Genomic DNA, 72,089 nt, shown 5'->3' with positions numbered 1-72,089 from the left:
GACTAGGCTGAGTGAAAGATCCTGACCCTGGAAGACTTCGCCCCCGGAAGTGAACCTCAGGAACTTTCCATGTTGTGGCAGAACTTCTAAATGAAGTATAGAAGTGCGTCATAAGATCGATGGTGACCAGCCAAACGAGTTGTAGGGCTTGAGACACGACCGTCTTGACAGGCATCATCTTGGACTTGAACACCCACGGGTAGTTCAAGCTTTAAGATCTAAGCCAGACGCCACCCCTCACCCTCCATGGGAAACGGGAAGTATTTAGTGTAATAACCTAACTCTCTCTCTGGAAGGGGAAGACATACCATGGCCCCTTTAACCAGGAGATTGAGTTTTTTTTTTTTTACATAAAAAGAAATCCGGTTCACGGTAGTGAGAACACGCCGTTGAAACACGGAAAAGCGGCGAGTGAATTAAATCCTGATGCCCTTATAAGACCCACAGAAAAGAATATATCCGGCAGAAGTTTCCACGCTGCCAGGATCTCTGAGATGGGTATTATATTTTAACACTTCCTGTTGAGGGGTTGTCGAGTGTTTCGAGTCCTGAATAAAATGCAGGAACAGCTGAAAACACCCAATTTTGACGGAAGCCTCTGCAACCCGAAACACCAAGAGGTGGCGGGAATGGAGGGGCTTCGAGGGGATACCGGGAGGGGTGAAGTGAAGCACGCCCGTCCCGAGGGGAGCTACCCCTAATCTAGGCGCAAGACCGTCAGGGTTTTCTCTTACTAGAATTTATAGTCCTGAGGTCTTGCTTCGGGGGCTGGCGAGGGCGGCGAGACTGTCCCCAATCCCTGGGAGGAGCAGCATAGTGTGCAGAGCAGCAGCAGCCTGACCTGCTGCTTGATAAGCCCTTCCCACTAAAGTGGAGGTTGTCCTACAAGGCTATGAGGGGAGAGAGGGCTTCTTAAGTGACGATGCCGAGCCCGGCGAGAGATAGACCGCAAGCGTCTCTTCGACCGGCGGCATCACTGAATACCGCCGTGCCTCAGCACCCACGATAGTCAAATATAATGACGTCGAGGGTATGTGAACACGGGAAGAATATATATATATATATATATTTTTTATTTTATTTTTTTTTTAGGGGTTCTCCATGAGCGAAAAAGCTCTTCATGGAGGTTATCAAAGAAGGGAAGGAACCCATGGTTCTCTTTTTCGCGTGGCCAGACCAATCTGGCAACCGCACGAGTAACAACATCGAGCAATTCCTCCGTACATTTTTTATCGCGGACGGAAAGCTCGGAGGCGGGAAGAGAATCGCGATCCACCTCATGATCCGAAGAAGCGTCGAGATCATGTGAAGGAACAGCTGGGTTTGGGGAGAGAGTGAGAGAAAGGGATCAACCCGTCTCTTGCTCCTCAGCCAAATCCATGCAAGAGCCCCACGAACGATCTTTTTTTTTTTTTCGAGAGTGCTGACTCCCGGAAGCAAGCGAGGCGAGCACGACGCACTCTGCCTGTTAAAGCAAATCGCAGTGCTCGCACCCGCCCTGCTGCAATGCGAGAGCAGCTTGCTCTTACCCCCAAACAAACAGCAAAAACTGATGTGTGTCATCTTCAGCTATAGAGCGAGAAGAGGGGAACACGCACCTTTTGCGGCTTTCAGTCAATCTCTCCTTTTTTAGAAATATATATATATATAATATTTTCTAAACAGAAGAGAAAAAAGAACAACGTTCACTGCACACTGCCTAACTGATTCTAACTCCTAACAGAGGAAAGAAAGTTTTGACAGGGTTTGTGAAACACACAGAAACAGAATCGCTCTGAAAAAAGAGTTTCTGACGACACCTGGTGACGTATCCATTTATAGCCTGGCCGCAGGTGCATCTAATGATTACATCAGCCGAGGCTATAAATTCCGGTCCATGTTCATTGAAGTGTTACACACATTATTCAGCTTGGTTCACAGCTAGAGCTGTTCCCCGTAGCGCTTAGCAAAAGCGCAGCATCAAAGTGAAGCTTTTTGTAAAGGGAACTTATTTCTAAATTCAAATTGCACTTTAAACTAAACTAAAAAAGCCATCAAATTAAGACCTAAAGACAATTATAAATGTTAAGATAATTATAATAATCATCATAATAAATAAGCCTAATCAATTCCATTGTGTTCCCAAAAAATGCTGCCAAATGTGTGTTCTTATCAAATGTGTTTGTATTGCATTTTGGTAATCCAGTTAATGCTGCCTAAAGAAAAGAAAATAGGACTCAATTTACAATGTGTAAGAGCAAAATGCTCCGTGTAAGTAAAGCAAACTTAACTCACAGCACCTCACGAGATGATCTGAGATCATTTGCAGCAATCTCATAGACTACATTATGCTTGCAAACAGTTTTCAGTTGAATTAAACAGAGAAAAGGGAGTGATAACTCTTTATATATGCTTGTTTCATGAGACAGGGTCCCATGTCTCTGAACAAACAGCGAATCAGACACGAGCAGTGACGGCATTTCTTTTGTTTGTTCTTAAAAATATAATAAAATATGTTTCTTCAAGCGAGTGTCTTTTTGACTAACATAATTTCTTGTCTTGTCTCACTCCAAGACATCTTACATGTCACCCACCTGTTGCAGGTAGATGAGCAAAATTACTCACACATGAAATACATTTGGTCAAGAAGCTTACGAACTGGATTGAGCTTCATCGCATTTTGTGGGTGGTGGGTGCTATTTCACACCCTGGGCACACATAAAAAATAACAAACGTTCATAAAATCGCTCATAGAAAGTGCTCTTAACAGCTAAGATCAATAGTTATTTGGAAATGAGACTCTATGAATGTGCGTGTCTTGGAGAAGAGCTTTCATTGCACTCATGAACAGCAGAGCTCACTGCGCACACATATCAAATCAGACGCGTATCAGCTGCTTTTCTTTCATCTGTTCTTCAAAATATAATTATGTTTCATCAAACACACATCTTTGTGTGTAATTTCTTGTTATATATCACGCCAAGAAGTCTTACAGGTCACCTTCCACAGAGGCTGGTAAATCAGCAAAATCCGCATTTGGCAGATGTTCATTTCAAACCTTGAAAGTCAGTGTCATTGACTTTAAGCTTTGCAATCGCACCCACACTTTCTGCAGGAAAATTATCTCTGGAAAGATTTAAACGATCATGTGTTGATGAATGGTGTGCCCCCTGTGAGCAAAGAGCAAACTTGTGGCTCGTGAGCCATAGGTTCCCGACCCCTGGTTTAGGGTGTTCCACTTAAACCATTGCATGGGTTCTACTAGTAGTGGGCACTCACACAGCATAAGCAATGGACCCTTTTCACACATCCACATGTGCAAAGCAGAAGTTGTAATAGTTAGGCAAACTATGGTGGTGAATGTGAAGAACAGTAATAGCCAGTGCCACTACAGTGTTCCTATTTGCCCAAATTCTAAAATAAATCATCCAGATTTGTTTTTTCAATGAATTTCCAAAAGATCAGATCGCACAGTTCGTGATAAACCCCCACACAAATCTAATGTATGACGGAAGTAAAGTTAGGTCGATGTGCAAAGCAGAAGTTGTAATAGTTAGGTAAACTATGGTGGCGATCGGGAAGAACAGTTTTAACCAGTGCCACTACAGTGTTCCTATTTGCACAAATTCTAAAAGAAAACGTCCGGATTTGTGTTTCCATAAATTTCCAAAAGATGCTGAACTTTGTACAGGCTCAGTGAGATCAGGCAATTAAACGCTAAGAAGATAACTTTGTTATTAAACGAGGAAGCACTTTCGTCTATGGACAGTATTTTCAAGATGATGACTTACAGCAGTCGCTCAAAGGTGGAATTGTGAACGCTTTGAAATCTGAACTGTACCATCACGGTTTCATTGGAATGATTACAGTTCACAACTGACAGAAGAGTGTGTGTTTTACAGAGTTAGAATTCGGATGGAGTGCAACATGGTCTCTCCACACATTCACAACCTGCATTCCCCCCATCGGGTATTTCGCCAAGTACAACTCAAATTTTTTTTAACTGTGCCCTCTTTTTTCCATTTTTGCAATTTTCAGCGACGGATTTGAAGATCATTACTTTTAGGGTCGTGCTGTCCATATAAGGAAAGTGAGCAGTGCTTAACTGTAGGGTGAAAAGAAAAATGATGAAATTGAATCACTATGAAATATTTAAATTAATTGTTAATATAAACTACTGTTATTTGTAATCTTTCATCTCAGATAAGCTGCACAGAGAGTTAATCATATATTCGCTTTGGTGCCACCTTCGGATATAAGCACTTTATGTTATGCTTTCTCTGATTCTAAGCATTGCTTAACGCCCTTTCTGTACTGTTCTGTACTCGCCTGCTACTACAAATGGCCAAGATATGCTTACTAAAATGAGTAAGACAATCAAATGCTCCTTCCTTCAGTCACAATATCTGATCAGATTTTTGTTTTATGTCAACATGTTCAAGTTCACATAACTAATGCGTTATTAAGCATTACAACGTATATAGTGTGATCTACGGGGATCTTGCAAAGTTGATTTAAATGAAATCGAGATAGAGAGGCTATCGAAACTTCAAATAGTGGGTGACTTTTACAACAAAGTGGCCAGTGTTGGGTAACATTACTTTTAAAAGTAACTTGTTAGAATATTGCATTTATATTTTTTTTACTTTTTTCTCACAGATACTTTCTCTTCTGCTATGCTATGCATTCCATACAAATAAGCCATGCATACAGGAGACGGCAAGTCTCTGGGTAAGCACGGCTTAATCGTCAGGTTCCTAAAAGGCGCCCGGAGGCTAAATCCCTCCCGGTCAAGCCTGTTCCCCTCATGGGATCTCTCAGTGGTCCTCATGGGCCTCCAAAGACCCCCCTTCGAGCCGATAGACTCAGCTGGACTCAGGGCCCTCTCTCTCAAAATGGCCCTGCTGATCGCACTCGCCTCCATCAAGAGGGTCGGGGACCTGCAAGCATCCTCTGTCAGCGACACTTGCCTGGAGTTCGGTCCGGCAGACACATATGTTATCCTAAGACCGTGACCGGGCTACGTGCCCAAGGTTCCTACCACCCCCTTCAGAGATCAGGTAGTGAACCTGCAAGCGCTGCCCGGGGAGGAGGCAGACCCAGCCCTTTTGTTGCTATGTCCAGTACGTGCTTTTCATATCTATTTGGACCGCACGCAGAGCTCTAGACGTTCTGAGCAGCTCTTTGTCTGCTTCGGGGGACAGCAGAAAGGGAACGCTGTCTCCAAACAGAGGCTCGCCCACTGGGTTGTCGATGCCATCTCATTGGCTTATCACACCCAGGCCATGCCCCCCCCCTGCGGGTTCAAGCGCACTCAACCAGAAGTGTTGCGTCCTTGTGGGCACTGGCCAAGGGCACCTCCCTAGCAGACATCTGTAGAGCAGCAGGGTGGGCAACACCCAATACCTTCGCGAGATTCTACAATCTCCGGGTTGAGTCGGTATCGTCTCATGTTTTCCCAGTTTCTGACGAATTGGCCGGGTGAATCGCTTGCGCCTAGCGCCCTTTCCCTCAGCCGAGGTAAAATAGTGCGCCTTCTTTCCCAGGAGATCCCACCTCTCGGATCCCTGGTTGCTTCCTCCCTAGCCCTCATGGGTCCGCAGTTCAGTGGAGGAACTCGCCGACCCAATCCACTACGGGTACTTAATCTACCCTGTACTGGAATTGGTGCTCCACAGGTTAAAGGCCTCCTACGTGGACTCCCCCTGTGTGTAATCTCTGCGGTACTGTCCCCTCACGAGTGGACCCCGTGTCTTCCTTAGGCAGTTCCAGCTGCCTCGGACGCTGTGCTGTAGCAACTCCCCCCTCTACGAGGTTGGATCTGCCACCGCGTCAACTTTCCCACATAGGACCTAAGCGGCCATGTGATGTATTCGCCACCTTTACCTCCCCTGCAGGGTAGGTGTGGTCTCCGCAGGGTCTTCTCCCCCTGAAAGAATAGGAAACTGGGTAAGACCCCCTTCCCTTAATGCATGTAAGGGCCCCGGCCGTGATTGCTCTATGCGAGAAAGATAGAGCGAAAAGAGGCCCAGCCAGGCTTGGCCCATTCCCAGGTTGGCAAGCATCACCTTGTTCCCCTCACTAGGGTAACCAGAAGGATTCTGATGACTTTAATGGGGAATTGGGGAAGGGTACGTGCAGCCTGATACAGCTGGTCGCGTTTGCACATAAGATTACCTGCCCACTTCTGTTTCAGCAGTTCACGTACACGGCTCAGCGCATGGCATGATTAAAGTGGGACCCCTAGTGTCGCTTCTCCGACACAATGTGGAGAGAGCGACAGAAGGGGAACGTCTAGGTTACGTATGTAACCTCCGTTCCCCGATGGAGGGAACGAGAAGTTGTGTCGGATGTCGCTGAGCCGAGCCACTGTTGTGGCCGGACCATTTCCGGCTCCTCAGAAAAATCCTGAATGAACTCCCGTATTTGCCCCGCTTAAATACCCATATGTCCGGGGCGGGTTATGCAAATACTGTCTGCCAACTCCTTATTGGCCTTTTTCATAAGTCAGAGGCATATTTTGGCGCTCAAGAGAGACCCCTAGTGTCGCTTCTCTGACACAACGTCTCGTTCCCTCCATCGGGGAACGGAGGTTACATACGTAACCTAGATGTTCAGTAAATTCTATTAGCAATACTGCTATGAGACACTGAATGAGACACAGGTGTTTAGCATCAATAATCACCAGGAGATGGCTCTTATCGCTTCCTCTCTCCCCACTAACAGACACACGTCCACAACTGGCTCTCAAAAATGTTTTGTAAAGTAAAAGAGTAAAACTCAAATTTAAGAATTCACAAAAGATTAAAATGTCTATAGAAAGGCATGGTCCACATTATTACATTAACAATAGTAGTTAAATGCATTTTGAGTACAAATGAAAAATAGATGCATCATGTTGTATTCAAATGTATGATTTTGATTTTTCTTTTGTTTTCTATTATGTATTCTACTGTCTGTGTGAGCTTAGTTTTATGAAATATAGTATGTTAGCAATTTTAATAAATGAGCTTGCTGGATTAATACTTAAATTTGCAAAAGCTTTTCATTAGCAATATTAATATTCACAGACTCTCAACCATGTACGTATTTGTTTTCAATGCCCAACAGGTTTTTGTTTTTAATAATCTGTTGTCAGTTGTGTGATTTCACCTTGATGCATCTCTCTGTTTGTGAAGTTCTTCCAGATCACAGGATCAATGTTGAAAGCCATCAATGGCTGAAATACTAAAATGTAAAAGAAAGGAAACAACATAATTGTGATTACCAGCCTAACATATGGAATAAACATTGAGCTAAATATTTTATTTTTATTAGCTATATTACAAAGTGAGAGGTCAATTTATGATTAAATATTACAGAGTTTGGTTGGATGCACAATCTTTGATATCAACAACAAAAGATGAGCAAAGCATTTTCTCTTCCCTTTTAAAAAATTATACACGGCAATGATACCAACTTAATATAATAATATTTAAAAAGAGAGGGAAAGGCCAACGTGGAGCGGCAGAGAGAGAGGAGATAAAGAGAGACAAAATTTACTCGCCGGTTCTCCAATACACCGTAGCCTGGTCCTCGGCCACTCCTCCACCGTCTAGTGGACGACAGCCACTCCTCTGGCCCCTGGGGACGGAATGCCCTGCCACATTTTCAGTGGACGGAAGGGGTCTCCCCTGCCCCTGGCAGCAGTTCTCCTGCTCCAGGTGGTCGGCCAGGAGCCAGGTGCTGCCCGTGGTCAGCGGTCATAGACCCCGCCACGTTTCAGCGGCTGGTAGGGGTCTCCTTTAACCCTGGCAGTGGCCCTGACTGCTCCAGGCGGTCGGTTTGGAGACTTTTCTCCCCTCGTAGTCGGTGACCATTCCTCCGCTCTCAGGCGGCCGGGCTTCTCCGTCCCCCGGCGGATGGCTGCAACTGCTCCACTGGGTTGGATGGTAGTTGCAAGGAATCTACTATGGTGCATCCCTCCTCCTTCCCAGTTTTCGGCACCAGTGTAAAGGGATTAATGGAAAGGAGAAGGTGAGAACCGGCTTGATAATATAAATAATATTTAATGAAGAACTAAACCAAAAGACAAACACACACACAGGTTTCGGACAGCTGTCCGTAACTCTCTCTATCTCGCACTGCCATCTCCGGTCGGCCTTATCCCTCTCAGGCATAATCAGTCTAATTAGGGGCCCACCCTCCGCCCTGCCACAATCCCCCTTTTGCTGGTGACTGAACAAGTCCATGCTGACAACCTGCCATGGCCTGCTGGGGATGTCATGAGATGTCGCTAGTAAACTGCTCCCTTGCCTGTACAGTCAGGAGCTACCTGCTCATCATGTCACTGATGTACATTTTAGGCCCCAGCTTGTAGACAAACTTGAGACTGTAGTTTTGAAGGGTCATGAGCATGCTTTGAAGCCACTTGGGTGCACTGAGAAGTGGTTTGCTGAATATAGAAATCAAGGGTTTGTGGTCAGTTTCTGCTGTTACCAACTCTCATCCATAAAAGTAATGGTTAAATCTTTGGCAATCGAAGACGAAACTGAGACACGCTCTGTGTGAGTCAGGGCCCTTCAAGCGAAGGCGACAGGCTGTCCTTCTTGCATAAGACAGCATACAGGACCACTTTGGCTAGAGTAACTTTGTACTGTGATAGGCTTAGTAACATCATAATAGTGCAGCACAGGCATTGATGTGGCCAGGGATTTAAGCATGCGAACTGCATCGTCATGTTTGGGTAGCCAGTGCCAAGGGGTGTCTTTGTCGAGCAAGTGCCGCAGTGGCTTGCAAAAAGTCGACAAGTGGGTCATGAACTTGGCTAAATAATTAGCAAAGCCGATGAGAGGCTGTACACCTTTGGTGTCCATAGGGTTATGCATGTCCTTAATAGCCCTCACCTTCCCTGTGTCGGGCTTCAAGCCAGTGGATGAAAGGATATGAAGATGGAACTTCACTTCAGTGACCTTAAATTGCAATTTTTAGCTTGACTTCTTTGCAACTCTCCAACAGGGCCTGAAGCTTGAGATCATGTTTATTTTCAGCTTGCTGGTCTGTGTCACCGCAGCCAATGACATGAATATAATCTGCGATGGGCTCAATCCCCTTTAGACCTGCTAACAGTTCATGATGTTTCCGTTGACACACCTCAGGTGCTACTGAGACACCAAATGGGAGCTTTAGCCACCGTTTCCTGCCCCATGAGGTCCAGAATGTGGTCATGAAGCTGCTCTCTTGGTCCAGCCTGTACTGTAAGAATGCGTGTTTGGCATCAACCAAGGTGACTATCCTTGCTTTAGGCAGTTTGTATAGCACATCCTCCAGAGTTGGCATTATATAATGAAAGCGTTTTAGAGCTTTGTCCAGGAACTTTGGGTCCAAGCAAATCCTCAGCTTGTCTGTTTTTTTTTACTATCACCATGTTGCTGATCCAATCTGTTGGCTCTGTCACATCTGTAATATGACCCTCGGCCTGATACGCATCCAGTTGGGCTTTGACGTCTGCTTTCATAGCAATTGGAACATTACGGGGGGACACACTGTACCGGTGTGACACTGGGATCCAGCTCAAAGTGAACCTCACCAGGCAGAGATTCCACAGGCAAGTTGAACACATCACTGTATTTGTCAATTAACTGTTGCTTATTCAGAGGCTCAGACCGTTCATGTTCCATCTTGAGCATGTCATCTGGGATTGTAAACTGCATCAGGCCTAGATGTTCACGAGTAGAGCCTGAGAGAAGTGGACTTTGACTTGTCTTATCTTAAATGACAGTTAGTCCTTTGACCAAGAATTCTGTGTCAAAAATATACATGGAGTCCAGCAACTCGCCTGAGTACAGCTGTGGTTTGACTTTACTGGGGCGGAGTGGTGTGTGTGATGCCACATTTACTTTATCCTTGTAACTCTTCACATTTCATGTTGCCCCTGAATCTAACTGACAACGCAGTGACTTGCCATATAATCGTAGGGAAACAACCTATTTCTTCCCTTTCATGTGCACTGTGCTAATGGACTGTGTAAATACCATCATCACTGTCCCCGACCGTCTCCTCCTTGGGAATCTTCAATGCAGTGAAGCTTCCCCAATATAGATCCCCAACATAGATATGTTCAGCTGTGCTACACCTCACAATGGCTGTGAGCAGTGTTACATTGTTTTCACTTAACAACCTGCGTCTGGTGCCTTCATTTGTAATGTACAATTAGTAAAATTGTGTCACAAATCATTTCATCCTTCAATCCACCATAATCACAAATTGCTGCTTTTTCTCTCAATCTGGTCACAAAATTGTCTATGGATTCCCCTTCCTCCTGTTTACCACAGCCAAACACATACCTCTCATCAATGACATTTCTGGCAGGCTTGAAGTATGCTTCCAAAGCATCTTGAATGTTTTAAGGTCTCCCTGTTGCACTGCTGTGAGATTCAATTAAATTGTGCTGGTAAACATGTCTGCATTCAGATCACACTTCTCAATGTGGCAGCTTGGACCTCCCTGGTCTTTTTAGCCAGGCCTGTGACCAGCGCATAATCCTCAAACTATGCTCTGAATATGTCCCAATTAGTGCTCCAGTCTACGTTCATGTTCATTGATTATGGTGGAGGTATATTAGCTGCGATGTGGGCTGGTACGCAGCTAGACGGTTGAGGCTTAAAAAGTATAACCACATGACATGAATAATATGCGTGTTAATGTGATTTCATCTCCATTGCCATGACAACGGAATATCAACAAACCTTAACATTTTAATGTTCAGACTTCACTAGCTAATTACACTTTGACATCAGCACCATTGATACTATATAGAAAACGCTATACCAGAAGTTCAATGACAACATATTCAAGATGGCTGCACACTTGTTTCTCTGGTGCATATTTAGCAGAGATGGGCCACTTCTATTAAAATTAATGAGAGAAAATTGGAATGGTCAACCGATGTAGAAAGTCCAGCCTTGCAGGTAAAATAGCCAATCACCTTTTTAGATGCAGACATCACATGTAAATCAACTAGAATGCGCATTAGCTATACAAACCAAAAATATTGAATGAATGTCAACTTCTTACACTTATATCTAAAATAATGAAGATATTCAAACAGCATGGGTGATGATAAAACATTCAACTTACATTTGTAAGGTGCTGTCTTCACTGAAGTTTCACTACTTGCCACTTTCTCCACTGTTTACAATTTTTTTTGTCAGACCAGCAATGAAACCAGGTAACTCAGCCCCTTCCACTAAGTACGGCAAGCTACGTGTGCTGAGTGCATGAAGTATCTAACATTCCACACATAATTTTGATGGTTGAAGAAGTGCATAGTCCGGATAGTTGTAGAACACTTCCTTTTGTTGCGTTTTCAGTGAGGACACAATTCACACTACTTACACTACAAAATAGCATAGAATAGTGCAGAAGTGTCCACTGTGCAAAAACCTCAAGTCCAGTAGTATTTCCACTTAAGCACGGTTTGTTACAGCATGATTTTGTCACTCTATGGACAAAAAAACAAAGATGTGTACCAAAGACTAATGTTATTGTTAACATAGTAATATCGCTGATGTACAAAATGAGAAGAAGCATTTTATAATCTTATGTTATAACAAAAACAAAACCTGACCTAAGGAGCCTTGAAACTAGTGATTAGAACAGACTAAACAGGGTTCATATTGGCATCACTGAATAAAAATACCATACTTCAAGTTCCTGTATTTTCTAGGAGACCATACAACTGAGAACTTTCATACAATTCACAGTTTCTAATTTATTTTACAAGTGACATGAATGGTATTTAGTCAGGCACTCATAGTTACAGTAATTGTGTTAACAGACCATTAACAAATGTATTAAAGAAGCAACCGTCAAGGAAAATTAACACGCTATATTTATATTATATGAAATATATACAATTATTTATATAAATATTTTTTGTTTCTTATCATTGCCATGATCACATTTCAGCTCTTTAGAAATTCTTAATTTGATCACATAATTTACTGTAATATAATTCATTAATTGTAATATTAGCTGTATTTTTTATTCAATTTTTTGTCTGAACAAGTGCTAAAATTGTACTCTCTTTAAGAATGACGGAATACATCACATCACACTTGCATAGAGAAGAGGAGTTTATAAAGCATCCATGTAATGTGTGATTGCAATTTACTTTACTTTTTTTTTTTTTTATCAATAACTGATTGTAAAGTATATTATAAGAGATATTATTCAATGTGTGCATGGATATCATCCTTCAAAATCCACCATGGAGTGGTGGTGGCATATTGGGCTAAGCACTGAACTGTTAATCAGGTAATCAGACGGTTTGTACATCAGCGTTCGATCCCCGCAGCCACCACCATTGTGTCCTTGAGTAAGACACTTAACTCCAGGTTGCTCCAGGGGATTGTCACTGTAATAAGTGCACTGTAAGTCACTTTGGATAAAAGCGTCTGCCAAATACATAAATGTAAAACACAGAAAAATTGTAATCAAACTTTTACTCATAATACAGAGCGCGTACAGTATTACAGTATATAGAGAGACAATAAGGGAATGTAAACAAACCATATACAGCGCTTTAGCCATTCATAGCACATCATTTATTGAAAATGGACATGGATAATAAATCTTCTTGAAGTAAACATATTAGAATGCATCAATATTCCTCTAAATGTATGGAGGATGGAATGTGACAATATTAAAAAAGAAATGAAAAAAAGTGTCCTTAGAAATAAATAAATAAACTTTTAAATCTGATTTATTTATTTGACCATATGGTTATAAGCATAGCAATCAAGCTCAGAGTGCTCCAGAGTAAAGCTTGGAGGCCACAGTGACATCTTGTGGTTGAGGAAAAAAAGGTCAAATAGGGAATGAATGATCTCTATTGAATGAATGATATAGGAAGACTAGAAAAAATATTTTATTTGTCACTTTGGTGGACTGAGTTGTACATTTTCCATAATGGTTTTCCATCATGGCCATCTTTAGCCAACATTCTTGTTTTATGTTTTAAGTACTAGGACTACATCCAGGGGTGTAGCATCCATTATGATGGCATATAAATGACGTATGATGTTTTAGTTTTTTACTTCTCAAGCGCAAATCTGATAAAACCAAGAAGTTCTAGAAAGTTCTATCTGTCAATCAACCACTGCATTAAAACAAGATTTTTCAACTTTACGGTTTTGTGCATATTTAAAAGGAAATAACCGTCCGATCGGACAATTTTAAAAGCACATACACATGCACAATAGACTAAATAAATGTGATCATTGGACAGACATTTTCTGTGCCCGATATCACTCTCGCTAATTTATTATGCCTTATAGCTTGTGAATGCAACATAGTGCACTATAAAGGGAGCGATTTTAATTTGGTTAGGAATAGGTTAATGATGTGTTGATCTGGAAAATGATTCCAACCGAATAGCTGTGTGTCTATCTTTATTCACCCTCTATTCCTCTATATTCCCTCTATACCTTTGTTCTCAATGGCCTGGTCACCAGAATTATTTGAATGAAGCTGTTTAGCATGCTGAGTATGATGCCAGCCCAATATTCTTTTTCCCTCCCCAAAATACACCCAGACCTCAAAATGCCCTTTACCTGGAAATCAGAAAAAAAAAAAAAACTACAATAAAATAATAATAAAAAACTGAAAAGCTGAGAAAGAGGTAGGCAAACCTAGCGTAAGCAGTCCAATATTTCTGTTACAGTTCACACTCTTTATCAGTTTTTGTAACACTTTCTACATTTTCTAATCATGTGCAATGATTCTGTTACTTTGAGTGGTTAAAGAGATTTTCATGTTTCATTCTAAAATCGATAAATTCTAACATACTGTTTGCAGAACATAATTTATATAGGATCTTACATTTTTTTCATAAAAATTATGACTTAAATTTTGAATAAATCTATAGATGGAAACATTATTGTTCTGTTAATGGCTCCCCTCCTGCATCCGCATTTGCATCTTCCAGCATCTGCTTGTATCGGCTTTTGAAGAATCCAGCCTTGTAATGAAAAATACACAGTAACAGTAAGTAATGTAGATACATGCAAGTATATATTTGTCTGTGTAGGGAGTTGATGGTAAAGTTTGGTTTAATAATTAAAAATTGTATTATGCTGGTGATATTCACACCTTATAAAGGGCTGCTGTGATGAGGGCCAGTAGCAGCAGTCCTCCTATTACCCCACCAATGACCTCTTTTGTCTGATCCACCTCCTCATACACCTCCACTTGGGTATTAATCTACAGAAATGAAAGAATGGATAAGTCTTCAACCATGGTATAAAAAAAAAATACAATAAAAGGCACTGCTGTTTTCACACTTAAAATCATCAAAATACAGGTTTCTTTTTAAATTGAAAATATATTCTCTATAAATGCCTGACCTCATCATCTATAAACAAAGAAACTGCCCTGCTGAAAAGCTGAAGAGCTGCAGTCCAATGATATAGGAATTCTCAGCAGTTAAGTTTGTCCTTATATAACTCTGCATGCTATAAGTGTGACGACATTAAACAAATAATGCAAATGAAAAGACAGAATCTTAAAAGTGTAAAGTGTAATGTAGAGTGTAATTTGTGTGCCACTAGCAGCAAACTGAATTAGAGTTGTTTCCAATCAGGTTCCCCAAACACTTCTACCGCCCCTTAGATTGCCAGTTGGTCACCAGTGAGTGGCTTGTTATTGCACATGTTCTTGTGATATCATCAGCCAGTCAGCCTTGTCAGCGTGTTAGGATGTAATTTTCCTGCAGCTTTAGAGTGATTAGTCAAAAGGTGTTTATGGCTGAGGCGATTGGATTAAAAACCTGTATACAGAAATAGTGCCCATGTGCAAAGATGGAAGCAAGCAGGTTGCACACTCCCTGGGGTCACATGCCAGTTGAGCAACTGGCATTGAGATTAATGGGAATGCAAATGGATAGCTCTTTACAGGTACTGCAGATCTCCATGTGCAGACTGCTCAAACAAATATTAATGTTTTTAAGATCCACAGATCTACATAATTGACAGTCTATAGGAAGTCAACTTACATATGGCTTACTTAATGTTGTCTCTTAACATTTTACTGGCATAGCAGAAAATATTCCAATATTGAAATAATTGCACAAGTCAGTTTTAACCCCTTGTGCTCTGCTGCATATTTTGGTAAAAATTTAAATCTCAATTTACTGCACCGAAATGTAAAAAAAAGAAAAAAGTTTCCAATTATTCCTAAATAATATTGTATATATTTACAATCTTATGATGAACATACAGTTAAAAAAAAAAATTCATCCTATCCTTGCAGGCCTGTTTCAGGCTCTGTTTGCTTCATGTCCCCACAAAAAGTGTTAGCTAATTCCATTAGATGGCAGAAAGAACAAGGTCAAAAACGTTTTTCTCTATCATCTTCTATCACAATAAACAGATCTGAAATGCAGGTGGTGCTCTAATGCAGCTAAGCACTCGCCATGTGCTCGTCCTTAGGCATTCCGTTAATATTGTGATCTCATGCACCTTACCCGCTATTTTGTTGAATATCTCGGTTTTTGAGTGGACTAGAAGCTTAATCTAGGTGCCGTTGGAAACATGAGATCATCAGCTTTGTGATGTATAATATTTCATTATTGGCAATCGAGAATATACTTTGCAATGATTTGTTTTACATGTTTTTTATGCTTGACTGCATATTTTGTTCTGGACATCTGAGACATATCATTGGGTTATTTACACAAGCAAGCTCACAAACACGTAGAAATGTGACGCTTATTTTGACGAAAAATAGCCTAAGATAACAGGCAACAACTGAAAATATGTTTTGGCTGCTTGTGGCTTATACTGCATATCTACATTCCTGAGAAGTAGATATTTTATTTGATGTTTGATGTGACGAGAAGGGTGGCGTGGCTGGGCCGTGATGATGCACGCGTGGCGCTGAGTTGACTGATTAGCAGGAGAGAGATGGGGGGGGGTTGGGGTTTGGATGCCCCTCTCCTCGTCACACATGACTTGTCTATATTAGTGCTATTTGCTAAAACTCATATTCACATTTCTACATTATTACCTCAGGATTGTGCTCAGTTTTGACGCTTAGGTTTCAGGTCTTATCTTGTTATTTTACGAAAGACAAATGTGATGTACAGTAGTTCTTTGAAAAGTTCAGTTTCTAAGCTTTCAAACGGTACCACATATGACCATGTATCCAGGGACTTTTACATTTTAAGCATAAACTTATTACTCACTCCTGCCCACTGGACTAACCAGAGGATCCAGAAAGTTTAAGGGGGCCAATGGTTTTTATACACAGCCAGTCAATCTGGACAGAGATATTACTGTAACTGCAAATGGCTTTTAGGGCTTGTGGCTTGCAAGTCAGAAAAGTTTATTAGCAACAGTTGTCAAGAAGAATAATATCTGTTAAATGCCATGGTTCATTAAACATTGACATGAACCATCACAGAATTACCTGGACAGTTATAGCAGTGTGTTGAGAATCAGTGGAGAAGAAAACATATTTGCTCTTGTCATAATCCAGAGATGCTGTACTGACCAACTGAAAAGTAGCAGCTCTGAGCCCATTCTTAGAGATACAAAAATCATGACCATGATAAAGACTAATTAAGCATATATTTAAAAAGAATTGTAAAAATACTGTTTTTATCTATTAAAATAAATGTACCTGCTCAATCCATCCAGAGCTCACATTTTCAGATATATAATAGAGTTTCCTTTCATTTTTCATGAGATTAACATCACAACTGAACACTTCACATGCTGCAACAGAGCAGTTCTGAAAGAGTGATCAAAAGGGATAGTTCACCAAAAAATTGTAATTCTGTCATCTCGTTACTGACCCATACATTGTACCAAACCTGTTTGACTTTATGAAAATAAACATTACAGTACATGTAAAAGCAAGGGTTAGGGTTTTATATATATTTATATTTATTTTATGGACTCACCACAACATGTTGATTTTTAATAACTTCCATAAAATTGGTGATTACAGGTTGCTCCAACATATTCTTTTTGCAGCCTAAAATCTATAAAAAACAAAACCTGCTATAGTTTCAGTTTTGTTAACATATTTAACAATACATAAAGGTACTATACATTTTACCACAGTGTAAAACAAAAAAAAACCATGATCAGATGGTTGGTTTTTTACCACTTGGCACAGATACTGTATGCAATAGGGAATCATTAAAATAATTTTAATATATCCTCTAAGACAAGAAACAAGGAGACGGATGTACTTGTAAATCTGTATTTGTCCAGATGTTAATATCACCCAGTTTCACTGGCACTCTGATGAAAACTTTGAAAGCTAATTCTCTAAAGTCATTTTCAACCTAAAAGAGAGAAGTGTATAATGTGAGATTTAAAGTTAATTGCATGAAATGTTGTTACAATATAATTCTGCCTCTATAATGAATTTTAATGTGCTAAATGAAATTAAATCTTATTAGAAGATATTACAAGATACTGCAATGAACCAATACCTTTAATATTTGTTGCACTGGTCTCTGAAGATCCTTTTTTCCTGCAGTAAAATTAATGTGGATGCTGGAATTTTCATGCCTTATGATGTAAAACGAAGACAAATAATTGCAGTAGTCAGGATGAACAAAATATAGGTTCAGAAATGTAATAAAAGTGCAGATCACTGACCTAATCAAGGCAATATAGATGGCGTATTTGACACCAATGGTTTTCTCCTTGGATAATTCACTGTTTTCAGAGTGTTTGTCATTCCCACTGTAAGTGACGAAGGGTTTTGTTTAGTTGTTACATTATCACTTTCTGATATGTGAGCAGTCTTCTAGAGCTATAGTTCAAAGGCTGTATTTGTACACTTGCTCTCAAACAACTTCTGGTAATTGTGGCATAAAAAACTTTGGCCAATTAAAAAAGAAAAAAAAAAAGATGCCATACCTTTTGACCGAAGCACTAAATGTCACATTATTTCCAAACATACTTTCTCTATTTATAATGTATGTAATCTCAAACACAGCCTATATTTGGGAAACACCCAGAATGAGAAAGTGAGAGAGAGAGAGAGAGAGAGAGAGAGCGAGAGAAAACATAAAGAGAAAAAAAATATTAAATTTTATTGAAAATACTTTCGTAAGTCTAATTGCATTGAATTTATGTGTACATTGAGCAAATAAGTGTGTGTACATAAATATTTGTGCCATGGGTGTTTTCGCTCACCTGAGCATAGGCTTTAAGGATGGGGCTACTGATGTGGCAAATGGTCTCTCCCAATAAAACCCCTGGCTCACCATCAAGAGACACACACTCCACTCTGCCCTGTGCATATGGAAGATTTTTCATATACTGTATTTTTATATACTAACAAAATTTGTTGTATGCATTATGTATCATAAACTAACAATTACCAACATTTTACAGCATTTATTAATACTGGTTAATGCTAGTTAATAAAAATACAATTGTTCATTGTTAGTTCATGTTAGTTCAAAGTGGATTAACTAATATAACATATACAACTTTTGATTTAAAAATGTTTTACTTAATGGCCACTATTTCAAGAGCATGAGCTGATAAGCGTCAATACAATGCCTTAAGTCTTATGCATAAAGTCAATGGACATGGACAAAAATGTTTTAGTGGCAATGTGCGCTAAGTCTAGGCACAAGTGGGTTTGACGTAATTAGCATGCAAGGTGCTAATCGGGTTCTTTGGAGGTTCTTCTCTGGCACTGTCTCAGACCTACTATAGTCCATTCCCTGTCCCATGTTCAATATAAACAAAGACAGTATATTAATAAGAAGTTGGTAGTGTAACTAGACTATGCAATGAGTTCAAAGAATAGTAATATAGATTTACATTATTTTGCGCATTAACTGCATCCTTATTAAATGGGACATGCTCCTTTTATACAAACAGAAAATGTGGTTCATATGAATGTAGGTTCTATTCAATTACAGAGAACGAAAGTATTATTAATAATTTTCATCTACTGACACACAAATCATGGCTAGTAAACAGTGATTGTTTCGGCACACACTTAATTTCTACCAGTTGACATTAATTTAAAAGCGCCATGTTACTGTCGTAACCTCCATTACCTGACAAGACATTGTGTCAATGTAGTGACACTAGGGGTCGCACTTGAGACCCCCGGACCCCATTCTTTGTGAAAAGGCCAATGAGAATTGGCAAGTGGAATTTGCATGCCACTCCCCCAGACATAAGGGTATAAAATAATCTGGAATGCCACACCATTCAGGTTTTGTGCTGAGGAGCCGAGACAAGGTCCGCCATTTCAGTGGTTAGTACAGTGTTGTGGCAAGAGGGACACAATGTCTCGTTCCCTCCATCAGGGAATGGAGGTTACGATAATAACCATGACTTTCCCCTTCTGTCACTCACTCGTATGTAGTGTAGTGACACTTGGGGCCCCTATAGAAAAACGCCACAACAGCTGAACCGTGTTACGTGAACTGGTGATGTAGGTGCAAGCAGGCTACTGCGTGCGTAATAGCAGGTGCATCAGACTACACGTAACCTTCCCCAATGCCCCAAAAGACGTCATGTAGTTCCCCACATCACTGGGGGGATGTGACGTAACTAGTATGGGAGCAGGCCGCACCAGCCTTTTCACTCTATGAATTCTCTCCACAGTGTAGTAGATTCGGCTGGGGGTTACAGAGGTCTGTGCGCGGGTGCCAGATTGTGCCCCATCCCTGAGAAAGAAGGTCCTTCCTCAGAGGAATCTGACAGGGAGGTGCTGTCATAAGGAGTGTGAGGTCCGAGAACCAAGTCTGGGTTGGCCAGTATGGGGCCACGAGGGTGACTTGTTCCTCGTCCTCCCTGACTTAGCACAGCGTCTGTGCAAGAAGGCTCATTGGGGGGAATGCATATTTGCGCAGCCCCCGGGACAAGCCCTAACCAGGAACCGGCGGCTGCGTGCCTGTTGCACACGGAGCCTCAGCACAGTTTGGAGGCATCTGTGGTGACCACATGTCTAGACACTGCTGCCCGTAGAAATGCAAGGTCTGTCTAAGGGCTGAAAAAGTGCTGGCAGAGAAGCATGATAACTACACTATGTGTGCCCTTCTCCGGACTCAAGTCTGAAGCCGGTGCTGAAGCTGTCTCATATGCATCAACCTGAGCAGCGTGACTGCCACTGAGGAAGCCATATGCCACAGGAGCCTCTGAAAGTGTTTCAGTGGAACTGCTGTCCTCTGCCTGAATGACTTCAGGCAGTTCAGCACCAACTGCTCGTGCTCGCTTGTAAGGTGCACTATCTTTGAGACCGGGTCTAACTCCATGCAGAGAAAAGAGATGCTCTGAACCGGGGAGAGCTTGCTCTTTTCCCAGTTGACCCGAAGCCCTAGATGGCTGAGGTGCCTGAGCACCAAATCTCTGTGCGCACACAGCAACTCTCGAGAGTGTGCTAGAATCAGCCAGTCGTCGAGGTAGTTGAGTATGTGGATGCCCACTACCCTTAACGGGGCAAGATCTGCCTCTGCGACTTTCATGAAGATGCAAGCGGCCAGGGACAGGCCGAAGGGGAGGACCTTGTACTGAAATGCTGGCTAGATGCATGTCAAGATTATGATTCTGTGACAGAGTCTTGAACAGGAGTGTGTGTAAGAACTTGCAGGTCCAAGATTGGGTGCAACCCTCCACCTTTCTTTGGCACGAAGAAGTAAGGGCAGTAGAACCCTTTCCCCATCTTGTCTGGAGGGACAGGCTCTATCGCAACCTTTCGAAGAAGGGTCCTACGGGCTCTGGAGGAGAGCGCCGGGCGATCCTACCAGGTGGTGGCGTTTTACAGGCACAGGAGCATTGCAACTGCCTTATCCACCTGAGGGACCTCCGTGTACCTGTGGACTGCCCCGCTGTCGAAGGTAGTGAGAGTGCACCAACCCTGAAATCTGTTTCGGGCAGAAAAAGGTGCCCTCCACAACCTCGTCAGTTTGTTGTGCACCTCCGGGAAGGGGGTTTATTTCAATAACCAAATTCTTAGAAAAATAGCAAATTGTGCTTTGTGGCACTACATTTACATACAATACACCCACAATTAGCATGCTTACACCCACAGTAGCACAAACACTCCCAACCATGCCCAGTCAGCTTTGCACTGGCACGAAAATAGCACTTACAATTAAGCTCTCAGGAAAATTAGATAAGATGTTTTGCACAGTAAAATTGTTATTAATGTTATTTATTTCAATGGCATTCATACATTTTAAGTGAGCCTTAAGTGTCTAAATAATTTCTGGGGACACTGTAGGTAGTACTGCATATATATGCTATATATTAAATAAATTCTAATCAAATGTAATAATTTTCCAATGTGCCTCCAATGTGTTATTTTCCAAAACTTAGAAAGGGTATTGTAAAAATTTCATTAGAATTTAAATGATATCTTTAATATAATTGTGCCAACATATTAATTTATTTATTTACAAAACTACAATTATATATATATCTATATATATCTAAAAAACATTTTTTAAATTGATGACTTGGACCGAATAATGAAGAATAGCATCCACTAAGTGCCTAACATAGATGGGAACTCCTTCAATACTGTTTAAAAAGCATCCCAAGGTAATACCTCAAGAAGTTGGTTTAGAAAATGACAAGAGTACATTACTGCAAAATCTAGGCACATGGTGGCCACTTTGAAGATGCTAAAATATAACTTAGTTTTGGATGAACTTAGCTGATTAATTTTGGATTTTTTTGTCATAAAATAATTTCTATTATTTCTATTATTCCATAGTTGTGATGACTTTACTATTATTGTAAAATGTGATTTTTATTTTTTTAAATGAATAAGTGACCCTAAACTTTTGAATGGTAGTGTATATACTGTATATTAAGTACAATCATTATTATATCTAGAATTAGTTTAAACATTTCTGCAATCTGGTCTTACCTGTTTAGAGGTGATTCTTCTGTAAGAAAGTCCAAAGGGGTATTTGAGGGTGAAGTCAGTGTTGTACGAGTTTTCTCCTCTGTTCTCCACAAACACTGTCACATTAATCTCTTGCATGATCCCAACCTCTATGTTTGTAGATCTGAATCAGGGGGAAAAAATCTTTAATTGGCATAGTTATTTCGATTAATTCATGATCATAACAATAGTGATACAACCACTGCGTTACTGTTGTAAACCCATTCCCTGATGGAGGGAACGAGACATTGTATCGATGTAGTGACACTAGAGGTCTCTCTTGAGAGCCGCGGTTGCCTCTGAACTTGAGAAAAGGCTAATGAGAAATTGGCGAACAGAATTTGTATGTCTCTCCCCCAGACATACGGAGGAGCCGAGAATAAGGTTCGACCATTACAGCGGTTGGTACAATGTTGTGGCAAGAGGGACACAATGTCCCGTTTCCTCCATCAGGGAACGGGGGTTACAACAGTAACCTAGATGTTCCCCTTCTGTCACTCAATCACTCGATGTTGTACTGATGTAGTGAAACTAGGGGTCCCTATCCAATAAATCCATGGCACTGAACCGTGTTACGTGAACTGCTGATGCAGGTGCAAGCAAGCTGTTTAATGCCAAAGGAGCAGACCGCAACAGGCTGCATGTAACCTTCCCCAATGCTCAATAAGACATCATATACATTTTATGTTCCCGGCATCCCTGAGGGAAGGAACAAGCGACGTGACAAGTATGGGAGCAGGCCGCGCCAGCCGGGGCAGTCAACCCGGTTATATGTCTGATCGAACGTTGTCCTTGTCTGAACGAACTTTGTGAAAATGTATAATAAAAAACTTTTTATGCGTGAGTATCTTGAACTGGAGTCTGTGTAAGACCCGGTTCAGAACTCGCAGGTTCAAGATTGGCCGCAACCCACCGCCTTTCTTGGGTATGATGAAGTGAGGGCTGTAGAAACTTTTTCATCTCACCTGGAGGGACAGGCTCTATCCATCCTTGTATAAAAGGGTTGTGATTTCTGCTCACAGTGTATTGGCATTCTCGCCATGCACTGAGGTTGGGGTGGAGCTGCCTGAGCTTTCACAGCCGCAGGGGAACAGACGGACTACGTGCTCTTGAGCGACATGCAGACATGATGTGTTGAATGGCCTCTGTCTGTTTCTTCACCAACGAAAACCTTTGGGCTGAAGTCCACAGCAGCATTGCCGAATAGGCTGGCTGGTAGACGGGAGCGTTAAGAAAGCGGGCTTTGTCAGTATCCCGCATCTCGACCAGCCAGCAACAGATGTCTTTCCTGGACCACGAGGGTGGCCATCGCCTGTCTGAGGGCCCGTGCTGTGACCTTCGTGGCCCGGAGGTCGAGGTCAGTTGCTGAGTGCAGTACATGGCTGTGAGCAGCGTCCTGACCTGTGGAACCAATCCTTTAACCGTGAGGGAGGGGGAGTTCCGGTCCATCCCAATGCACATGGTGGCCCGGGCAATCATGCCGGACATCTGTGCGTCGGCCTCAGATTGGGCGAGCAGACCCCAAAGTGGCAGCCCAGTTGAGTCCTCAGTGTCAGATGCTACAACGCTCTCCAATGCTATGATATTCTCATCCAGCTCGGGGGGTCCGAAGGAGACATCAGATTGGCCGTGGGGCAAGCCGGTCTCGCATTGGTCCCGGATGGGGACAAACGAGCATGCTGGGGGGTGGGTGGTTCATGGGGATTTACCCGGCGAAACCACGCACGCTGTATTCTCCAGATCGCATTCATTGGCAGTCGCACCGACCTCAATCTCAAAGGAAGACATCGCGCGCTGGGGGCAGCTGAAGTGGCATTCGCTCGGAGGAAGGAAAGCGCGATCGAAACTTTGCAATGTTCATGTTCTCGCAATGAGAACATGAACCATTCATAAACACTGCCTCAGAGTGATTGCAGCCCAGACATGTGAGGCAGCGCCCATGACCGTCAGAAGCGGAGAGATATCTGCCGCATCCAGGAACTACACAAAGGTGGAAAGGCATCTTTAAAAAGACGTTCAACTCCAATGTGTACTCTTTTAGGAAAATACTCTTTGAGAAGTTATATGCTCTTTTAGAAGCGCTGTCGAAGCATCAAGGGGCATACACTGCACTGGCATGCAGAGAAGAGAAAAGCCGCTGGTAAAGCACCATAAGATCCAAGAGCAAAGCTCTGCAGAGGTGAGTGGAACAGAAGCATGAGAAGGTTCCACAATTCGGGCCGGGGATGAAATACAGTCCCCTGTGCCTGAAAAAGAAAGTCCTTCCTGTTCGGAATCGCCCGAGGCGAACCGTCGAGGGGAGAATTTCACTCAGAGAAACATACCCTGTTCGGTCAGCGTGGCGCTATCAGTAGGAGCCAAGACCCTTGCTGGCGCACCTTTGCGAAGACTCCCGGGAGCAGAAAAACCGGGGAAAGAAACGCATACAGACGCATTCTGGGTCATGTATGTGCCTTTACAGCCAGACCCAAGGGGGCTGGGTGACTCGGGGAGAAGCAGAGGAGACATTGCGCTGTTCATAGAGGTGAAGAGGTCCTCTTCTGCCTGGGAAAAATCTCACCCACTACCTCAGGGTGGAGTTTCCACTCCCCCGTCGGTACTGGACGGTAAATCTGCTCGCATATACGGGCATGCAGGGATATAAACTTCCCTGAGTGACAGGAGCTGCCCTGGGCTCAAAGGAGAATTCGACGTGCCAGAAATTCAGCTGACATGAACGTGGATCTCCCTGATGGTTTATTTAAGAGACTACCGCTGTATTGCCCACCTGCACCAAGACATGGTAGCCTCAGGAGGAAGTATTTCAGGGTCAGATATACAGCCATCAACTCGAGACAGTTACTGTGACAACCGAGCTGACGACCCTCCTATTCCCTTTAAGCTGGACGACCACTTAAGGCCGCTACCCAGCCCATCAGGGAGGCGTCTGTTGTTAGCAGCCTGAGACAACGAGACGCACCTAGAGTGGGACCCAAGGTAAGAAACCGGGGTCTGAACCACATAGAAAGGGAACGAATCCTGCGGCGCGTAACCCTTATTAGCCTAGGGGATTTGGCCCTTGGAAGAAACCCCCCTGGCTTTGAGCTACAATAAAAACGGTCTCATGAGCAGAAGGTCCAGAGGGATCAACGTGGACGCAGACACCCTGAGACCTAGTACAACCTTGACCTAGCCTGACTTCACTCAGGGTATTCTTAGTGGACTCCATTCTAGCGGGAGACAGTTGTGCCCGCATTGTGATCGAACTCCATACAGTCCCCCGAAAGACAGTGTTCTGAGTGGGAGAGAGGACGCTTTTCTTGGCGTTGAGCCTCAACCCCAGAGAAACTAGATGAGCTAAGACGATATCCCTGTGCTGAACTGCCAGTTCCTGGAGCTGCGATCAGCCAGTCGTCTATGTAATTCAGAATGCGGATGCCCGGAGTCGCAAAGGAGCCGGGCGCTGCATCATGCATTTGTGAATGTGCAGGCTTACGAGAAGGATCAGCTGGATCTGGGGAGAGAGCGAGCAATAGGGACGGACCCGCTCTCGCTCCTCAGCCAGATATATCGCGAGCCCCATGATGAAAGAGTGGGCGCTGACTCCCGAAGTAAGCTAGGCGAAGCGTAAGCATTTTGCCCGAAGCATATCGCAATCGCGCGCACCTCGCAGAGCAGCATGCTCTTACCCCAGACAAACAAAACAAAACTGATGCGTGTCCCTCTTGGATATAGAGCGGAGGCAGGGAAACACACGTCGTTTGTCTTGACTTTCTGTCATATATATATATATATATATATATATATATATATATATATATAGGAAAGAAAGTTTGACAGGCTTGTGATAGCACACAGCACAGAATGGCTCTGAAGATGAAAAATCTGATGATGCACCGGTGACGCATCTATTTATAGCCACTGCGCCAGGTGCGTCCAATAATTACATCGGCAGAGGCTATAAATTCCAGTCAATGTTCATTGACGTGTTGCATACATATTCACAGCTGGTCACAACTGAGACGTGTTCCTAAGGCGCTCTTCAGCGCAGCATCATAGTGAAGCTTTTTGTAAAGGGAACATCAGCTTGCGAAACACACAACCGCTCGGCTCGAAGAAAAAATCTGAATGAACAGCCTTATTACGCCCTCCTTTATATCCGTATGTCCGGGAGGTACATGCAAATTCTGTTCGCCAATTTCTCATTGGCCTTTTCTCAATTTCAGAGCAACCGAGGCTCTCAATAGAGACCCCTAGTGTTACTACGTTGACACACCGTCGAGTGAGTGACAGAAGGAAATAATTTAACAACAATAAGTCATATTTTGTCATTGTTGCTTTATTTAAATGATTAACTCACCCAGAAGTATTGAAATCCATTCTGATTTCATCCTCACAGAGGTTATCAGTTCCACAGTTTATCTCAAAATCCAACTGTAAAACAAAATTAAATAATTAAACATAAAAAATGGTTAAATGTTAAAATATGTTTTTTTGTTTCCTTGTTATTTCGTAAAAAAAAAAAAAAAAAATCAATACAAAGATACATTACATAAAAAGTAATTTTTAGATTGTTACTTTAATATCGTAAAATCGTACTTCAGTCTCTTAGGTGTTGATGTGAAGACTGTTTATTCATGTAGCATCAGATAAATTAAATTCATCATTAACATTATCCATGGTGCTCTATTTCTTGAAATCTGTTTAAAAATGCAGCAACTTAAGTGCTGGCTAGAACCAAGAAATATGATCTTGTCAACACAATGTTATTTTTGCTACAATGGCTACCTGCTAAAATTTGTATTTATTTAAAAATTATTTGTATTCTTTATTACTTACAAATATTTGAATTGTCTATCTCTACAGTATTTAAGCCACCTTCTATCACGCTATATTCCATCACATTCATACAATCGCTAGATTCTAAACAATGGAATAGTCTTCCTAGCTTAAACTTTGTTTAACTGCAGCATGTCTGTTTTGTGAAATTAATATCTCCCAAACTGACATTCAAAAATCATAATCATTCATATGAATCTACCAAGTAGGTCTATAACACCTGGTAAATGGTATCTAATAATATTTTCTATTTAAATGTTGCTTGTTTCAGTCAAGGTACACAGTTACTTTTACACTTAGAAATCTGCTGAATTTGCTATAACACTGTAAAAATGTAAGTGAAAATCAGCCCATTGTTTAATGAATTAAACAATCTCACTATCATGCAGAAAATCTTGGGCTTTTAAATCCATTAGGATCTCTTTTTCAATGACGATTGCGACAGTGATGACAACTGACTCGTCAGACAACTTGATTTCTGAGAAGGGTATAGCTGCAGGAATTTTTCCAAAAAGGGGCGTGAGCTCCAAATTGCCATTGAAGATAAAAGGAGCCCCTAACCCTTTTGATAACCTTAACTGTGAGTGGAAATGATGCCCCATTTTGGAGATTCCACCCCAATTTGGAGGTATCCGGCCTGCAGCTATACCTACTTGTGATCTCTCGCGCTCTTCGCTTTCAAATTACGTACATAATTTAAAGCGTGATTGCATCACTCAAGGCCAGCTAGAAGGCCTCGACCTGGAAATATCCTAAAATCAACAACAATCAAGAACAAACAAATCAAGCTGATTGGCTGATGAATCTGACAATGTGACATTAGATGCCTTTCCACTTCACTGTTGAGGGATTCTGTATAAAATCTAAAGGCTTAAAGGGTGGAGGTTAGACACGTGCACTGCTTCTGCCAACGAGCTCGGCTTCGGTCACACAATGGGAAATAGCCGTCAAGCTTCACTTGTAAGCAATGAACACATTTTGATTGGAAATATTTTTAGTTTTTCCTCTTCATTTGTAGATGAATTAGGAGTGAAAAGTACTTGAAAATATTTAGGTAAAAAAGGTGAATGAGAATTAAAGAATATATATTTATTAGGCTTGTTAGGCCAGCAGAGAAGGCTTTGCTGATACTGAGATTTCAGCCACTTAACTTATAAAATGGTTATCATGAGTGGGTCATTGATAAGTATTACAAACTTGATTGTCGGGATGTATTATTTACAGGAGGAGGAGGAGGACCACGTTTACATTTAAAAAGGTTAACAATAGAGCGCTTTTGTTATGATTGTAAGGAGAAGGCAGACGGGGGTGTGGATCTAAATGCGGTTTTATTAGCAGCAAAATAACCAGGCAAACACGGCAACAAATGAAACGTCCACAAAGGGAAAATAAAGCCAAAACACGAAAGACATCCAAAGGGGAACAACGGTTGAGGAAACATCCACGGAGGCCAAGGTAACAACGAACAAACATCTATACACAACGTGAGCAAACATTAGCCAACATCAACAAACATCAACGATCGACAAGGGAATGGAGAACAAACAGGGTTTATATACACAGGAGACACGCGCTATATAAATGCAAGGAATTATTATTTATTATTATTATTATGATGATGACAAACGACAATCAGGTGAGCACAATGACACAGGGCTGGCAGTGATGAGGGCCGGGATCATGGGAAGTGTAGTTTTAGACAAAGACAAGTGAAACACAGGGCAGACAACAAGGGAATCGTGACAGCTTTATTTTTCTTCACCACCACAATCAGTCTTCTATCATCCATTGTTGAACAGAAATGAGGAATGTTCTGAATTAACAGACGCCACGGTCTGTCACGTGCATGTGTTTACAAGTGAAAGCTGTGATTTACTGTTTTAAATAATAAACCATATTTCAGACATAATCATATAATAAAAATATTTTTCATTTTTTTCATTTGTTTTTCAGATGTGCTTTAATTCATATAAAGACACACTATAGACTACTAATTTATGCTTATTCTGGTCATTGTGTACTTTTTGGTGTCAAATCACATCCATTTTATCCATAAACAGTGCATGGTCACTTTAATTGAGCGCGAGCAGCTTCAAAAATAGACTTGAAGATCGAAACCCCGCTGCACTGCAGCTCACGCTACGCTCTGATGCGCTGCTGATACTTCCGATGTGAATGCTGTAATCTGTTAACATGGGCACTGGAAACAATACGTTGTACTCATTTGTGATGTGAAACGGGCATTGTGCTGCACAGGTCAGGTCTGCTGGAAACGGAAACACTTCTTATATTCTATAATTTTGCTGGTGGCACTTATTTTTTTCTATTTGTTTCCCTGTCTTAACCTCAAGATACATCTCCTGAGGTTGCCAGAGCCTGCCAGATCCAGCTCTGGACCTGCCTGATGTATGACTCCCACTGTTACGTGTTGCTGAGCAATGACGACTTACTGCAGCCTGTGCCAGCCAGATATCACTTCAGTCTACTACGGTGGACTTAACTGAGGATGAATGCCAACTCCAACTATAAGACATGAGATACTTCACTGGCCACTGCCTGAACCTTAGACTCTGGATGGACTTTACTGTGATTAACTGCCATTAGCTTCCGGTTGGACTGCGGTGAACCTCACTGACCTCTGCTTGCATGACCTTGATCAAAGGATATACTACACTCTTTAAATGGTATATAAACAATAAATAAATTGCCAACTAAAGCTGTCATCAGCAAAATAACAAAGGACAATGGATCTGTATGCACTTCCTCATCACATCAGAATGACTTCAAAGACTTTTTCATTTATCTTACAGTTCATACTAAATATTTTTGTTTAAACATAGGCCCTTAACTCTTTCTCAGTTTATCTATTTTAAGCCATGACTTGTACTACACATACATAATTATATTGTCTATATATTTAGCCTGCTCACTAGGGGTGTAAATAATAAAACAAATATGTATTTATTTATTTATTTTAAGCCACAATTTGCAACTACTGTTAACTGCCTCAAAAAAGTATTTGGAAATTTTGATTTTAAAATAAAAATGAAAGTGAGTGGGACCAGGAAAGGACCTCGAGCCTTGACTCAAACTCAGGTTCGAAGTTCAGCGCACTGCACACTAGGGTACAGCTGAGACGGGTATTTGGGCATTAAAACCGCACTGCAAAATGTATGAATACCATTACATTAAAAATAATATATCACATTTTTTTTGCATTTATTTATAAGAAAGATTGCACAAGATATATGAGATGGCTTCCAATATAAAGCAAAAAAAATATATTTTTTATATATAATTCTTACATTGTGATCTGAAGTGTTTTTTATCTCTGGCAGGAGTATTGGCCTCAAGTCTTCCATTTTTGTAGATGGAAGTCCTTCAAATATGAAAGTTAACTGATTGGACAACGGGTTCAGGGAATCTTCTGAACAAGCCTGATTGAGACAAGAAAATAAATTATATTTATTTCGCTAAAATTAGGATTCTACATTTTTATTGGCACATTTTATTGGCCACAAGTATTGCAGTGTGCTAGATGGAAGACCAATAAATATTAATGTTAACTGACTGGACAAGGGGTTTAGAGCATCCTCTGAACAAACCTGACTGAGCAAAAAAAGTAGATGTAATAAGCCATGTTAATAACATAACACCCTAGGAATTGATCATTCACATGCATGTTATCTCATTGCAGAATTTAGCCTTCAATAAAAGTCACAGAAAATTGTATCACAAATAATAAAAAGGAAAACAACAATGGCATTTGTAGCTTACATCTATGATGAAACGATGATCCTTGCATTCTTCCTTCATCCCAACAGTCATTTGATCATTGAGGACACGGTTATCTTTTGAGAAGTATGCTCGAAATTTCTGTCGCTTGGCATCCAGCTTTATGGTGTAATTAATTTTTGCAGCCAAATCTAGAAAATGTATTTATTATATTTATTCTGTATTCACTTTTACAGGCACTTTTATTCAAAAACATTATAAATGAGGAAAAACACATATAGCTTTCAAGCTATGAAAACTTTATATTATTATGTAATCAACTTGTTCATAAACCTGCTATGGCATGTTTGTATGCACTCATGGTGAAGCACACTGTCAGAGTGTTTTCCAGTGTCTTTTGGCAGTCTGTTTCACTGGTTGGGATTTTAGATGGTTTGTAAATTACTTTTGTTTCCAAGCGCATGATAGGTCTGGACCTGAATGACACACACACACACACACACACACACACACACACACACACACACGCATAGTGTTTCCATGTTTTATGGGGACTTTCCATAGACATAATGGTTTTTATACTGTACAAACTTTATATTCCATCCCCTAAACCTAACCCTACCCCTAAACCTAACCCTCACAGAAAACTTTCTGCATTTTTACATTTTCAAAAAACATAAATTAGTATGATTTATAAGCTGTTTTCCTCATGGGGACTGACAAAATGTCCCCACAAGGTCAAAACTTTCGGCTTTTACTATCCTTATGGGGACATTTGGTCCCCACAAAGTGATAAATACACACACACACACACACACACACACACACACACACACACACACACACACACACACACGTATGTGTACCTCTGTATTTTGTATGAGGTAGGTATATGGTTGGGTCCAAATGTCTGAGACCACTTGTGAAAAATTAGAAGGATTCATGAAAGTATCTTTTAAATTTAATAAAAATTATCAATTTCAAACATTACATAATATTATTAGCATAATACTTTGAGTGAAAAAATTATAATCATACATGCACATTAAAGGACAGCGTGGGGGCATTTTCAAAAGTGTCAGTGTCAGTGGAGGAAAAAGCTGTTCCAGTGGGTATGACATATATGTAGAAAAAACAATGCATTTTCAAATGAAACAAAAAGTATGGACATGGCCTTAGACTTTGGATTCCACTTTATTTTAAGAGCTTTGTAAGACAAAACATACCTGAAAATTAGAACTGCTCCCATGGACCCAACAGCAATGTCAGGTAGGTTGTCTCCACTCTGGTCTAGAGAGGACTGACTTAGTGAAATCCCAAAGAACCGCAAACCTGGTTGCACAGATGATCCAGCAATCCTCTGTCATTACACATAGTGGAAGAAAGAGGGAACGGGACAGATATAGAGATATGTTACAAAGGGGCTATAGATTTGTCAAGAAAAATGTTCAAAGTGGGCCCACATTGACTGATCCAATCACAATGGAGATTTATTTCTTTATAGAATTCCTGAGTATTGTTATGAAATACCAAATGTGATTGAAATTAACTGAAATTTGTTAACCCTTTTCTGAAATGGTTATTTTGATCTTAATTTAATACTCAAAAAAAGTTGCTTAAGATAACTATTAACCTATAACTATTGCCGATATATTTGCACAATATTCTGGAGGAGAATTTTAATCAAAAACAACCTTCCATTATTATTTATTTTCAAATAAATTATGTTACTCCATTAAAATTCAATAGATATAAATGTATTTTTTCAATGTTGATACTTTTTACCAGAAAAAAAGCACAATTTCCAGGTGTGCCTTTAGCCCCTTGTACCCTGTTAGAGACCAAGAAGTAAACCAAGGGCAAGTAGTGCAAGAGACGAGTTATGGAAGAGGACCAAAAATAGACTACATGTATTATGATAGAAAATACACCCTCTGGAAAGTCCCAATCTGAGTCTTGACCTCAACTCTAGATGCTTTAAGATGCTTTGTCATGACAACAAGCAGTGTTGGGAGGGTTAGTTCTGAAATGTATTCCACTACAGATGTATGTCATTTGTAATGTACTCCTTTAGATTATTCAAGGTCAGTAATGTCTTCTAAATACTTTGGATTACTTCTTCAGCACTGCTATTTGTTTTGACTATACAGTAAAAACTCAGTACACTAAGACAAAATACAAATGTTAAAAATACATTATCTGAAAAACCTAAATATCTTATGCAGTGTTGATTCTAAAGCAAAATAAATCAAAATTATCTTGTTTTAAGGATTTTTAGATATTTTTATTTCTAAAAATAAATGATCCAACATGAATTTTCTTGATAAATAAATATGAACATATCTGGTAACATGTGCATGTAAAATGGTTAAAAATAGAATTTTAGCTTAGCGTAAAGGTTTATTTCTATTTCTTCTGCTCCACACTTACTTCAAACTTCTCTGTCTGCTCGTATGAATGTAACACATCTTAAGAAAGTGTTTCAATGCTGTTCAAATGCACTTTAGATCGCATCATTTATTTGTATAAATGTTTTCCATCTCAAAGAACTAAATATTAAATGAAACAAATGACAATAAAATGCAAAGTAATCTCTTCAGTATTCAAAATACATTTTGAATGTAACTGTATTCTAAATACAAAGGATTTAAATTGTAACTATAGTGGAATACAGTTACTTGTATTTAGTATTTTAAATATGTAATCCCGCTACTTGTATTCTATTACTCCCCAACCCTGACCACAAGAGATTGATTCACACCAGACATTAGGGATTGCACAACTACTGATGTTTATGGTCGAGTTGAGCCCATTAGTCGAGTTGAATTCAACTAGACACCCCCATGTAATGAGTTTTATCTACTTATATGAAATATCAACACACATATGTAGTTTGACACCTGAGGGGAAAATAATGACCAAAGGTCTGAGCTTTGGTCTGAACATAAGGTGTGAACATAATTCATACTGTTATCTCCTCGTAAGCAGCTTTGTATTAGAATCTATTAGGCATTAATTCAAATTTTATATAAAAACAGACACCCCCTATATTTTTTTTGTATTGCACCGCCACACCAGGTGATGGTGGAAACATGCATGAGACTGGCTTTCTCCAGGTTTGTGGCCTCAGTAATAAACCGGACGCAACTGGGGAAAGACTTAAAAGAGTTTTGGAGTTATAATTCTCACATTATCTTATATTTATGCATTTGGCAGACAATTTTATCCAAAGCGACTTACAGAGCCCTTATTACAGGGACAATCCCCCAACCTGGAGAAAGTGCCTTTCAAGGACACAATGGTGGTGCCTGTGGGGTTTGAACCAGGGTCCTTCTGATTACTAGATTACCAGTTATGTGCTTAGACCACTACACCACCACCACTCCACTCCACCACTCTTCTAGGGAAGGATGTAATTGAATAAACATGTAACATGAACATATTTTAGACAATCCAGGACTGCCTGTAGTTGCAGGTGGTTCCCCCTTTTCTTACAGATGATTAAAGGCAGACACAGGGTCTAGCATACAGGATGAGGATTGTTTCGAAACTGGAAAGTTTCCAAAACGTAATATAGCAGGGGAAAAGTCATTCATATTCATACAGTAATTCATACTAATTCAGTCATATTTTCCAGGAAAACACTACCTGATTGGTTAGAGAAACTATTACCCAACCCATAAACCTAACTCTAACAAATCGGGTAGAGCTTTACTCATTAATATGAATGAGTCTTCTCTTACCATACTAAGTTTTGGAAATCCACCACCCACAGTATTTTCTATATATGCGTTTTGTAAAACACATGCAAAGCAACTGGTCTACTTCAGGCTGATATTGTTGACTACATTAATAATAGTTGACTAGTCTATGCAACCAGTACCAGACATATGAAGAATTTTGTGGAATTGAAACAGTTTTGAATAGAGGCATGGTGCAAAATGCTACTGACTGTTGTGCAGGTCTGAACCACAATTACTAGTGATGGAGGTTATTGCTGCCAAAGATGATTAGTTAATAAATCCATGGGTTCATATACTTTTTCCACCCTGCACTGTCAATGTTTACCTCAGTTCAATAAATTAAAATGTATAATTGTTTGCATGTAATTTGTTCAAGCAGGCTGTGTTTGTCTATTGTAGTATATTAAACACAACTATTGTGATTGATGAAAGAAAGAAAATCATAAAGGTTTAGAATGACATGAGGGTGAGTAAATTATGGCTTAATTTCATTTTTAGGTGAACTAACCTTTTAAATTACCCCTGGCCCATGTCTATTTTACCTGTGAATATGTTGGATTTATTCGATCTACTCCTCCATTAAAAATGTAGATGCTGCCCTGTCCATCTTCTTCCAAGGGAGCTCCAATCAGCACATCCATGAAACCATCTCCATTCAGATCTGCTGGACTGGACAGAGAAGAGCCAAATCGTCCTCTCTGCCCTGCCATGCCCACCAGAACCGTGATCTGATAAAGTAAAGTACGGCTGCAAGACAGAAAAGAGGGAGAGCAATATAACATGTTATCAAGAATACTTACAAATACTTATAGCAATACAAAAATCTTGTTTAATCAAAAAACTGTTGTTCAAATGTCAACATATTATTAACCCTTTTTTTCTCCATCACTTACTCGTTGTGAATAGAAGTAAATAAAGACTTTGCCCTCTCGGTCAGCCTCTGTATATGTTGGTGCTGAAACCAACAAGAGGTCTGTGATGGCATCCGAGTTTAAGTCCACCACACACACCTCAGCTCCAAAGTATGACCCAATCTGAGGCTGAGAAAAGATGAGGGACAGACTTTAACAGTGTTTTATCTACTGCCTTTTATTTGCAACGTTACACACCAGTTTGAATGAGTATTAAAACTTCATACAGATATTACCTCCTTATGCAGTATACCATACCTGTCAAATATTTTCTGCCAACTTCATTACAAAATCAACATACAGTGTACATTGATTTCTGTAAGGTACGTTAAACATGAAATATCTTCTGATTGCACTATGTAACACAAATTTTTGTTCTTGGGTAGTAAGTGTTATTTACTAATTGCTTATGCCTCAAAAGTATAGAAAATGGCTATTATTTCCCATAAACTTCGCTTTTGTGTCCAGGACAGTGATATTTTGAAGTATTTCCATCCAGAAAACAGGTGAATTTGTATTTTCGTTCACATAAAGTCAGAAAAAACAACATTAAATGAACATAAAGTAATACAAAATGACTACAAAAGATTTATATAGATATATATAAAATATATATATAAAACACACAAAAAGAGTAATATTTCTCTAAAAGAGTGGGCTAAATGGAAAGAGTCTTTTTCAAGATGTCTTTCCGCTTGTGTTTATTGCCTGGTTTCGGTCGATGTCTCTCCCGCCTGATGGCAACAATCGCTGCCTTTCGTGTCTTTTCGTGTATTCAGCGTCCATGGATGGTTCTTGTCCTCACTCAGTCCTTCTACCTACGGGTAGTAGTGGGAGACTCTCTGCCGGGTACTGCCCCACGGACATCCCACTCCCGTCACGCTTGTATGCTACAACCGAGGCTGGAGCGAGGTTGCCGGTTCGCTTCATGGCGGACCCGCAATCTCGCTCGGGGCACTTGATGATGATGAGCTTCGATCACGGCATCGGAGAGCGGGTTCGTCATGTGTGACGCTGAGTACTCAGCTGGTCTCCCACCCTCGGTCGCGGCGGCTCAGTCGCAGGCTGACGCCGAGCTGACGGCCATGCTTGCCTGGGCAGCCGCGAGTATCAGGCTGGAGTGGAATCCTAACGCCTCGACGATTGGTTCCTGGGGCCAGAGTGCCGCTCATGGCCACGCTCCACCCCGTTCCTTTCTTCCATGAGGTGCATGATGAGCTCATGCGCTCGTGGCAGGCACCTTTCACTGCCCGTACGCGATCCGTGAGCTCCTCCGCTCTCACTACACTCGATGGCGGGGTGGCAAGGGGCTACTCGGCAATTCCCCAGGTGGATCAAGCAGTGGCGGTGCACTTATGCCCGCAAAGTGCCTCCACCTGGCGGAAAGGTCCGAGGCTCCTGTCCAGGGTCTGTAGGCTGACATTGTCCCTGATGGCTAAGGCCTACAGCGCCACTGGACACGCTGTCTCCACCTTGCATGCCATGGCACTCCTGCAGGTGAACCAATCCAAGGCACTCAAAGAACTACACAAGGGTAGTCCTGACCCGGGTCTAATGCAGGAGCTGCGATCAGTGACCGACTTCACTCTCCGGGCAACGGAGGTCACGGTGCGGGCTCTCGGGCAGGCAATGTCCACCCTGGTGGTCCAGGAACGCCACCTCTGGCTCAACCTGATCGAGAGACTGACAAGGTGCGTTTCCTTGACGCCCCCATCTCCCATGTTGAGCTGTTTGGTGACACTGTTGGAGAGTTCTGCCGGTAGTTCTCAACGGTGAGGAAGCAGACGAAGGCCATACAGCACATCCTGCCCAGGCGGAGCCACAGACCCCATATTCCGTCTGGTCGTCTCCTAGGGCGTCTCCCTGTGGTGCCAACACCGACACCAGCCCCGCCACAGCCTGCCCCTCGGGGTCGGCCCCGGTGCAGAGCTACCCGCAGGACTGTGACGCCACCCGCCTCACGGCCGGCCGCCAAGAACCCCAAGAAGGCTTCAAAGCGCCCCTGAGATGGGCAGCCTCGGGACTCAGGAAACTGCACTACGGGAGCTGGTAAGCAGACCACTCCTTCCCCCGCCAGAGGGTCGGGTGGAGAATCCTTATTTCTTTACTAATTTTATTTCACCACACACCCAACGGGCTGCGGCCCCACACTTAAAAAATAAGAGCAGTTTCCTCATCCCCTGAGCTCTATTTCCGGTCTCCCCGGCTGGCCACCAGTTCTCTTTGGCAGGTACCCCCGAGCCGACGGCCCCCATACTGAGGTAAGTGCTCCACATGCGCTGGTTGTCCCCTAGGAAACCCTGTGTGATCTATATTCCGCAAAATGGTTTCCCTGCCGGTAAACTGCATCTTCCTTGGGCAGACTCCCTCTGTCCTTGGTCGCTGTGTTTGTAGTAACTCCTCCCCCCTTGGGTAGGACCTACTGCGACGGCGCTCCACACAATGTGCTTCCACTCCTAACCGGTAAGACCGTGTGTTGTATTCCACCTAAAAGTTCTGCTCTTGTGGTGTTTTCCATTGGGACCCCTAGTGTCAACTCATCGACACAATGTTGAGTGAGTGACAGATAGGGAACGTCTCGGTTACTGATGTAACCTCCGTTCCCTGATGGAAGGAACGAGACGTTGTGTCCCTCCTGCCACAACACTGAACCAACTGCTGAAATGGCCAGGTTTTTGGCTCGGCTCCTCAGTGCGATACCTGATGTGTGTTTGCAGCATCACTCCTTTTATACATGGCATGCAAATTCCACATGCCAATTTCCATTGGCCTTTTCTCAAGATCAGAGATGTCTGGGCTCCGCAGGAGCTGACCCCTAGTGTCAACTTCGTGACACAACGTCTCATTCCTTCCATCAGTAACCGAGACTGTCTTTTATTTGACTTAGGGATGGGCGATACAACCATTTTCTTTTCAATCTAATACTGAAAAAGTACTTTTAGACCAGTATTTGTATGAATTCTTCGGATAAAATTTGTAACTTAAATTGTTACTTACATTTTTATATATATTTATAGGCTTAAGTAGAAAATGATTAGGTTGCTTTGTTTTCCTTTTAAAAATTAGTTAGTATAAGCCACATATAAAACCTCAAAATTAACCATAGATATTATTATATGGCTACTATTACTAAAACCAAGTTACAATATGGATCCTAAAGTAATGCTGTAGCAAAATTGTTAATTGTATCGAAACCTTGGTTATTGCCAAAATAAATAAATAAATACAAATAAAAAAATATGGTCACTACAGTCGTGGTTCCCATTCTGTCACTCACTTGATGTTGTGTCGATGAAGTGACACTAGAGGTCGCTCTTGAGAGCTCGAGACATGGCGATCTAAAGTTCCATGCCACTCACCTGCATACGGGTATAAAGGAGCCCTGGGCAGTGGTATTTACTACTAACTAATTTACTTGGCCCAGCAGTTCTCGGCGGTGAGACAACAGGCGGAGGCCACCCAGCGCATCTTGCCCTGGCACGGCTCAAGAGTGCGCACCCCGTCTCGGCCGGCTCCGCCCCAGCCCCCCGCAGGAGGGTGGCGCCCCCATCCTCTCGGCTGGCCGTAAAAACCCCTAGGAGGGCTCCCAAGACTGAACTTTACAATCATTATAAGAGGACCTCAGGGACAATACAATTAGAAAACTAAGTTAAAAACATTAGAAAATAAAATTTGAAAAAAGCATGACATGACGCCACCCACATGAATTTAAATTTAAGTCTGTTCCTCACACAAATCTATCATATGTCTTCAGAAGACTTGCAATATTGCACACAAATGAAACAGATGAATGTTTTTATGGTTTTTATGATACTTTTATCATTTGAGACACAGCTCTTTTTCAGATATTCTGAAAACAACCGTTGTTTCACACGAATCACGGCAAACAAAATGAAAAATAAATGATAAAGCAAGGAGTAAATGATTTAAGCTATCATTTGCAGTTTAACATTGTGCAAAGTAAAGCAATCCCCTAAAACAAGGTGCTATAAATGTAACATTTTGGTAGTGCAGGATAAATGTCACTACAGTGACATATGCTTATGAGAGTGAGTTGTAAATGATGATATTATGTTTTTATGTATGGTTTTGACACCATTGTGTGACACAAATACGAGTGAACAACCTTGGGGGATCCAGTGTCAGTTTATCCAAACTGCTTCTGAGTAGTGAAACAATGACTTGACCTTGGTGCTTGTATCTTGGTGCTCCCAGAATTACAAAGTGGATGTTTGACAGTGTTGCAATAGCCATTGAATAACCTTAAGACAAAATGTAATAGTTCAATAGTATGTCTGTTCTGAGTTAAAAATTTGTTGCTTCTATACATGTCTTCTATTAATAATTAGAGTGTGTTAAAAAAAGCCTCACCTAAATAACTGTCATGTTCACTGCCTGATTGAAAGGAACCATATGCATATTCCTCATATCCACCTTTCCACTGGTAAGCTCCCACAGCACTCAGTAACACACTTCCCTAAATACAAAAAAAAGAACTGAATTTGGATTATGTGCACTTATGTATCAAGTGATAAATCTAATGTAGATTCCCTTAACAATCATTTGATTTACTCATAGACTAAAAGTCTAAACTTTGGAGACACTTGACTAAATGTATGTTAAATGTAACCTTAACACAATGTTTATCTAAAGGCTTATGTTTAAATGCTTGAAATTGGTTCGTAGACAAATATAATTTATGTGTTTATATTACATATAATGTGAAAGCTGTGCTGAATCCATCCTGTGCAAACTCCATTCTGGAGGAATCACCAGATGTTTGGGTTCCTGCAGCAAAGCAACAGGAGTTACTGAACTTAAATAATGTATACTTTAGGCCAAATCTCTTGAGCTGCCCACTTACCTTCAATAGCAATAATGTTCTCTTCTAGTTTTTGAAGAATACTGTTCAGTGCATCAAAGTCTGTCACCTTGAACACATGATCAATATCTGGATCTGTAGCAATTTTATTCAACTCCTCTCTTGCAGTGGGATAATCAAAAGCAGCACCAACCTAGTGAACAAAACAGACATATTAGCTTTATCTAATGATTGTATTTAGCATATTTAATAGCATAATTGAGGTTCAAAAAGAGGTTCAAAGTTGCTGTTGGGGATGTTAACATCACTTTTTCAATTTTGGCCATTTTTAGAATAGCTGAGTTTAAATAAAAGTTGCAGTTGCATGTTGTGGTTAATTTATCACAAGTATTTTAACTAATATCTACACTATTAACTACAACAACTAATGTTCAATATTATATGTAATCTATAATGTATTGTAATGTAACAAAAATTATTGTCACTAAATGTACATGTCTGTTACAATTTTTGAATTGTTGATAATTGGTTAGTTTATAATTGGTAAGTTCTAATCATAAATTCAATTGAAGCTTGTTCATCTAGGCCTGCCAATCTTATTACAAGGATATACAGTAGCAGCTGCTTCCCTCACACCGGTGATGATTCTTCTGGCATTCCCCCTCCTCCCCATCTCCACATTTATAATGCCTATACCAATTACTATTTTATAATTGTCTATTTCTTGCTTTAGTCAGTTAGTCCAGGTGGGATCTTAGAGCTCAGTCCCAGTCCTGTGCTTGAGTTCCTCCGTTATGGACAGCATGTCAAATCTGTTTAATGCTCTCCAGGATTATATGATCCAGAGAACTCATGAAATTGGGTTGGGTAATATGTGATAGTATAATAATGTATTTATAAGTATAGAAATTCTTTCTCATTGCTGAGCCTGTGACGGAATCGTCTGTCCGTGATGTTGCAAAGTGCAGGAAAAAAGTTCCTACAGTGATGCCTCGCATAAGAGACTGCCCTGGTCCTGCAGTGCGACAAATTAATTAATTTAATTATTTTATGCATTTTCTCAATTAATATGAGATCAAAGAAGATGCATACACAATCATTATCATAAGCCATACAAGGATAAACTGAGTGCTTATTTGCACTGCCAATAATACAATTTGATAATGCTTCTGAAAGTAGTTTTAAAAGCTTTGCAAGTCACGCTGCCGAACACGGTTAATTTGACAGCCCTAATTATTATAATTGTTTGAACCCATGGACTGTAAAGATCATTTTAGAATTTGACTGCATACAAATTAAATATTTAAACCTCTGATGTCTTCTGTATGAGCAGGAGAAAAACACCTACCCCAATCGCAAATCGTATGATGTTCTTTTTCATTGCCAGTGATTCTGCTTCTGCCAGTCTGTCGCCGTCTTGTGACTGTCCATCAGTAACAACAAGCAGGATTTTATTTGCTGATGGTCTTGCCCCTCTAGCTGGTGTAAATAGATCATTCCTGGGCATTTTGAAGAGATAAGCATGGGGACTTGGGAAAATAGACTAACAGATGATAAGAATAAGGTCTGATTGAACATTCATATAAAAATTATAAGACAGCTATATACCAAGTTAAGAGAGTGGCTATAAGCTTAAGAGCAGTATGCTTGAAGAAAATGAATTAATTTTATGATTAATTTATTCCATATTTGAGACAGAAATCAAATAATATTTTAACATATTCTAGGGCTGGATTGCAAAACAGCCTTTTTGACAACAAACATAGTTTAGGCTGATGAATATTTGCAATAGTCTGTTCAGTACTGAATATATAGTATTACATTTATTATTATTATTATTATTAATATTAACCATTTCATATGATTAGTGTTTTTAAAAATGTAATTGGAGTTTTTCTTTGGTGCATAACTTTTTCTGTACCACCTGTGTTACAGGCATTACTGATTCCTAAAAAAATGTTTTTTTTTTAAGAAAACGTTGTGCTATTACTTTCCTAAGAGATTGGACAAACACTGTTCAACAGGCAGACTATAAAACTGGAGAAAAAATCCCTCAAACTGAGGGAGAGAACAGAGTGACAGAACATCTAGGTGGCAGAATAGGCTACCATGAAGTTGGGCTCTTTTAACCTGGGCCAGTAAGCAACCACCAATCAACCACCCAATACCATAGAAATGTGATTGCAACATGCTCACAAACACTCAAAACACCTTAGCAACCACATAGCAACACACTGGCAACCACTTAAAGTACCTTAGTGGTGATCTTTGCTTATTCAAGTATCACTCACATTATCTTCCAAAATCTAGGATTTAATTTTTGTTTTGTGTGACTTGTTAACTTAAAATCAATATTTTAACAGTTAAAGCTCAATGCCAAAGCTTTATTTCTTTTAACTTAGGCTAAACTGCACCTGTAAAGCATATAATATTGTACAGTATATGAGCTGCATGAAATGTGCTCCACTAAATAAAAATATTCAGTTTATATTACTAATAAACAGGTCTTACACAACTTGTATGATGGCATTTGCAGTCAAGGTTCCACCACCCATGTAATTTATATTCATCACATTTTCTTCCCACGTGCTTTTTTGACTGAGTTGAATGAAGTCGTAGTGAATGGAACAATAAACAGAGTACTGTGCAATGGCAAACTGTAAACCAAAACAGACATTTACACATGAAAGGACACTATTATGTTTAGCTGTTTATAAAAAAAAAAAAAAACATAGGCATAAAGTTTGTATCAAATTAATTGAAATGATATTGAAGGCACTGCCTACCTGTGCATCCCGCCCAGCAAACCGTTTAATCACATTTGCCACAAACCTCTTCATTGTGTTAAAATTGTTCCACCCTACACTCCCAGAGCCATCTAATAAAAAAGCTATATCAATCTGACCAGGGCAGTCTGTAAGTGGAGAGAAGAACAATGTATACATTTATGTAGTAAAACTTCAATATATTTAAACAAAAAAGAGAAGAAAATTATTTAATTTACATTAAATAAATAATAAAAAAAGAAAATCTCTTTGCTGATAATCTTATTTACCTCTTAGAGAGCTTGGTATAGGTGGTTTAACCACATTGTTTTCACTTATAAAGCACATGCCATTGTAGGAAGTGAATCCTTTACAGTTCTTTGGAATGGTGGGACCACAAATCTGGATGAGATGGAATTGAAGCTTTAAATTAAGTTTACGTTGGTAAATTAAATTAAGACTTGGTTTATTCTTATTAAGTATGTTCTCTGGTCAGTGTTTTATTCAGCATATTTCATTTGGCCTATTATATTTATTGGTTACTTGTAAATGTGAAACAGACATAAGATGTACTCATAGAGTGCTATATTCTTTAATGTCAATTGTTTTCTGTGGCAGAACTTACCGCCAATTTTGAAGATTTTTGATCATGAATCATGGAAAGTCCAAGAGACATGTTGACAGCTTCAGATGGCACTTTGTTAACACATAGAAGTTTATTTTATTATTATTATTATTTTGATAAAATAATGTTTTAAAGCCGTTTTAATTACTATATGAAAACATTGTATAAAACCTAAATACCATTAATGTCCAATGGTGAGCAGGTTTGTTGTGTGACAGGACAGCTATAAATTTTCCCTCTTCTTTCCTGGTTGATTTGAATTAGAGGATCACTCACAATAACTCTATGACAAAAGAGGTGAGAATAAGAGTTAGAATCAACTACAGGGGAAAAGTAAATTTATTAAATGAAAAAAAAAAAAAAAAGTATGAGTATGATGACAAAGCTATACAGAGATACATGAATTCACCAGATTTAAGAATCAATGGTCAAGTGTGGTTCTGCAAGACTTCTTTCCACAAGGTCTCTCAACACACAACAGCTAATAAAAATTTTAGGTGGATCCAATATAAACCAATATCTGCCTGGTATGTGTGGGACTTGAACCTCTGCAGTGTGTTGAATCCAGGCCATATTGTGCTTTTTGTAGGTGCCACACAAACTATGAAATTGTGTTTTTATGTTTCATTATAAGTGGTTATGTTTCTCTCACCTTGATGATTCTCTCTGTATTATCTTATAGCCAAAGGCAACGTTTTGGCTCTCTGAAGGTCCTTTGAAACTTCTCCATTTAACAGGATCAATGTTGAATGCCACAACTGATTGAAACACTAAAATGTTCAGAAATGCAAAAAAGTGAATCAGTATTCAAGGAAAACCATGGATGCTGATTGGTCCTTTCAGTGGTCCAGCTATGCTTAAATACATGATAGCAACAGCTATGATGCAAAACACTTGTTCAGCTAGCTACTGTGAATATTAATGTGCAGCACCAATGAGGTCAACTATTAACCTTAGCTGTCATGGATTATGGGCCCTATTTTCATACCTGCATTAGGTTCAGGGCTATATGATACAATGGGCATAGCAACTGGCCATGGGTGGGAGCACTTGCACTATCTGTGGCCATTCATGGGTGTATTCTCTAAATGATATAGGAGGTCAATGTAAATGAAAGGCAACTTAGTTTGTTATTTTTTTTTAGAAATAGGTAATTGCACACGTAACACATCACGTTACTTGTGATGTGACGTGCAGGTAACGTTGATAAATTAAACTTTTATCATTGTAGTCATAGACGTTGGTTACGACATGCGAACCATAAGTAACTTCAGTTAGTTCCCCTTAACTGCTAACTTCAGCATTTACAGTAAGTAAAATTCTTAGACTGCAGTTATTTGTTCATGTTTGAAACATTTATGGACAATGTTTATGACGGAATCATATGGAACGAGCTAGAAAAAAACATTATATTTTAAATTAACTGTGACATACTCTTATAGAAATTAAGTAGGTTTCGGAATGGAAATATTTGCAATAGTGTTATTGATTGCACTGAAGATTCAAAAATGTAAACTCAAATCTTCAGCCAAATGAACACACACACACACACACACACACACACACATCTAAATGGGGACATACCATATAGATAACTATTATTTTATATAAAGCGAACTTTTTTGCATTGTTAGAATTTTAAAAATCTTTTTTTTTTTTTTTAAATGAGGGCATGCCAAAATGTTCCTAAATGGAGGTTGTCAAATTTTGCTCTCTTTTATGTGCAAATGTTTCCCTATAGCTATGTACACACACCAATTTTACAGTGTCCTAATCTTTGACTTTTGGGTTTCAAGGTATAACGTCTAGGTTACGTATGTAACCTCAGTTCCCTGATGGAGGGAACGAGACGTTGTGTCAGAGAACGACACTAGGGGTCTCTCTTGAGCGCCGATATTCACCTCTGTACTATGAAAAAAGGCCAATGAGAGTTGGCAGCCAGTATTTGCATGTCCCGCCCCCGGACATACGGGTATTTAAGCGGCGCAAATACGGGAGTTCATTCAGGATTTTTCTGAGGAGCCGGAAATGGTCCGGCCACAACAGGGGCTCGGCTCAGCGACGTGGCAAGGGGGACACAACGCCTCGTTCCTCCATCGGGGAACTGAGGTTACATACGTAACCTAGACGTTCCCCTTCTGTCGCTCTCTTACGTTGTGTCAGAGAACGACACTAGGGGTCCACTTAAAAAGCGCCATGCGCTGAGCCGTGTACGTGATCCGCTGATACAGGAGCGAGCAGGTATTCCTACGTGCAGAATGACCAACTGTATCAGGCCGCACGTACCCTTCCCCAATGCCCCATTTAAGCCATCAGGATTCCTTATCGTTACCCCGGAGGGGGGAACAAGGTGACGGCCGCCAACATGGGAACGGGCCAGCCTGGCTGGGCCTCTTTTCTCTCTATGTTTCTCGCGATAGAGCAACTACGGCCGGGGCCCTTACACGCATTGAGGGAAGGGGGTCTTAGCCCTTGGTAGGGCGGGGAAGACCCTGCGGAGGCCACACCTAACCGGAGGGGAGGCAAATTTGAGTGGCACATACATCGCATGGCCTATACCTAGGCCTTATGCGGAACAGTAGTGCGGTGGTAGCACCAGCCTCAGAGAGGGGGGAGCATACAGCACGGCACCTGAGGTAGCTGTGACTGCCTAAGGGAAACACGGCGTCAACTCACGTGAGGGGACAGAACCGTGGTTTTACACACAGGGGGAGTCCGAGCAGGAGGCCTTACCTGTGGGGCCCCTATACCAGTACAGGGTAGCTAGCGGTACCCGCAGTGGTTTGGGTCGGCGAGTCCCTCCGCAGAACTGCGACCCGCAAGGGCTAGGGGAGGAGCCAACCAGTGTCCCAAGCCTGGGATCTCCGGGGAAGAAGGCGCACTGTTTCCCCTGGTTAGGGGGAAGGGCGCTGGGTGTAAGCGATCCACCCGGTCAGATCATCGGCGTGCCACCGAGTTCTACTGGCTCGGTACCTGAGAGAACACGGGACGAAACTGACTCAACTCGGAGATTGTAGAATCTCGCAAAAGTGTTAGGTGTTGCCCAGCCCGCAGCTCTACAAATGTCTGCTAGGGCAGTGCCCCTAGCCAGTGCCCATGAGGACGCAACACTCCTGGTGGAGTGGGCTCGGACCCGCAAAGGGGGGGCACGGCCTGGGTGTGATAAGCCAGGGAAATGGCGTCGACAACCCAGTGGGCGAGTCTCTGCTTGGAGACAGTGTTCCCTTTCTGCTGTCCCCCAAAGCAGACGAAGAGCTGCTCAGAGCGTCTGGTGCTCTGTGTGCGGTCCAGGTAAATACGTAAGACACGTACCGGACACAGCAGTGAGAGGGCTGGGTCTGCATCCTCCCGGGGCAGCGCTTGCAGGTTCACCACCTGATCCCTGAAGGGTGTGGTAGGAACCTTGGGCACGTAGCCCGGTCGCGGTCTTAGGATCACGAAAGTGTCTGCCGGACCGAACTCCAGGCAGGCGTCGCTAACAGAGAACGCATGCAGGCCCCCGACCCTCTTGATGGAGGCGAACGCGATCAGCAGGGCAGTCTTGAGAGAGAGGGCCCTGAGTCCAACTGAGTCAAGCGGCTCGAAGGGGGGTCTCCGGAGTCCCATCAGGACGACCGAGAGATCCCAGGAGGGAAATAGGTTAGGCCGGGAGGGAATCATCCTCCGGGCACCTTTTAGGAACCTGACGATTAAGTCGTGCTTGCCAAGAGACTTGCTGTCTACCGTGTCATGGTGGGCCGCGATAGCAGCAACATACACCTTGAGGGTGGAGGGGGACAGCCTCCTCTCCAGCCTCTCCTGAAGAAACACGAGCACTGACCTAACTGCGCACTTCTGTGGGTCTTCGGCTCGGGAAGAACACCAGTTCGCAAACAGACGCCACTTCAGGGCGTAAAGATGCCTGGTTGAAGGGGCTCTGGCTTGGTTAATAGTGTCTATGACGGCTAAAGGTAGGCCGGCTAGACCCTCCGCGTCCCGTCCAGGGACAAGACGTGGAGTTTCCAGAGGTCTGGGCGCGGGTGCCAGAGCGTGCCCCGTCCCTGAGAAAGAAGGTCCTTCCTCAGGGGAATTCGCCAGGGAGGGGCTGTCATAACGAGCGTGAGATCCGAAAACCACATCCGGTTGGGCCAGTAGGGGGCCACCAGAGTGACTTGCTCCTTGTCCTCCCTGACCTTGCATAGCACCTGTGCAAGAAGGCTCACTGGGGGAAAAGCGTACTTGCGCAGCCCCACGGGCCAGCTGTGTGCCAGAGCATCTGTCCCCAGGGGAGCCTCTATGAGGGCATACCAGAGTGGACAGTGGGAGGTTTCCTGGGAGGCTGAACAGGTCTACCTGGGCCTTGCCGAACCTGTCCCAAATCAGCTGGACCGATTGGGGGTGGAGCCTCCACTCTCCGCCAGGCAAGGTTTGTCTTGACAGCGCGTCCGCTATCACATTGAGGTTGCCGGGGATGTGAGTGGCGCGCAGCGACTCCAGTCGCTGCTGACTCCAAAGGAGGAGACGACGGGCGAGCTGTGACATGTGGGGAGCGTACTCGCCTTGGCGGTTTATGTAGGCCACCACCGTGGTGCTGTCTGTCCTGACCAGGACATGTTTGCCACGAATCATCGGAAGAAATTTCTTCAGGGCAAGACGAACGGCCAGCAGCTCTAGGCAGTTGATGTGCCAGCGCAGCGGCCTCGGTTCCACCGGCCTGCGGCTGCGCGCCCGTTGCACACGGCGCCCAACCCAATTTGGAGGCGTCGGTTGTAACCAGAACGCGACGGGACACCTGCTGCAAGGGTACCCCTGCCCGAAGAAAGCAGAGGTCTGTCCAGGGTTTGAAGGTTTGGAGGCAGGCAGTGGTAATTTCCATGCCGTGCGTGCCGTGGCGCCATGCTCGTCTCGGGACTCGAGTCTGGAGCCAATGCTGAAGTGGTCTCATATGCATCAACCCCAGTGGCGCGACCGCCGCGGAGGATGCCATATGCCCCAGGAGCTGTTGGAAAGGTTTCAACGGGACCACGGTGCCTGGCTTGAAGGAAGCGAGGCATTCCAGCACTGACTGAGCACACTCGTTGGAGAGACGTGCTGTCATTGAGACTGAGTCTAACTCCAAACCGAGAAAAGAGATGCTCTGGACTGGGGTGAGCTTGCTCTTCTCCCAGTTGACCTGAAGCCCCAAGCGGCCGAGGTGCTCGAGCACCTCGAAGGGGAGAACCTTGTACTGATACGCCTGGCCGTCGAACGCGAACCGTAGAAAGGGTCGGTGTCGAGGGCGAATTGAGACGTGAAAGTACGCGTCCTTCAGGTCTACCACTGCGAACCAATCTAGATGCCGAACGCCAGATAGGATTTGTTTCTGGGTGAGCATTTTGAACGGGAGTTTGGACAGGGTCCGATTGAAAACTCGCAGGTCCAAGATCGGTCGTATGCCGCCGCCTTTCTTGGGTACAACGAAGTAAGGGCCGTAGAAACCCTTCTTCGTTTCGGTTGGAGGGACAGGCTCTATCGCGTCCTTGATTAGAAGGGAGGCGATTTCCTCGCGCAGGGAGAGGGCATGTTCGGCGTGCACTGTGGAGGAACGAACGCCCAGGAAGGGGGGCGGAGACCTGGCAAACTGAATTGCGTAACCGAGTCGAATGGTCCGGTGCAGCCAGCGTGACGAGCCGGGCAGAGAAAGCCATGCCTCTGCGCTCTGTGCTAGGGGCACCAAGGGGACAAGTATTTTGGACGTACCCGGCGGGGCTTCGCAGTGGTGCGGAACAGGTAACGCAGCGTCGGGAGGCTCTGTGGCGTCCCGAGGCTCTGGTGCTGAGAATAAGCTCAAAGCACTTACCTTGTTCCGCGCACCCGGCAGGGGGCGGGTTCGTGACAGAGGAGGTCGTCTGATGTCGGCGTCCTCTGGACTCGTCTGAACCGGCCGGCCGGGGAACAGTCGTGGGGCTGAGGGCGGGAGCACCGCATCCTGGGCGCCGGGACTGTTGAGGCCTGAAACAAAGGTGCCGTGAGAACGGCATTTGCGGGCCATGTGACCCAGAGGTAAAGGAAATAGCTCTTTTATTGAGAATTTGGGTACCGCAGCCCCCTCTGGGTCCGCTGTCTCAGGGACGTTTGGGAGCCTTCCGGGTCCTCGACGGGGTCCGTGAGGCAGGGGGCGTACGCTTCCTGCGGTTTGCTCGACGCTGGGGCTGAGAGCTGGGCCCAGGTTGGGGCGGAGCAGAAGGTCTTCTGGCCGCAAGAGGACGCCCTCGGCGAGCAGATGGGGCCTGGGCCGTGGCGGCAGACTTGCGGCGCGGCATGATGTGAGAGATGGCCTCCGTCTGCTTCATCACCAGGGAGAACTGCTGGGCAAAGTCCTCCACGGTGTCGCCGAAGAGGCCGAACTGGGAGACAGGGGCGTTGAGGAAGCGAGTCTTGTCGGCTTCACGCATCTCAACTAAGTCCAGCCATTGCTGACGTTCCTGGATCACCAGAGTGGCCATCGCCTGCCCGAGTGCCTGCGCTGTGACCTTCGTCGCTCTCAGGGCGAGGTCGGTCGCTGAGCGCAGTTCCTGCAGCGTGTCGGGATCAGGGCCACCCCCGTGCATGTTGCGGAGTGCCTTGGCTTGGTGGACCTGCAAGAGAGCCATGGCATGCAGGGCGGAAGCGGCGCGTCCGGTAGCGCTGTAGGCCTTCGCGGTGAGCGAGGATGTTGCTCTACAGGACCGGGAAGGGAGTACAGGGCGGCCCCGCCAGGTGGTAGTGCTTCCGGGGCATAGATGGATCGCAACAGCTCTATCCACCTGGGGGATCTCCGTGTACCCGTGGCGCGCTCCGCCGTCGAGGGTGGCGAGGGCAGATGAGCAGGTGGCGGTGCGACGAGTGGAGAGGGGTGCTCTCCACGAAGACGTCAGCTCATCATGCACCTCCGGGAAGAAGGGAACCGGGGGGGGCGAGGCTGTGAGCGCGCCCACGCCCAAGAACCAATCGCCCAGCCGTGACGGCTGTGGGGAGGATGGAGGGTTCCAATCCAGGCCCACGCTGTTGGCTGCCCGGAAAGCATATCAGACATCTGCGCTGTCGGCCTCCTCCTGGGCGTGCAAGCCCGAGGCGGCAGCCCAGAGGAGCCCTCAGCGTCAGAGCCCACGCCCTCCGATGTCGCGGCGAACTCATCTGCTTCCATCGCAAGAGGGTAGGCAGACTGGCTGTGAGGCGAGTCGCCGCCACCTCGAGCGGGACGGAGTCAACGAGCGTGCTGGGGTGCGGGTGGTCCGAGGGGGCATACCCGGCGGAGCTGCACCCGCTGCCATCCCCAAATCACCTCCAACGCCAGCCGCATCATCCTCAATCCCGTGGGAAGAAGGAGCGATGCGGGGGGCGGCTGGAGTGGCTTGCTTACGGTTGTAAGCAAGCCGTGACCGCAACGTTGTCATGGTCATGTTCTCGCAATGAGAACATGAACCATCCACAAACGCAGCCTCGGTGTGATCGCTGCCCAGACACACGAGACAACGCCTGTGGCCGTCGGAAACGGAGAGTACTCTACCGCATCCAGAAACAACACAGGGGCGGAAAGGCATCTTTAAAAAGACGCGTCCTGAAAAGGACGTTCAATGCCGCTGTGTTTTTGCTCTTTTAGAGGAAATTACTCTTTTAAATAAAATCACTCTTTTATGAATGAAAGACTCGTGAGAGATCTTTCTATCTGCAACTGTCGATGCGCTCAGGGGCAGGAAGTGCACAGCCATGCAACCAGGAGAAAGCCGCTGTTGTGCGCCGCAGAATCCAACAGCATGCAGCAGAGGATAGCAGGAACTCGGTGTGTAGTAACGCAGCAGACTGCAAACACGACCATCGGCTCCGAAGACATTTTTCTGAATGAACTCCCGTATTTGCGCCGCTTAAATACCCGTATGTCCGGGGGCGGGACATGCAAATACTGGCTGCCAACTCTCATTGGCCTTTTTTCATAGTACAGAGGTGAATATCGGCGCTCAAGAGAGACCCCTAGTGTCGTTCTCTGACACAACGTAAGAGAGCGACAGAAGGGGAACCACATGCATTGTAAAATGTGCAAATTTGTACACTCTTCTGAAGATGGCCTTCTAAAGCCTGGCGTGGCGATAAACATTCAACTTTCAGACTAACATGACAGCGATACACAAGGGCAACATCCTCGCTCACCGCGAAGGCCTACAATGCCGCCGGACATGCCGCTTCCACCCTGCACGCCATGGCCCTCCTGCATGTCCACCAGGAAAGGCGCTCAAAGATCTGCACGGGGGTAGCCCTGATCCTGATGTGCTGCAGGAACTGCGCTCAGCGACCGAACTCGCCCTCAGAGCCACAAAGGTCACAGTGCAGTCACTCGGGCAGGCGATGGCCACGCTCGTGGTACAGGTACGTCATCTGTGGCTGAACTTGGTTGAGATGCGTGAGACCTACAAAGCTCACTTCCTCAATGCCCCTGTCTCCCAGTTCGGCCTCTTCTGTGACACTGTGGAGGACTTCGCCTAGCAGTTCTCTGCGGTGAACAAGCAGACAGAGGCCATTTCTCACATCCTGCCCAACCGCAAGCCTACCGCCATGGGCCATGCCCAGTCTGCTCGCCGAGGGCATCTTCCTGCGGCTAAGAAGCACCCTGCTCCACCTCAACCCGGCCCCAGCATCAACCACCCCGCAGGACGTAGATGCCCCATGTCTCACGGACCCCCTTGAGGACCTCGACCCAGAGCCCGAGATGTTAGCTCTGGAGCTGGAAAGAAGACCACTCCATGCCCCGGTGGAGGGCCGGGAGGAGAGTCTTTTGTTTCAAATTTCATTTGTAGAAACCAAAATGATCAATAACAGAGCTATTTCCTTTGTCTCTAGTTCACCTGGCCCGCAAATGCCGTTCTCACGGCACCTTGCCACCAGATTTCAACAGTCCCGGCTTCCTGGACACGGTCCTCCCACCTTCAGCCCCACGACTGTTCCCCGGCCGGCCGGTTCTGATGAGTTCAGAGGACACCTACACCGGACCTCCTCCTCAGTCACTAACCTGCCCCCTGCTGGGTGTGCGGAGGTAGGTAAGTGCTTTGAGTCTTTTCTCAGCACTAAAGCCTCGGAACGCACCCTTGCCTCCCGACGCTGTACTACCTGCTCCACCCCGCTGCTCTGCCCCACCGGGTACATCAAAAATACTCGTCCCTTTGGTGCCCCTAGCACAGAGCTTGGATGCATGGCTTTCACTTCCCAACCCATCACGCTGGCTGGCCCGGACCATTCGACTCGGGTACGCAATTCAGTTTGCCAGTTCGCTGCTCTCTAACTCAAAGACATGATAGAGCCTGTCCCTCCAACCGAGATGAATAAGGGTGTCTTTCATCATACCCAAGAAAGGCGGTGGCTTATGATCGATCTTGGACTTGCGAGTTTTCAACCGGGCCCTGCTCAAACTCCCGTTCAAAATGCTCATGCAAAAACACATCTTAACTTGTGTCCGGCATCTAGATTGGTTCGCAGCATTAGTCCTGAAGGACACGTACTTCCACGTCTCAATTCTGCCTCGTCACTGACCCTTTCTATGGTTCGCGTTCGACGGCCAGGCGTATCAGTACAAAGTCCTGCCCTTCGGCATGTCTTTCTCCCCTCACGTCTTTACGAAAGTTGCAGAGGCAGTTCTTGACCCGCTCCAAGAAGCCGGCATTAGCATACTCAATTACCTCGACGACTGGCTCATTCTGGCCCACTTACAAGAGTTACTATGCGCGCACAGAGACCAGGCCAGCCGCTTGGGGCTTCAGGTCAACTGGGAAAAGAGCAAGCTCGCCCCGGTTCAGAGCATCTCTTTTCTTGGCATGGAGTTAGACTCAGTCTCAATGTCAGCACGCCTCACCAACGAGCGTGCACAGTCAGTGCTGAAATGCCTCGCCTCTTTCAAGCCAGGCACAACGGTCCCTTTAAAACTCTTCCAAAAGCTCCTGGGGCATTTGGCAACGTCCGCGGCGGTTGCGGTGTTGGGGTTGATGCATATGAGACCACTTCAGCACTGGCTTCAGACTCGAGTCCCGAGACGAGCATGGCGCCGTGGCACGTACCGTGTGACAATCACCCAGGCCTGCCGACAGATATTCAAACCATGGACAGACCTCTGCTTTCTACGGGCAGGAGTACCCTTGCAGCAGGTGTCCCGACGTGTCCTGGTCACAACCGACGCCTCCAGATTGGGTTGGGGTGCCGTGTGCAACGGGTACGCAGCTGCAGGCCGTTGGAGAGGGGCCCGCTGCGCTGGCATATCAATTGCCTAGAGTTGCTGACTGTTTTCTTTGCCTTATGGAAGTTCCTCCCATTAGTTCGGGACAAACATGTCCTAGTCAGTTCAGACAGCACCATGATGGTTCCTTTCCCATATTGATAAAACTATTGGTAACAAAGTTATAAGGCCTTTGCCAAATGCTGTATAAAATTTGTACGATCAAATAAAATAAACAGGGATTATAAAACAAATAATATAGTTATTTAATTGGAACTAAATAACTTAAATTGAATGCGCATGACAGAGCGTAAGCGTAAGACAGAACACGCAGTAGACCTTCAGACACACCATTGGATACCATCCTTGGGCCTATTGAGTGGCTTCCCTATTCCTCCTTTACCTTATCCCTCTTCCCCCTTACAACCCTAATTCCTACCCCTATAACTAATCCAAAACCTAATTGTACTCTGATAGTTACACAATAAAAACATTGTATTGTATGTACTTGAATTTTAGTACAGTGTAGTTAAAGACACGTAATATAAAGTGGAACCACCACAGCTGAAAGGGTTGTAGGAACACCCTTTAGCCATCATTATATTCACAGACTAGCACAGCCTTGTGTACTTTATTGCTAATATATATACAACAGTTAGTTTCGGTCCATGAATCTGATTGGACTAGAGTACTATTTCTCCAATAACTTGTTAGAAACAGCCCAAGCCATGATACTATAGTGACAGTTTTTAAATAGAGGCTTGGACGCATCATTTGTTTTGAAGCAGCAATGCCAGATTGTGTTCCATGCCGTAAGATAGTAATTTTTTGCACAAATGTTTTCTTTATGACCATACTCAGTTTTTCCTAATTTTTTACATTGTACTTGTTCATTGAACTGTAAGCAATATCACACTCGTAATTGTGCAATATGGCCCTAAATCAGCACTGCTATGATTAGCTATGGCACTCACATCACAACAGCGCTGATCATAACAGTGCTGATGTAGGGACATATCACACTCTTGACCGTGTGACATTCCTTAAATATAGATCAGTTAAAAGCAATTAAAACACTTCATCACCCAAACATGGTTTGTGTGAAATAACATCATGCTCAGACAAACAGACAGAGAGAGAGAGAGAGAGAGAGAGAGAGAGAGAGAGAGAGAGAGAGAGAGTGAGAAAGTGAGAAAGAGAGAGAAGAGTGAGAAACAGAGAGGAAAAAGGAAGTTCACATTAAGATAATCATTTTGTTCTTGCCTTATAAGGACAGTTTTTTTATCCACAATATGTAAATGGAAAGTACTAGTCATACTCTGCTTCTAATTTATGAAAAACTTTCTTTATAAATACCACTTTTGTTCCTATCGTAAACCATTTGAAACATTTAAAAGCACCAGTATTTAATTTAACATAGACACATTTATATATTATGTGAGATGTAAATGATGTCACTAATCTATTAAAACCCAGTTCTGCTGGAAAAAAGATTGTGTGGATTTTAGTTGTAAAAAAAAGTTTGTCTAAAGTTTGCTGTGGCTGATGCGGAACAACTTGATATCAATGTTTAAACTAAAACTTTAAGAGATTTTTAAATTAATTTCAACAAAGCAATGCTTTTTTTTCTCTTTAAATAACTTATTAATCTTTCCATGTATCACATGACTGAGGTAGTTGTGTTGTGTGAAGAAAAAAATAACTAATTACAAATATATAAGTGAAACAAAATAAATAAATTGCTCTTACCACACAAGATACACAAGCTGATACACAAGAAATTCTGGTCCATCGTTACTTGTTAAAAGATGTAGAGGATGCATCAGGTGAGACAGTCATCAAGCAAAATGTGTATGTGAAGAGTAGTTCTGTGATGCATAGATGCATCTAAATAAAGAGGAACAACATAGACAAAGAGGAAATGGGCACATGTTAGCTAACATGTATAGATAAATTAGCTAAATTAGCTCAATATAAATGGAAAATCATAAGACATTCTTTTTATTTTGTATTATTTCTATTTAAATCTAGCAGTTTATCAACTATTTGAAAAGTCAAAACCAAATAGATGCCAATAGAGACTCTCAAATAACTTTTCCGGGGAGAATTGTGGTGTTAACAGGGTTGGGAGGGTTCCTTTTGAAATGTATTCCACTACAGATTACAGAATACATGCTGCAAAATTTAATTCACAAAGGAACAAACAAGGGAATGAGGAACACTTGGGGAGACAATCAGGTAAGGAGAAACTATCAGGTGAAAACCAATTATAAAAATAAACTACAAAAGGACTACAAAAACCAAACAGGAAACAGGAAACAGGAACTAAACTAAACTTCAACATAAAAGCACAAAAACAAAAGACAACAGTGAACATGACAGAGCCCCGCTTTAAGGAGCGGATTCCAGACGCTCCAAAAAAAAGAAAAACAAAAAACTAATTGTCCAAGAGGGCACAAGGGGCAAACAGGCAGTCCAAGGGGGCACAAGGGGCAAACAGAGCTGTCCACAAGACGGGGACTGGGTCGGGGGTCTGGGAGGAGGCCACAGGACAGGGACTGGGTCAGGGGGCCTGGGAGGAGGCCACTGGACAGGGACTGGGTCAGGGGACCTGGAAGGAGGCCACAGGACAGGGACTGGGTCAGGGGGCCTGGGAGGAGGCCATAGGACGGGGACTGGGTCAGGGGGCCTGGGAGGAGGCCACAGGACAGGGACCGGGTCAGGGAGCCTGGGAGGAGGCCACAGGACAGGGACCGGGTCAGGGAGCCTGGGAGGAGGCCACAGGAACAGGGTCAGGGGGCCTGGGAGGCTTGGGAGGTGGAGCCATGGAAGGCAGTGCTGTGGAAGGCGGAGCCCTGGGAGGCCCGGAAGACGGAGCCATGGAAGGCGGAGCTGTGGAAGGTGGAGCCCTGGGAGGCCCGGAAGACGGAGCTGTGGAAGGCTCTGGTGGTGGAGCCGTGGAATGCTCTGGGGGCAGAGCCGTGGAAAGCTTAGGGGGCGGAGCCATGGAAGGCAGATTCATGGAAGGCTGTGTGGGCGGAGCTGTGGAAGGCTCAGGGGGCGGAGCCGTGTAAGGCCCGGGAAAGAGAGACATGGATGGCAGTTCTGTGGAAGGCGGAGCCCTGGGAGGCCCAGGAGACGGAGCCATGGAAGGCGGAGCTGTGGAAGGCTCAGGGGGCGGAGCCATGTAAGGCCCAGGAAAGAGAGCCATGGAAGGCAGTGCTGTGGAAGGCGGAGCCCTGGGAGGCCCGGGAGACGGAGCCATGAAAGGCGGAGCCCTGGGAGGCCCGGAAGACTGAGCCATAGAAGGCGGAGCTGTGGAATGCTCTGGTGGTGGAGTCATGGAAGGCAGAGCTGTGGAAAGCTCAGGGGGCGGAGCCATGGAAGGCAGAGCCGAGGAAGGCAGATTCATGGAAGGCTGTGTGGGTGGAGTGGTGGAAGGCCCGGGAGACAGAGCCATGGAAGGCGGAGCTGTGGAAGGCTCAGGGGGCAGAGCCATGTAAGGCGGAGCCGTGGAAGGCCCGGGAGACGGAGCCATGGAAGGCAAAGCTGTGGAAGGCAGATTCATGGAAGGCTGTGTGGGCGGAGTGGTGGAAGGCCCGGGAGACGGAGCCATGGAAGGCAGAGCTGTGGAAAGCTCAGGGGGTGGAGCCCTGGGAGGTGGAGCCCTGGGAGGATCGGGAGGCAGAGCCCTGGGAGGACCGGGAGGTGGAGCCCTGGGAGGCGGAGCCCTGGTTGACTCGGGAGGCGGAGCCCTGGGAGGCGGAGAATTTGGATGCTGAGCCCTGGGAGGCTTGGGAGGCGGAGCCCTGGGAGGCGGAGCTGTGGAAGGCTCAGGGGGCAGAGCCGTGGAAGGCCCGGGAGACAGAGCCATGGAAGGTAGAGCAGTGCAAAGCTCAGGGGTCGGAGCCCTGGGAGGCGGAGCCCTGGGAGGATCGGGAGGCGGAGCCCTGGTTGACTCGGGAGGCGGAGCCCTGGGAGACAGAGATCTTGGATGCTAAGCCCTGGGAGGCTCGGGAGGCGGAGCCCTGGGAGGCTCGTGAGGCGCTGGCTCTGGGATGGTCGAGGCTACAGGCGCTGGCTCTGGGATGGTCGAGGCTACAGGTGCTGGCTCTGGGACGGTCGAGGCTACATGCTCTGGCTCGCTGTCCGTGGCAGGCGTGGGCTCTGGCTCGCTGACCATGGCAGGCGTGGGCTCTGGCTCGCTGACCGTGGCAGGCGGAGACTGGGGAGCAGAAGCCTTTCCTCTTCTCTTCCTCCTCCGGGCGGACGAAGCTGGCAACGCTGGCTCTGGAACAGACGAGGCTGGCAACGCTGGCTCTGGGACGGACGAGACTTACAGCTCGTTGGCCGTGGCAGTGTGGGCATTGGCTCGTTGGCCGTGGCAGGTGTGGGCGTTGGCTTGTTGAGAGTACCCTCAGGAGCAAACCTCTCCAAAATCATATCCACGTACGCCATCCAAGTGTACTCACCAGTCTCCGGCAACTCCACCCATCCATCGGGCAAGGAGGCCGATCTGGTTGATGGACTTGAGGTGTCGGTCCACATATCCAGTGCATTTGGCAATGGTGCAAAACATACGTGAGTATTCAATTAAAGGTAGGTTCGCCCGGCTCAACTGGAGGAAGTTTCCCAGATAGCAAAAAATATCCGCACGGCTTCTTTTTGCCGCCGACCCTAAGCTGTCGGCTATAGGTGCGTCCCACTGGTGGGGATGAAACTTTTGCCGCCGAATTCGTCACTCCCATTTCTTGCGAGATGCCGCCGGCGAATAGCTGGTGGCCCGACTGCTTCATTTTCTCTGGCGGTTGCCTCCGTCTAATGGACCGCGGCCGGCTGGCGGCAAGCCGCTTTGAAATACAAGGATTTCTACTCTCAAAATCGACCAGCCATGTTGGCTATTATTATTTTTTACTCCAAAGCCATTAGGGTTTATAACAGATTCTTGACTCTTGATTCCATGATAAGGTAAGGTTTAGGAAATGACATTTAAATTACTTTGAAACTCTGAAGCGATTATACAGTAATATATGTAAAATATATAGAATTATTTTATGCACATAGGTGAAAATTGTTTACATTTCTTTGATTGATGCACATTTGAGACATGCACCAATAAACCAAAAATAATTCCTTTTGTAAAACTTACTTGGCAATAAATATCTTTCTGATTCTGATTAGGTTTTAAAATAGATATTTAATTCATGGTATGAACAATTTAGCAGAATAAATTGATGAAGTTAGACTTTTCACCAATGCCTGACTATCAGTGAACAGTGAAAGACATCTGCAACACAGCCAAAATCTTGGGTATACTTTATATATTTTTTTATTAATTTGCAACCATGGTGATAGCTATCATAAACATGAAAATACCTATTTTGACGTGAAGGATATACTCAATGAAAAAGCTAAATTTTCCTCTGGTTTCACAGTTACGCAGAAATTTCGTTTATGTCTTTACATTTTTTCCAACCTCGATTTTTTTGTTATTTTACCTTTTGCAGGTAAGGGATTCATTTGCAATTATGACCTGTACAAATGTTTAAGAAAGTTTTAAAGTCTCTGTAAAGGTAATAAAAAAAATCTAAACACATTGTAAATGTTAAAAATGTATTGCCAGAAGTCGGCATATCTTTTTCCGGTTTACTTGCGTGTCGCCAAAATGTCTGTTTTTACTCGATGTCTCAGGATCTTCCGAAAATAAGCGTCAGCGATGTTCATGTGAAAATGTGAACCTTGTGAGAATTTTGTACAACAACAAGTAGTTACACAATAAAAACATTGTATTGTATGTACTTGAATTTTAGTACAGTGTAGTTAAAGACACGTAATATAAAGTGGAACCACCACAGCTGAAAGGGTTGTAGGAACACCCTTTAGCCATCATTATATTCACAGACTAGCACAGCCTTGTGTACTTTATTGCTAATATATATACAACAGTAGTTTCGGTCCATGAATCTGATTGGACTAGAGTACTATTTCTCCAATAACTTGTTAGAAACAGCCCAAGCCATGATACTATAGTGACAGTTTTTAAATAGAGGCTTGGACGCATCATTTGTTTTGAAGCAGCAATGCCAGATTGTGTTCCATGGCGTAAGATAGTAATTTTTTGCACAAATGTTTTCTTTATGACCATACTCAGTTTTTCCTAATTTTTTACAATGTACTTGTTCATTGAACTGTAAGCAATATCACACTCGTAATTGTGCAATATGGCCCTAAATCAGCACTGCTATGATTAGCTATGGCACTCGCATCACAACAGCGCTGTTCATAACAGTGCTGATGTAGGGACATATCACACTCTTGACCGTGTGACATTCCTTAAATATAGATCAGTTAAAAGCAATTAAAGCACTTCATCACCCAAACATGGTTTGTGTGAAATAACATCATGCTCAGACAAACAGACAGAGAGAGAAAGAGAGAAATAGACAGAGAGAGAGAGAGAGAGTGAGTGAGAAAGTGAGAAAGAGAGAGAAGAGAGAGAAACAGAGAGGAAAAAGGAAGTTCACATTAAGATAATCATTTTGTTCTTGCCTTATAAGGACAGTTTTTTTATCCACAATATGTAAATGGCAAGTACTAGTCATACTCTGCTTCTAATTTATGAAAAACTTTCTTTATAAATACCACTTTTGTTCCAATCGTAAACCATTTGAAACATTTAAAAGCACCAGTATTTAATTTAACATAGACACATTTATATATTATGTGAGATGTAAATGATGTCGCTAATCTATTAAAACCCAGTTCTGCTGGAAAAAAGATTGTGTGGATTTTAGTTGTAAAAAAAGTTTGTCTAAAGTTTGCTGTGGCTAATATGTCATATCATGAACAATGTCTTTGAATGCGGAACAACTTGATATTAATGTTTAAACTAAAAATTTAAGAGATTTTTAAATTAATTTCAACAAAGCAATGCTTTTTTTCTCTTTAAATAACTTATTAATCTTTCCATGTATCACATGACTGAGGTAGTTGTGTTGTGTGAAGAAAAAATAACTAATTACAAATATATAAGTGAAACCACACAAGATACACAAGCTGATACACAAGAAATTCTGGTCCATCGTTACTTGTTAAAAGATGTAGAGGATGCATCAGGTGAGACAGTCATCAAGCAAAATGTGTATGTGAAGAGTAGTTCTGTGATGCATAGATGCATCTAACTAAAGAGGAACAACATAGACAAAGAGGAAATGGGCACATGTTAGCTAACATGTATAGATAAATTAGCTAAATTAGCTCAATATAAATGGAAAATCATAAGACATTCTTTTTATTTTGTATTATTTCTATTTAAATCTAGCAGTTTATCAACTATTTGAAAAGTCAAAACCAAATAGATGCCAATAGAGACTCTCAAATAACTTTTCCGGGAGAATTGTGGTGTTAACAGGGTTGGGAGGGTTCCTTTTGAAATGTATTCCACTACAGATTACAGAATACATGCTGCAAAATTTAATTCACAAAGGAACAAACAAGGGAATGAGGAACACTTGGGGAGACAATCAGGTAAGGAGAAACTATCAGGTGAAAACCAATCATAAAAATAAACTACAAAAGGACTACAAAAACCAAACAGGAAACAGGAACTAAACTAAACTTCAACATAAAAGCACAAAAACAAAAGACAACAGTGAACATGACAGAGCCTCAGCTTTAAGGAGCGGATTCCAGACGCTCCAAAAAAAGAAAAACAAAAAACTAATTGTCCAAGAGGGCACAAGGGGAAAACAGGCAGTCCAAGGGGGCACAAGGGGCAAACAGGCAGTCCAAGGGGGCACAAGGGGCAAACAGAGCAGTCCACAGGACGGGGACTGGGTCAGGGGGCCTGGGAGGAGGCCACAGGACGGGGACTGGGTCAGGGGGTCTGGGAGGAGGCCACTGGACAAGGACTGGGTCAGGGGGCCTGGGAGGAGGCCACAGGACAGGGACTGGGTCAGGGGGCCTGGGAGGAGGCCATAGGACGGGGACTGGGTCAGGGGGCCTGGGAGGAGGCCACAGGACAGGGACCGGGTCAGGGAGCCTGGGAGGAGGCCACAGGACAGGAACAGGGTCAGGGGGCCTGGGAGGCTTGGGAGGTGGAGCCATGGAAGGCAGTGCTGTGGAAGGCGGAGCCCTGGGAGGCCCGGAAGACGGAGCCATGGAAGGCAGAGCTGTGAAAGGTGGAGCCCTGGGAGGCCCGGAAGACGGAGCCATGGAAGGAGGAGCTGTGGAAGGCTCTGGTGGTGGAGCCGTGGAATGCTCTGGGAGCAGAGCCGTGGAAAGCTTAGGGGCGGAGCCATGGAAGGCAGATTCATGGAAGGCTGTGTGGGCGGAGCTGTGGAAGGCTCAGGGGGCGGAGCCGTGTAAGGCCCGGGAAAGAGAGACATGGATGGCAGTGCTGTGGAAGGCGGAGCCCTGGGAGGCCCAGGAGACGGAGCCATGGAAGGCGGAGCTGTGGAAGGCTCAGGGGGCGGAGCCATGTAAGGCCCGGGAAAGAGAGCCATGGAAGGCAGTGCTGTGGAAGGCGGAGCCCTTGGAGGCCCGGGAGACGGAGCCATGGAAGGCGGAGCCCTGGGAGGCCCGGAAGACTGAGCCATAGAAGGTGGAGCTGTGGAATGCTCTGGTGGTGGAGCCGTGGAAAGCTCTGGGGGCGGAGACATGGAAGGCATAGCTGTGGAAAGCTCAGGGGGCGGAGCCATGGAAGGCAGAGCCGAGGAAGGCAGATTCATGGATGGCTGTGTGGGTGGAGTCGTGGAAGGCCCGGGAGACAGAGCCATGGAAGGCGGAGCTGTGGAAGGCTCAGGGGGCGGAGCCATGTAAGGCGGAGCCGTGGAAGGCCCGGGAGACGGAGCCATGGAAGGCAAAGCTGTGGAAGGCAGATTCATGGAAGGCTGTGTGGGCGGAGTGGTGGAAGGCCCGGGAGACGGAGCCATGGAAGGCAGAGCTGTGGAAAGCTCAGGGGGTGGAGCCCTGGGAGGATCGGGAGGCAGAGCCGTGGGAGGACCGGGAGGTGGAGCCCTGGGAGGCAGAGCCCTGGTTGACTCGGGAGGCGGAGCCCTGGGAGGCGGAGAATTTGGATGCTGAGCCCTGGGAGGCTTGGGAGGCGGAGCCCTGGGAGGCGGAGCTGTGGAAGGCTCAGGGGGCGGAGCCGTGGAAGGCCCGGGAGACAGAGCCATGGAAGGTAGAGCTGTGGAAAGCTCAGGGGTCGGAGCCCTGGGAGGCGGAGCCCTGGGAGGATCGGGAGGCGGAGCCCTGGTTGACTCGGGAGGCGGAGCCCTGGGAGACAGATCTTGGATGCTGAGCCCTGGGAGGCTCGTGAGGCGCTGGCTCTGGGATGGTCGAGGCTACAGGCGCTGGCTCTGGGATGGTCGAGGCTACAGGTGCTGGCTCTGGGACGGTCGAGGCTACATGCTCTGGCTCGCTGTACGTGGCAGGCGTGGGCTCTGGCTCGCTGACCATGGCAGGCGTGGGCTCTGGCTCGCTGACCGTGGCAGGCGGAGACTGGGGAGCAGAAGCCTTTCCTCTTCTCTTCCTCCTCTGGGCGGACGAAGCTGGCAACGCTGGCTCTGGAACAGACGAGGCTGGCAACGCTGGCTCTGGGACGGACGAGACTTACAGCTCGCTGGTCGTGGCAGTGTGGGCATTGGCTCGCTGGTCGTGGCAGGTGTGGGCGCTGGCTTGTTGAGAGTACCCTCAGGAGCAAACCTCTCCAAAATCATATCCACGCACGCCATCCAAGTGTACTCACCAGTCTCCGCAACTCCACCCATCCATCGGGCAAGGAGGCCGATCTGGTTGATGGACTTGAGGTGTCGGTCCACATATCCAGTGCATTTGGCAATGGTGCAAAACATACGTGAGTATTCAATTAAAGGTAGGTTCGCCCGGCTCAACTGGAGGAAGTTTCCCAGATAGCAAAAAATATCCGCGACGGCTTCTTTTGTCGCCGACCCTAAGCTGTCGGCTATAGGTGCGTCCCACTGGTGGGGATGAAACTTTTGCCGCCGAATTCGCCACTCCCATTTCTTGCGAGATGCCGCCGGCGAATAGCTGGTGGCCCGACTGCTTCATTTTCTCTGGCGGTTGCCTCCGCCTAATGGATCATGGTCGGCTGGCGGCAAGCCGCTTTGAAATACAAGGATTTCTACTCTCAAAATCGACCAGCCATGTTGGCTATTATTATTTTTACTCCAAAGCCATTAGGGTTTATAACAGATTCTTGACTCTTGATTCCATGATAAGGTAAGGTTTAGGAAATGACATTTAAATTACTTTGAAACTCTGAAGCGATTATACAGTAATATATGTAAAATATATAGAATTATTTTATGCACATAGGTGAAAATTGTTTACATTTCTTTGATTGATGCACATTTGAGACATGCACCAATAAACCAAAAATAATTCCTTTTGTAAAACTTACTTGGCAATAAATATCTTTCTGATTCTGATTAGGTTTTAAAATAGATATTTAATTCATGGTATGAACAATTTAGCAGAATAAATTGATGAAGTTAGACTTTTCACCAATGCCTGACTATCAGTGAACAGTGAAAGACATCTGCAACACAGCCAAAATCTTGGGTATACTTTATATATTTTTTTTATTAATTTGCAACCATGGTGATAGCTATCATAAACATGAAAATACCTATTTTGACGTGAAGGATATACTCAATGAAAAAGCTAAATTTTCCTCTGGTTTCACAGTTGCGCAGAAATTTCGTTTATGTCTTTACATTTTTTCCAACCTCGATTTTTTTGTTATTTTACCTTTTGCAGGTAAGGGATTCATTTGCAATTATGACCTGTACAAATGTTTAAGAAAGTTTTAAAGTCTCTGTAAAGGTAATAAAAAAAAATCTAAACACATTGTAAATGTTAAAAATGTATTGCCAGAAGTCGGCATATCTTTTTCCGGTTTACTTGCGCGTCGCCAAAATGTCTGTTTTTACTCGATGTCTCAGGATCTTCCGAAAATAAGCGTCAGCGATGTTCATGTGAAAATGTGAACCTTGTGAGAATTTTGTACAACAACAAGTAGTTACACAATAAAAACATTGTATTGTATGTACTTGAATTTTAGTACAGTGTAGTTAAAGACACGTAATATAAAGTGGAACCACCACAGCTGAAAGGGTTGTAGGAACACCCTTTAGCCATCATTATATTCACAGACTAGCACAGCCTTGTGTACTTTATTGCTAATATATATACAACAGTAGTTTCGGTCCATGAATCTGATTGGACTAGAGTACTATTTCTCCAATAACTTGTTAGAAACAGCCCAAGCCATGATACTATAGTGACAGTTTTTAAATAGAGGCTTGGACGCATCATTTGTTTTGAAGCAGCAATGCCAGATTGTGTTCCATGGCGTAAGATAGTAATTTTTGCACAAATGTTTTCTTTATGACCATACTCAGTTTTTCCTAATTTTTTACAATGTACTTGTTCATTGAACTGTAAGCAATATCACACTCGTAATTGTGCAATATGGCCCTAAATCAGCACTGCTATGATTAGCTATGGCACTCGCATCACAACAGCGCTGTTCATAACAGTGCTGATGTAGGGACATATCACACTCTTGACCGTGTGACATTCCTTAAATATAGATCAGTTAAAAGCAATTAAAGCATTTCATCACCCAAACATGGTTTGTGTGAAATAACATCATGCTCAGACAAACAGACAGAGAGAGAAAGAGAGAAATAGACAGAGAGAGAGAGAGAGAGAGAGAGAGAGAGAGAGAGAGAGAGAGAGAGAGACTTTGACTTTTAAACCTACTTTATTACAAAAGAATCAAAATTTAATTAAAACTCACATAGTTAAATAAATAAATACAAACATACAATAATAAATAGCACAAAAAAACAAAAACAAAGAAAGAAAAAACAAATACCTCAAAATTAAACATAAATTTGCAAAACACCATCAAAATCAGATTCACATATGCACTGGTTTACTCCCCAAATATAATTGAAAGTCTCCAGGTCTTTAACCAAGTTATAGTATGCATATTCCACCTTTAATCTAGTTTTAATTAAACTTTTTAAAATTAACATTGCATCAGTTGACCCAACATTATTTATTTTGCTTTTACGTGAAATCCAAATTCCCATCTTTGCTTGCCCAAACAAAAAATTAAGCAAAACGTGGATCTGCTTTCTGTTTCTGCTATACTTTGGTCCATAAATAAATAACATAGGTGAAAACACTTCTCCCAAAACTGTACACCATTCTTCCAATTGAGAAAGTAAAGGCACAAGCCTCCCACATTGGAAGAATAAATGAAAGACAGTTTCAGTCATCCCACAAAAAGGACATCCCTCCTGAACCTGGGGATCGAGGTGTGCTCTGTATCTGTTTGTAGCTATTAACCCATGCACAACTCTCCACTGAAGATCACCAGTCCTTTTTTCAATGGGAGGCTTGTACAAGGCCCTCCAGCAACCCTTCGGGGAAGAGCCTGATCCAAATAGCTCTTGCCATTTTGACTCTTTAACTCCTCCTAAAGAAAGAGAGTGTGAAACTTTTACACATGTAACGTACAGTGCTTTCTTCTCAGTTTTACTGAAACAGTCCAATAAAGGTATCTTGAAGGTCAACAAAGATCCCTCCTTTTCTTCAAAAATACCCACAGATGGAATTATTCTTAGTTCAGGAAAAGTTAAATCCATATCTTCATTAGTTGCTTCCACTCTGCGTTTAAAATCCATCGATAGGCTCTCAAGGATTTCATTTAACAGTCTTTGTGTCCAACGAGTTGATCTTATTCCAATCTTGGAAGCTAGCATTTCAGGAGATATCCATCCATCTGAAGTTATTAAGTGTCCAATTTTTACAACTCCTGCAGCCTTTAGAAGATTCCTCATAGATGGGGATTTTAAAATCACTGAGTCCACTATAGAGTTGTGCATTAGAGGTTCTTCCCTTGACCAGAGACCTCCCTCATCCGTTTTGTCTCTCAAGATATTAAAGGTCCTCCAGGCTTTGAACACTGAATGGTAAAAGGAAGTTAGTCCAGTCAGATCAACATTTTGAAAGTCCAGGAGAAACAAATGTCTATCCAGCCCCATCCCTCCTGCTCTTTTAAGGAGGGCACAGGTTATTCCAGACCAGCTTACATCCACTCCGTAGAGATATCTTTTTACTGTCTGTAGTCTAAAAGTCTTAATTCTGCTTTTTATATCCACCAGTCCTTGTCCACCTTCTTGTCTGGGTAGAAACAAAAGTGATGCTTTTATCCAGTGGTTACCAGACCAAAAAAGTCTATTAAGCATTTTTGGATTTTTTCAACCAAATCTTCAGGAGGTTCCAGAATGTTCATTTTGTGCCATAGCATTGAGGCTACAAGGTTGTTGCAGACCAGGACTCTTCCCCTATAGGATAACTGTGGTAGCAACCAATTCCAGCAAGACAACCGAGCACACACCTTCTCCACCAGGCCCTCCCAATTCTGTCTCTTGTAATCCTCCCTTCCTAAAAACACCCCCAAATATTTAATCCCAGATTTTCCCCATTTTAAATTACTTGGGAGAGCTGGAGTGTTGTGGTCTAAACCACACCACAATGCATCACTTTTGCCCAGTTAACTTTTGCAGATGAAGCTTTACCATAGCTTAATAAAACCTCTTTTAAAACCTGAACATCCTTAACATCCCTTAAAACAACAATAATATCATCAGCATAGGCTGAAACCTTTACATACTCGTTAAAAATAGCACCTTTTACCTCCAAACCCGTTAAACTCACTCTTAATTTACATAGAAGAGGTTCTATAGCTAAACTATAAAGCTGACCAGAAAGAGGGCATCCTTGTCTTATACCCCTCTGTACCTTTACAGGGACACTCAAACCTCCTGCTATTTTTACCATACATACTGCATTATTGTACAACAACTTTATCATTTTTCTAAAATTTTCTCCAAAACCAAAAGCTTCTAAAACTTTAAAAAGATATTGATGATCAACACGATCAAAAGCTTTCTCCTGATCAATTGACAGTATTCCTACATCAATATTATTACACATTGCATAATCAATAACATCACGTACTAGGTGCAAATTGTCAGCAATACATCTATCTTTTATACAGTATGATTGATCTTTGTGTATAATTTTGAACAATATTTTGTTCAATCTATTGGCAAGGCACTTTGATAAAATTTTATAGTCAGTGCAGAGAATTGCCAAAGGTCTCCAGTTCTTTAATATGGTAAGATCACCTTTTTTTGGAAGCAATGTTAAAACAGCCCGTTGGCAGCTCTTGGGTAGAATACCAATACGATTGCATTCCTTAAGCACCTCAAATAAATCAGATCCAAGTATTGTCCAGAAATGTTTATAAAATTCACCAGGAAGTCCATCTATGCCTGGGGTACGACCCGACGAAAGACCCGTTACGGCATCACTTAATTCCAAGAAAGTTAATCCAGACTCCAAAGCTTGTTTATCTTCTTCATTTAGACAAGGAAGATCTTGTAGAAATCCATTTTGTATCGGCATGTCTATGTTCTCAGGTGAGTATAAATGTGAATAAAAATTAACTGCTATCCTGCGCATTTCCACAGGCACAGATGTACATTGTCCATTGTCATCCTTCAGGTTATGCATTTGGTTAACTTGTACACTCTTGCGTTCTAGATTGAAAAAAAAAAGAGGTGGGACTGTCCATATCCTTTATAGATAAGAATCTATTTCTAACAAGAGCTCCTTTAACCTTTTCATTTAAAATAGAGCTTAATTTTGATTTCTTCTCAGACCACTCATGCACATTGGAAGAAAGATCTCCTATCATGTTTTTCTCAATGGCAAGGATTTCCTTTTCAAGCCATTCCAGAGACTGTTTCAAACAAAAATTAGAGTGAGATATGTACTGCTGGCAAAAAACCCCTTATGTGAGCTTTACCAATTTCCCACCATAAAATAACATTATCAAATCTTGTTTTTTCTTTTCTCCATGTCTCCCAAAAGTGTTTAAAAAAAATCACAAAAAACCTTGTCTTGTAGCAATTTGACGTTAAAATGCCAGTAAACACTTCTATTTTTCTTAGAGTTCAAGTTGCAATCAATAGTGATTAATTTGTGATCAGTGAAAGATGTGGGGACAATAGCTGTATTAAAAATTCTACTTTTCATACTATTTGATATGTACAGTCTGTCTAATCGTGCTGCTGAAATCCTCCCATCACTAACCTTTACCCATGTATATTGCTTAACAAAAGGATTATTTTCTCTCCATATATCAGTAAGATTAGAGATTTTAATGACATTGTCAAGTACTGCAGATGACTGAAAATGGGGTTCTTCTCCATTTCTATCAAGCAAAGCATTAATTGTACAATTCCAATCCCCAGCTAAGATAGTAAAAAATTACCTTTCTGCTTTCCTAAAAACCTTTTAATTTATCAAAAAGAATAATTCTCTCAGCTCCTATGTTAGGTGCATATACACTCACAAACATAAAAACAAGACCATTTAAATCAACCTTAACTGCTAAACATCTTCCTGGTTCGATTTCACTTTTTTCCAAAACTTTTGCTTTTATAGAAGGAGAAAAATAATAGCAGTTCCTGCACTCAGATTAGTACCATGTGTGAGCACACATTCATTCCTCCACCACAATCGCCAGTCAACCTCATTGTTTGCATCACTGTGAGTCTCTTGTAAGAAAATAACATCTAATTTCTTTAACTTAATAAAATTGATCACAGTATCAGCTTTACTCTTATCCCTCATCCCATTGACATTTAAAGATCCCACACGTAAGGTTTCCATAAGAAAGAAGAAGATTAGAAAAAACTAATCAGACAGAGATGTATATTAGCCATAGCAATTAGTTATATTTTCCTCTTTTGATTTCCCTTTCCCTTTCTCAAACTTTTTCCGAATTCCAGTTATATGTTTCTTCAACCTAAAACGTTTCTGTTCTGATAACTCATCATTACTGCAGTTTTTCCTTGCCCACATTACAGATGAGATAAACTTTTCCAAATCTGGGAAAAAATCACTCACTTCTATGCTTTTACCTTTTGTCTCGTCCAGAAAAGCATTAATTTGTCCCACAGTGTACAAATCTTCTGTATCTATTTTTGATATTTCTGACCCCTCAGACCAATGTCCATCATCTGTACACTGAGATAGCCCATCTATATCATCCACCGAGCATTTCTCAGCTATTTCTATAACAGTCTGAGATACAAACTCATTTTCTTTTACTTCCTCAACATCATCATTTATGACAAACACAGAACTGCATTCAGCCTGCTCACTTCTCTCCACATCCATACCAGCATCGCTTTTACTCACCTCATTGTGCCCGTAGACCTCCTCCAACGGCCTTGTTTGGTTTCTTAAGTACTTGTTTGTCCTGTGTTTTTGCCGTATTATCCTCGGTATCACTGGTATCATTATGATGAACTGATCCATCTTCAGTAACATTAACAGGCAGCTGCTGCTCAACATCCGCTTTTTTATTAGGACAGGTGAAACGTTTATGGCCTATATTTCCACATTCAAAGCACTTTAAATTATCTGTACTTGCATACAGCATATATGATCCATCTCCATGACTTACTCGAAACGAGATCTCTAATGTGCGCTCTGTTGAAGTCAGAAACATTAACACTTGCCTTCTAAACGACAAAACGTGTTTAAGATCAGCATTTTACATCCCAAAGGGATGTTCCTAACAGGACTCGCAACTTTACCGTATCGGGTTAACTCTTTGACAATCGCGTCATTTGAGATAAAAGGCGGTACGTTGGAAATATTTACTTTAGTAGCCGGAGCCATTAAAGGAGTAACGGGCACAAAGGTTTCCTTAATCCATAAACCATTCTCACTCATCTGATCAACTAACTGCTCTGTTTTTAAAAACATGACAACAGCTTTGTTCATACGCGATGCCGATAGAACATTTTCAAAACCTATAATTCCTCCCACCACCACGAGAACATCCTCCACGCTCACGCCAATATCAGGCACACACCTGCAACCATTACGTATCGACAGGTGCGAGACTCCCTGCCCAACCTCAGAAGCCATACCGACACGCGACAAAAAGCCGCGAGCGGCCTCAATACCCAGTGAAACTAAACCAAAAGAAAAACACCAAAACCAGAAAAAAGGAAAAAGAGAAATAGAAAAACACACTCAAAATACTCAAAATCCACGTTCGCTCTAACCAGCACGCTCACTCACCCTACCACACTCGCACATGCGCAGAGAGAGTGAGAAAGTGAGAAAGAGAGAGAAGAGAGAGAAACAGAGAGGAAAAAGGAAGTTCACATTAAGATAATCATTTTGTTCTTGCCTTATAAGGACAGTTTTTTTTATCCACAATATGTAAATGGCAAGTACTAGTCATACTCTGCTTCTAATTTATGAAAAACTTTCTTTATAAATACCACTTTTGTTCCAATCGTAAACCATTTGAAACATTTAAAAGCACCAGTATTTAATTTAACATAGACACATTTATATATTATGTGAGATGTAAATGATGTCGCTAATCTATTAAAACCCAGTTCTGCTGGAAAAAAGATTGTGTGGATTTTAGTTGTAAAAAAAAGTTTGTCTAAAGTTTGCTGTGGCTAATATGTCATATCATGAACAATGTCTTTGAATGCGGAACAACTTGATATCAATGTTTAAACTAAAAATTTAAGAGATTTTTAAATTAATTTCAACAAAGCAATGCTTTTTTTTCTCTTTAAATAACTTATTAATCTTTCCATGTATCACATGACTGAGGTAGTTGTGTTGTGTGAAGAAAAAAATAACTAATTACAAATATATAAGTGAAACCACACAAGATACACAAGCTGATACACAAGAAATTCTGGTCCATCGTTACTTGTTAAAAGATGTAGAGGATGCATCAGGTGAGACAGTCATCAAGCAAAATGTGTATGTGAAGAGTAGTTCTGTGATGCATAGATGCATCTAACTAAAGAGGAACAACATAGACAAAGAGGAAATGGGCACATGTTAGCTAACATGTATAGATAAATTAGCTAAATTAGCTCAATATAAATGGAAAATCATAAGACATTCTTTTTATTTTGTATTATTTCTATTTAAATCTAGCAGTTTATCAACTATTTGAAAAGTCAAAACCAAATAGATGCCAATAGAGACTCTCAAATAACTTTTCCGGGAGAATTGTGGTGTTAACAGGGTTGGGAGGGTTCCTTTTGAAATGTATTCCACTACAGATTACAGAATACATGCTGCAAAATTTAATTCACAAAGGAACAAACAAGGGAATGAGGAACACTTGGGGAGACAATCAGGTAAGGAGAAACTATCAGGTGAAAACCAATCATAAAAATAAACTACAAAAGGACTACAAAAACCAAACAGGAAACAGGAACTAAACTAAACTTCAACATAAAAGCACAAAAACAAAAGACAACAGTGAACATGACAGAGCCCCGCTTTAAGGAGCGGATTCCAGACGCTCCAAAAAAAAGAAAAACAAAAAACTAATTGTCCAAGAGGGCACAAGGGGAAAACAGGCAGTCCAAGGGGGCACAAGGGGCAAACAGGCAGTCCAAGGGGGCACA

At 43.1% G+C, this 72,089-nt stretch overlaps 1 protein-coding gene across 1 annotated transcript; it reads right to left on the bottom strand.

The window, feature by feature from the left end:
• Positions 1-13,130: 13,130 nt before the first annotated feature.
• itgam.2 (integrin, alpha M (complement component 3 receptor 3 subunit), tandem duplicate 2) lies at positions 13,131-55,385 on the bottom strand. Its single transcript, XM_052102882.1, has 31 exons — positions 55,264-55,385; positions 43,972-44,089; positions 43,499-43,602; positions 43,320-43,390; positions 42,985-43,096; positions 42,716-42,843; positions 42,441-42,586; positions 41,278-41,428; positions 39,972-40,122; positions 39,822-39,895; positions 39,479-39,584; positions 39,265-39,369; positions 36,567-36,573; positions 35,106-35,258; positions 34,739-34,961; positions 31,680-31,813; positions 30,787-30,929; positions 30,496-30,644; positions 30,024-30,155; positions 26,240-26,313; positions 21,883-22,024; positions 18,177-18,275; positions 17,898-17,977; positions 17,634-17,720; positions 17,465-17,543; positions 17,219-17,314; positions 16,925-17,005; positions 16,642-16,752; positions 16,429-16,542; positions 14,113-14,223; positions 13,131-13,981 (listed from the first exon to the last, which is right to left on the bottom strand). Exons 1-31 carry the CDS (start codon positions 55,304-55,306, stop codon positions 13,898-13,900), a joined length of 3,408 nt encoding a protein of 1,135 aa, XP_051958842.1. The 5' UTR covers positions 55,307-55,385; the 3' UTR covers positions 13,131-13,897.
• Positions 55,386-72,089: the final 16,704 nt, after the last annotated feature.

Source organism: Xyrauchen texanus, chromosome 33 (genome assembly GCF_025860055.1).
Source record: "Xyrauchen texanus isolate HMW12.3.18 chromosome 33, RBS_HiC_50CHRs, whole genome shotgun sequence".
NCBI classification, from domain to species: Eukaryota; Metazoa; Chordata; class Actinopteri; order Cypriniformes; family Catostomidae; genus Xyrauchen; species Xyrauchen texanus.
The sequence above is the reverse complement of the archived record's forward strand: the minus strand, read 5'-3'. Positions and strand labels throughout refer to the sequence as shown.

Excerpts from the sequence above, each read along its gene's own strand:
- itgam.2 (XM_052102882.1), bottom strand. The coding sequence starts at position 55,306 with ATGGACCAGAATTTCTTGTGTATCAGCTTGTGTATCTTGTGTG. Across the intron at positions 40,123-41,277 it reads TCATACGATTTGCGATTGGG|GTTGGTGCTGCTTTTGATTA; the intron begins GTAGGTGTTTTT and ends TTTGTTCACTAG. Across the intron at positions 39,896-39,971 it reads GAACATTATTGCTATTGAAG|GAACCCAAACATCTGGTGAT; the intron begins GTAAGTGGGCAG and ends GCTTTGCTGCAG.